Here is a 72,089-nt window from a genome sequence, read left to right on the forward strand (position 1 = left end):
TAGAGCAGTTTTGTTTTCTTTTTTTTCCTGTAACTGGCTAAAATATTTTCTAGGAGTTTACCTGCTCCACAACTTGGATTATTCACATTTATTAATGCTCTGTGATTCACAATACCCTTTATCAAGATGTGATTTCCTTCCTTATCTCTAATTTTTACTTTTATATCTTTTAGATCTATTTTTTATTTTTGCTTTATCTGGAACAGAATTGCTTCCCGGGCTTTTTTATTTCAGTTTGAACCATAACAAATCCTGTTCCAGCCTTTTATCTTTACTCTGTATTTGTCCCACAGTGTCATTTTTTTTTTTTTTCTGTAAAGAACATATGGTAAAATTCTGTTTTTTAATCCAGTCTGATATTCTCTTCCTTTTTATGGGATAGTTCATTCCATTCATATTCCCAGTTTTGATTAACAACTCTTTATTTACATCCATCCTATTTTCTTCCCTGTATATACTTTTGTTTTTTCTTTCCATCCCGTCTTTAGTCATTTTTTCCCACCACATCCATTACTTTATCTTCTATGGACCCTTCCTCTCTTTTCTTACCTTTTCCCCCTAGTGTTGTTGTCATTCCTTCTGTCCTGTCCCTTCCTTTTCTTTTCCTCTTTCTTCTCCTATTTTTTATATGCATAGATCAATTTCTATAGAGAACTGAATGACTAAGTTACTCCCTTATTGAGCCAAAACTGATAAAATCAAGCTTCCAGCAAGAAGACAACTCCATGGTCTGGGCTGCCTATGTCCAGGGAAGGCAGAGAGAGGACTTCAGGAGAGGACTTTGGGAGATTTACAACTAAGATTGACTTCCAGGTAACCCACAATCCCACTCTTGGGGGCGGAGTCAGTCATTCCAACTTCCACGTTTGTGCTGGCTGGAGACATTTGGACAAGAGCTCTCCGAAACTGAGGAGAGAGGAAGGCTTCCAGAAAACTAGCTGAGCCCCAATTGAAGGAGATAAGATTTTGGAAGAGACAATATTTGAAGGACACAATAAAGATCTAGACTTTAACTCCTGGTTGCATTTTGGGACTATTGAACTGAACTGAAACTAAGGCTGCCTCCAGAAGTTCCCCAAGAAACCTGCTCCCAGAGAATGATTACAATTTAGACAAGAGAGCATCACAAGGGGCAGATTTTCATGAAATCTTTGATCTCATTCTTTTTTCCAAAGCCACCATTTTTTAGTGGTAGAACAGGTCAAAATGATTTAACAATTCTAAATAATACAATGATCCAAGACAACTTTGAAGGGTTTATGATGAAAAATGCTATCCATCTCCAAAAAAAGACCACATGATGTATATATTTTTATATTATACATATACTATATAATATATAATATAAAACTTTTGAAAAACTTTATTTTTCATGTTTTTAGTCTGTTTTATTTCACAGACTTCATTTCATATGAAATTTTGTTTTACTTGAGTACATATTTATAACCTATACTCATTTGCTTGCATTTCCAATTGGGGGGGGATCAGAAGGAAGGGAGGGAGAGAGATAATTTGAAAGTTAAAATTTTAAAACAGAATGTTAAAAATTGTAATTTGGGGAAAAGAAAATACTAAGAATTCAAAAGGTTTTTATTCCATTATTGCTAAAAGCAGTCAATTGGTCAACAAAATATTTATGAAGTATCTATTACTTGCTAGACAATGTGTAAAGTTTTGGGGATACATATGAAAAGAATGAAGATTCCAACTTGCAAGTAATTTAATGAAATGAAGAAGATAAAATTCAAAAAAAATTTGAACTAATTTTGTGATTAAATTGTCAGAGAAACAGAAAACTCTCTTCATATCAATAAACCACATTAAATTATCTTTGAAATGAAGTTTTAGGGGCAAATAGTTGACTGAGTGTATATTCCACTAGCCTGATTTATGCAGGACCTAGGTTCAGATTCAGTCTGAGACACTTGATGCTTAGTGGCTGGGAAAGTCACTTAAACACATTTGCCTCAAAAAAACAACAAAAAAAGCAAAGCAAAATAACTTCATATGGTAGAACAAAAACAGTTTCCATGAAGAAAATATCAAAAAGGATCATGTTTCTTAAAGACATATTATTGGACAAGTATTAAAATTCTTTATGTTTTCCCCTCTATTGAATATAATTATATTAGCCATCATTATTTAAGGTGATTACATTTCTGCCATGAATAAATAAAAGAAAAGAAAATAATTTTACAGTATAATCCATTCTTTTATTTATTTCAAATCACATATGATCTAGGAAATTATTATTAGTGATTATGAATTTAAAATTGTATGAATCTACCTCATTATAAACAAAAATATTGGTTTTCTGTCCTTTTTTCTTTTAGCACCAATTAATTTTAAATGTTTTATATTAATTTTTTTTTGATTTAGATAACAATTAAAATATGATACATTTCCTGTGGCTCATTGATGAAGTGCCACATATTTTCTTGTTATATTTTAAATAAATTGTTTACAGAAAGATTATTAAATTTACATACATTTCTAGAAATTTGGATAATATATGGGCAGATGGCTAATGAGCTGTGACTAATCAGAAATGAGTTGTGAATTTATGACACAAGAAAATCTATCAACAGATAGGAAAATGATTCTGGACAAAGACCAATTGGCCAGAGTCAGTACACAATCTAATTTTAGACCTTTAATTTTGCATTTCTTATCCAGATGACATGAACATTATGATGGAGTCATTTTGTTCAAAACAATTGAACAGATCTGAAAAATTCATAATGCTGTAGCCCATGACATCCCAATTGGTCCAATCACAGATAAATTTATCATGCCTATAGAGATATTATTGTAGCTATAAGTTATAGTCTTCCCCATTGGGATAACTGTTATTTTGAATAGTGCCAGTTCTTCAGTATTATTTAGTCAAAGAGATAATATGGGACATTTTTTAAATCAATAATTTCTTCTGTAATATTTTTTCTTCTTAATATACTTGGCAAAAAATGCACAAATCTTTTGACATAGAAAATTCATATTAGAAAAAATGCAACAGTGATAGAGCAGAATATAACAAAACACTATGGAAGAAAATGTTTATATATGGAATAGATGTATCTCTATAAATTTAATATGTAAAAGAATATTTTCTGAAACAATTTCTATTTCCCCATTTACTTCTTATATTGCAGAAGAGAAAGTACAGGCTGGAAAGAAAGCTAAAATTCATGTCACATGTCCTTTGAGTTCTCAAGGAATCTCTAAGATTATAAATTTCAGAGAAGGTGGCAATTTCACTTGTGGAAAGAATTTCTTCCCTTTTATACCATAGCAGATCTATCCCCATTTCTTCCCTTTTCTATAGTATAGAATATCTATCCCCATAGGAAGTAGGAAGAATGAATTGTCTATGGAACGTTTATTTTCATGGAACATTTCATGTTCTTTTCCTTCCCCTAACCTTAACATTTTTAATAAATGACATTTTTATACTTATTTTTTAATCAGTGTCATGTGTAGTGTGACACTGTTTTTATTCAGCTAAGTAGCTTGTTCTGATAAGATATTTGAATGAACTATATGATTTATTTATTATTTTAAATACTTTTAATTATTATATAACAGCACATACTGCATAGAATTTTTGTGAAAATCAAATTAAATTAGGTAATATTTTTGAAGCACTTAGCCCAAAGCTATATTTTAAAATAAAACTCTTCTGTTTGGTTTTTAAAGAAGTTCATAGCTTTGTCCCTATCAACTGTCCCAACAATTTTATATATTACATCTTCTTCTTTTGTAGTCCTTTTTGCTCAATAGTGTTCTGTACTGATAACTATGCTGGTAATTGTTTAATATCTAGCTGTTTGACAAATCTTTAACTTTACATAAATGATATTTTCCTCTTCACTTTTCAAATTTTAGACAAACAACAGAACAGTAATTTAAACTATTTTTTGAATATTTACTGATCTTCAGTGTTTAAATATTTACATTGCAAACTTAACAGTTGACTTGTAAAAGCTAGTTTGAAATGTCTCCAACACATTCCTAATTCTATTTCTTTCTTTCATATTTTTGCATTAACTAAACTCTGGAATCCAATTTCAGTTCATCTTTACTTTAATGCGATATTCAGGCGACACTTTCTAAATGAAGGCATTGCTGATCCATGTAGTGAATCACTTCCCTCCAATATTTTTTTCATATGTTATACATCTGCTATCTCCACATACAGAATTAAGCTCCTTAAAATATGGGAAGTTTTTTTTTTTTTATTTGTTTATTTAGCACCTGGTACCTTACAAGTGCTGAATACATTTTTAAATTGTTTAGTTGATTGCTTTCCACCTTTGTGATTGAGTGCTATACTTAAATTCTTGGAGCTCTAGTTTCTTTTTTCTATAAAATATCTGTGATGACAATTTTGCTTTTTATTTTAATGGTCATTGTGAAAACATTTATCTATCATGCTTTGTGAATATCAAAGGTTTGTATGGATAACCACACTGATCATTATGTGTGTATTAACTATTTAAATACACATTTAATAATGAATCATGTGGAGAGAAAAATCAGAGCAAAAAGAAAAACTCATGACAAAAGGGAAAAAAATCATAATAAAGTTAACATATTATATGTTGATTTACATTCAATCTCCATAGCTCTCTTTCTGGATGTAGATGGCATTTTTCTATCCAAAATTTATTGGGATTGCCTTGGACCACTGAATCACTGAGAAGAATCAAGTTTTTCATAGTTGACCATTGAACAATCTTGCTGTTACTGTATGCAATGTATTCCTGGTTCTGCTTGCTTTACTTAGCATCATTTCATGTAAATCTTTCCAGGCCTTTCTAAAATTATCTTATTCATCATTTTTATAGAAAAATAATATTCCATTACCTTATATACCACAACTTATTAAGCCATTACCTAAGTGATGAGTATCTATTCATTTTCCAAATCTTTGTCACTACAAAAAGAGCTGCAAAAACATTTTACATATGTGTATTCTTTTCTCTCCTTTATGATTTCTTTGGGACACAGACCCAGTAGTGACACTGGTAGATCAAAGGGTATGCACAGTTTTATAGTTCTTTGGGTACAGTTTCAAATTGCTCTCCAAAATTGTTGGATCATTTCACAATTCTACCAACAATGTATTAGTGTCCCAGTTTTCCACCTCCCCTCCAACATTTATCATTACCCTTTCCTGTCACCTTAGCCAATATGAGAAGTGTGACATGCTACACCAGAGTTGGTTTAGTTTGCATCTCTGTAATTTGTATTGAATTGAAACATTTTTTTCATATGACTATAGATGGCTTTAATTTCATCCTCTGAAAATTATCTGTTTATATCCTTTGACTCTCTATCAATTGGGGAATGATATGTATTCTTATATTTGACATAGTTCTTTATATATATTAGAAATGAGGCCTTCATCAGAAACACTAACTGTAAGAATTTTTCCCCAGGTTTGTACTCCCCTTTTAATCTTGATTGATTTATTTTGCTTTTCAAAAGCTTTCTAATTTAATGTAATCAAAGTTGTCCACTTTAGATTTTATAATATTGTCTAGTTCTTCTTTGGCCATATATTCCTCCCTTCTGCAATTATTTGATAGATAAACTCTCCCTTACTCTCCTAATGTGCTTATGTTATCACATTTTATATCCAAACCATGTACTCATTTTGACCTTATTTTGGTATGGGGTATGAGATTCAGGTCTGTTCTGAGTTTCTGATATATTACTTTCCAATTTTCCTAACAATTTTTGTCAAATAGTGGGTTCTTATCCCAGAAGATGAGTTTGGGAATTTATTAAACACTAGATTGTTGCAGTCTTTGACTATTTTGTCCTGTGAATCTAACCTATCCTACCGATAAACCATTTTGATTCTTAGCCAATACCAAAAAGTTTTTATGACTGTGGCTTTATAATAGATGTTTATGTCTGATACTGGTAGGTTACTATCCTTTTCTCCCACTAATTCCCTTGATATTTTTGCCATTTTTGTTCCTCCAGAAGAAATTTGTTATTATTTTTTCTAATTTGATAAAATAATTTTTGGCAGTTTGATTGATGTGGTGCTGAATAAGTAGACCATGGATAATTATTTCCAATACCTAAAGAGGCCACTTGTCATTTAGGTAAAGTAGTATTACTAGAGGATATCTGAGAATGAGAAATATATATAACATTGACATTCAAGGAGTCAGCTATTTCACCTAAAATTTGGGGACTAGGCTCAATTTTGCTTCCGTATTGCATTAAGTCAAAGAACACCCTAGAGAAAGAATCCAAAAACTTAAAACAAGTTGGAACAACTGTGAGACACTGGTAAAAGGTAGCTCCAGCAAAGAGCACATTTAGAAAGGTGCATACATTTTTATATCTACATTTTTTAGATTTAAGTTTCCTCTTTCTTATACTGAGGACATGAAAGTAGCCTCTTCCAGATTTAAATTCTCAGACAGTATTCTTAAAAATTCAATTAAAGCTGTCATTTTGTTGATTCTAAAATTCCATTCTCCATTCATTGCCCATATACTCCCTGAATTTTGCCATAAAGGACCTAAGTCAATTGTAATTGGCTTTCCTTGCTTTCTAACAACAATACAAGAGTACCAGTAAAACATATTTCATCTACATATTATTCCTTGCTATCTCTATATGACTAGCTCTTATTCACTTTCTGTCATACAATTCCTTGATGACATCCTTTACTACTGTTCTTCCTTAGAATTCCTTTCTAGTTACATGCTGAAGCATATTCACATCCTCCATACATTTGTCCATTACCTTGTTGTGATGTGCATCATTACCTCTTCAGAATTAAAAGTCTGTTCTGGATCATAAAAGAAAATGAATGAATTTTCACTCTAGTTGGGGAGATTAATTAAGCAAATGAAGCATGTGGGTACTACTTTCAATCAGCAACAATTAAAGAGAAGTTAAATAATATACATTGTGTGACCCAAAAGGGCAGTTGGGGTACAGAACAGGGAACAATCAGTGTGAGCTGGAGTAGGTTTCATAACTGAAGCGGAATCTGATCAAGACTTCAAGAAGAGTTAGGATTTGCATATTGATGGAGGGGGAGGGAAAATCATTTCAGGTAAAGCACTGGGGGTGGGGATAGCAAAGTACCATGGCTGGTTAAGTCTATGGAATGCATAGAAATTTTGCTTGACTGGAATATAGTGCATGTTTTGGGGAAATTACAATTTTTATATAGATATATGTATGTACATATGTGTATACTTATGCATGCATGTATATGTACATAAATATACATATATGGATACACACATACACACACTGAAGGCTTAAACGAAAGATGTTACAATAAGAAAGGACAAATGGAAATCATTTTTCATAAAGGATTCTTCACTTGAAGAAACCATACTTATGTATAGATGATGAGTAAGAAAAATATCAAAGAAGCTCCAAATAAGTAGCCAAAGAAACTGGAAGAATAGCAATTGTGCTTCAACAAAAGAGATGATATCAATGTGTAACTATATATAAAGAAATTAAATCTGGTAAAAGTGTTGTCTGACACAGTTTATTTATTTGTAAAATCAAATAATTAGATGGCAAAGATTCAAAAAAGATCACTGCATTTAAAACAAGAGAAGTCTATATTCCCAATGTATCTTCTATTGGACCTATCAATTGGTCAATGGACATATCAATTTTTGATATTTAGTTTCTTCAAATTAAAAAAAATGTGTTGTAAAAATCAAATAAGATAAAATAAAGTGCTTTGGGATTTTAATGTGAAATAAAAATAGCAGCAATATTAGGTGATCTCTAAATATACTGTGGAAAGATTGTGTAATGTAGAGCTACAAAACATGAATTCAAATTCTGGCTGAGACATTTATACTTGTGTGCCTTAGGAACAAGTAGATTAATTTCCTGAGACTTTCATTCCATCATTTGGGGGGAAAACAAACAAAAACATAAGACCAAAATAGCATAATAACCAGATAACATATATGCTCCTTTCTAGATCTTGATCTATGATTCTATGAGACTCATTGTAGTTCCTTTCTATTCTAAAATATTATGTCATTTTTACTTTGATATGCCAGACATCTTTGAAGCATGCAGAAATCATAGAATTAATTTATTTGTGATAAAAGTGATTTTGCAAATGGCTTATTATATAACTTTTATTTTACAAAGGAAGACTATGTCATACTAGGTAGGATTAAAATGCCTTTATTTGCTATGATAAAAAAATAAATATTTATTATTCTTACAAATTATTCATCATTTTTAGATTTCACTGAGATACTTGGATTTTCTATAGAGTACCATCTCTGGGATGAAAAGTCTGACTATATCCATTGAAGTATAAATTCTGAACAAATCAATATTTTGTTTTTTGCTCAGGTTTATAAAGAAATGATGTGATTTAATTTTTTTTCAAAATTAGTCTTTATGAAAAATGGTAATATGAGATCTAACCCTAAAATCATATATTAGAAGTGATTAGATAATTGCACTATTAAAGAACAGAATTGCTAAAACTATTTGCTATTTCTTTGGAATAAAATGAAACTAATCTGACAGCATGTCAAGACAAGAGTTTCTATGTTTAAAGGTATTTCAGCTCTTAAAAATAACCATTTTATTCTTGTCTTTTAAATAGGATAGTGTTTTGGTTTATAATGTAGAACTATTAATGAAACTGCTTCAAGGTTTAGCACTTAATTTTCACTTCGTACCTTAATGGATTAAATCACACTATACCTCCATTAATGGAGGTATGATCAAAGTCCCCATTTGGAAATGATTATCCAGTGTTATTTTCTGTTGCTGAAAAATAAAATGAAATAAAAGATATTTAAGCAACAACTGATTATTAGTAATGAATAATGTGACTGACCCAACTCTTGATTTTTAGTAAATTGGAAATTTTGCAGCACATATTTCCATGGGGATTGCAGCAAATGAATTGTCACATAGGAAACATTTAAGATCCTTCAGCTTCTTTTATTTCTGTCAAATGTTTTCCATTAATGTGTCAGGAGTAACATGATCAAATATATTTCCCTGCATTGTGGTTTCTAGGTCACCATGTATGTTACCTATATTTTAGGGATTGGTGTTAGAACCAATTTTTCCCCCACTCACATATACAGAAGATAGACGATTTTACTCAGCCATACCAAAAAAAAAAAAAAAAAAAAAAAAAAAAAAAAAAAAAGTAGCAGAATTGTGAAGAGGTTAGAGTAAGTAAGAGCATACTAGACAAGAAAGGTCTTCTGAGAACAAGGAAAGGGGGACTAGATGCATGGTTGGGATTGATACTTGTCCCCTTGTCAATGTCATCATTGTCTCACAATCTGTTTATGAAATACTGAAGATGTTTAACTTCAGGGATTTGTGCAAGAGAAAACTAAGCATTCTATAATGATATAGAAACGATAAAAGAATGAAGAGGCTAGTAATACAAAGAAGAGGCTAACAGACTAATAAAGGAAGACTAGGGTGCCTCCTAATTAGATAAACAAGTAGTGAGAAATTTTTTAAAAAATAAGAGGAAAATGATCAAAAAATTAAAAAGCCTAAGATCTTGAATAAATCTAATGAAAATGAACAAATAAATTAAAAGGAAAATACTCAGAGCCAGATATCAGGGAACAACAACAAGAAACTTAAGAATGGCAAAAAAACAAACAAACAACAACAAAAAAAAAAAACTGATGAAGTTAAAAAAAAAGAGAGAAAATATTTAAATTATTTCTTTTAAGCTAGATTAACAGGTATAAACAGAGTAAACTCATTATAGCACATAATAGAGAATATTTTCAAAGTCTTACAGGTTCTGGAAAAAAAAGAATTACATATTTGGAACTAAAAAAGGTAGAAATTGATGAAAGTTCTACTGAAAAAGAAAAGCCTAAGTCTTACATGTTCTCAATTATAAGTAAACTAAAGAATAGTCATGGCAAACTCATGTGTACATCACTCAAGACTCATAGGTCTTCTAGTAAAGCATGATAAATTCAAAAGTCTGAATCTCCCAATGCAAAGAGTAATACTAGAAAATTAACCAAAACTTTTGAATTCAGATACTGATACTCAAGCATAAAAGTGAAATATATGTAGTGATTAAATGACATTTTTATTTCAATGGTAAAGAACACAGTTTATAATCAAGAGAAAAGTCCTCAGCTATGAAGTAATACCAATATTCCATTCAAATAATTTAGAATTAAAATGTTTGATATATGTGAGAATATATGCAGTATTTCACAACCTTAAAACTTTATATTGAGAAAGAAAAAAAGACTATTCATTTTTAAAATTCTTCTAGGTGTCATGGTTGGTTTTTATGATAAAGCATTCATTGCTGAGATCTCTGTATTTTCCAATTATCTCTTATAGAAAATTAAATATGATTTTTATTCATCAGTAAAAAATACAGTTTCTCTTATTTCACTTTGCTCCCACCAATTGAAAAAGAAAGAAAAATAAAACTCCTAATATTTATAGTGAAACAGAATAATTTTCTGCATTGGCAATCTCTCTTCCTCTAAAATGAGGGGCACTTGTTTAAGCAAAACATAAAAATTAAAAAATAGAAATGAATGAATAAAATGCTGTGAATATTACATATGCATACATATATACCTATACAAACACCTATACAGGTGCCTGTATACATGCAAATATATTATATCTATACATCTATATCTATATCTATATCTATATCTATATCTATATCTATATTTATATATATATATGTGTATATCTATATCTATATCTATATCTATATATAGATATAGATATAGATATAGATATACACACACATAACGTTCTATCCTTATTCTCCTGAGCATATTTTCTTAGCTGTAAGATCTTTGTTTCAAAGGAAGTAGATATTTTATTTACCTTTTTAACATAATTCCAAATAGCTTTCCAAAATGGGTGGACCAGTATACAGCTCCATTATCAGTATATTATTGTAGTTATCATTTTGCAGCTCATGTAGCAATTACTATTCCCATTGTTATCATCTTTGCCAATTTTTATGGTCTGTGATGACACCTCAGTTATTTCAATTTGCATTAGTCTTATCATTTGTGATTTGGAGAGATCATTTGGATGATGATATATAATTTGTAATATTTTTTTGAAAATTATTTGCTCATATAAGTCAGTGTGATTACCAATGGAGAATGATTATGAATAATTTTCTTTCCTTTGCTTCTGTTTATGCCTTTATTTTTTCTTTTTCTCTTATTGCTATTGTTAGCACTTCTAGAACTATATGAAATATTAGTGGGGAAAGTAGGCTTTCTTGCATTATTTATGTATTGATTATTGAAGTTTTAATGCTTTCCCAAAGCAAGAAATGCTAGCTTGTTGTTTTAGCCTTTTTATGTTTTACAATTGGAAAAATGGTCTCTGTCTTTTTTAGCTTTTCTTTATGTTCTTTCTAACTCATTTTTTTAACTCTTTTTCCCCCTAGCATAACAGATTTTAAATGGCAAAAACTTTTTGTGTATGTTTTGATAAAGTTTATGAATTTCCATGATTTTGTTTTTAACTAGATGAATATGGTAATTTTTCTTAATTTTGAGCCATCCTAACATTCCTGATTTGTATCCAATTTGCTAAAGGTGGATATATTTCTATATCCATTTGAATCAATATAGAACATTCATATTTGCTCTAGGCTTTGCATTAACATATTTTCAAATTTTTTCCTTGAAAGTATTTGTGATTTTAGTCTTAAACTCCTTACATCATGTTACCATTTCCTTTTTTTTTTTTTTAGATATTATGCCTATATTTTCTCATAAAATGAATTTGACTGCTTTTTCCTTCTACGTTTTTAAAATTTGGATGCTACTAAGTAATAATTGTTCTTTACTCATTTTACAGAATTCATGTCAGCTCTACCCTTTTTCCCCCAAGTTTTGCATTTCTTTAAAGCTAGTTCCATTTCTTTCACTACTTTTATTATCATAGCTAATGACAATTTCTCATCCCACATTATCAAGATTTTGAGGTACTGGATATTTCTGAGATCCTTTAATATTGTGAAGGGAAAATAAGACAGGTGACTTTGCACAGTCCTCCCTCACTTAAATCCAATTCACTTGCATGTCATGACATCAACTGCCTGATGTTATATCCTCTTTGAGGACAATTTCATTCTTCTAAATTCTATAGCTATTTGTTCATTTTTAAATTTTATTATTTGCTTATCTTTCTCTTCAGTTTATGAATATTTGAGAGAGGAATATTGAAGTCTCCTGTAATATTGTTTTATATATGTCTAGTTTCCTTAAAGACTCAATTCAAGTATTACCTTCTAAACTATAACTTTTAGTCAATTTAATTTCCTTTTTTAGAATTCAGATTTAGGGAGGGGGCGGAGCCAAGATGGCGGAGAAGATACACGCCACTGTGTAAGCTCCTTTCTTCCTTCACAACCAACTACATATAATCAGCCTCAGAAATAGCGCTGGACTGATAGAATCCACAAGGACTGGAAGCACGACTTATCAGCTGAAGAGAATCAGGAGTTTCAACAGGAAAGGTCAGCTCCCAGGGAAGGAAGAAGAGAGGCCAGCTCAGACGGTGGGGTAGTGGCACACTGCACTGATCACGCTGGGGAGGGCTCTGGGATCAGACAAGCCACTGAGATAAAAGAATCTGGCACAGGCTGTTAGCTCTTCTCTGCTTATACTACAGCAGTTCAGAAGAGAAATCTAAGCAAATTTAAAATTTAAAACCAGATTGGATCTTCCTGGATCCCAGGGGTGACTCAGCAGATCTTGGCACTGGGGGTGTGGCCGACATAGGAAAACCAGGCTTTCACCTGGGGGTAGTTAAGAGATTGAAAAGTGGGCAGGGCAGTAACTCACAGTGCCTGGCTCAGCTGGAGGCTGTGGAACGGAAGTCCCAGAGAATCAAATTAATAAAAACCATATGATCATCTCAATAGATGCAGAAAAAGCATTTGACAAAATCCAAAATCCATTCCTACTAAAAACTCTTGAGAGTATCGGAATAACTGGATTATTCCTTAGAATAACCAGGAGCATATATTTAAGACCTTCAGTAAGCATAATATGCAATAGAAATAAACTGCAACCTTTCCCAGTAAGATCAGGAGTGAAACAAGGTTGCCCACTATCACCATTACTATTCAATATAGTACTATAAACGCTAGCCTCGGCAATAAGAGCCGAGAAAGAGATTCAAGGAATTACAGTAGGAAATGAGGAAATCAAACTATCACTCTTTGCAGATGACATGATGGTGTACTTAGAGAACCCCAAAGACTCTGCTAAAAAGCTATTAGAAATAATTCAGAATTTTAGCAAAGTCGCGGATACAAAATAAATCCACATAAATCCTCAGCATTCTTATATATCACCAACAAAATGCAACAGCAAGAGATACAAAGAGAAATTCCATTCCAAACAAATGTTGAGAGTATAAAGTATTTGGGAATCCATCTACCAAAGAATAGTCAGGAATTATATGAGAAAAATTACAAAACACTTGCCACAAAAATAAAGTCAGATTTAAATAATTGGAAAGACATTCAGTGATCATGGATAGGCCGAGCGAATATAATAAAGATGACAATACTCCCCAAACTAATCTATTTATTTAGTGCTATACCAATCAGACTCCCAAGAAACTATTTTAATGACCTAGAAAAAAATAACAACAAAATTCATATGGAAGAATAAAAGGTCGAGAATTGCAAGGGAACTAATGAAAAAAAAGTCAGAGGAAGGTCTAAGTGTACCTGATCTAAAGCTATATTATATAGCAGCAGTCACCAAAAACATTTGGTACTGGCTAAGAAATAGACCGGTAGATCAGTGGAACAGATTAGATACAAAGGAAAAAAAGGGTACATCTCTAGCAATCTAATCTTTGACAAACCCAAAGATACCAACATTAGGGACAAAAATTCATTATTAGGAAAAAACTATTGGGAAAACTGGAAATTAGTATGGCAGAAATTAGATATGGACCCACACTTAACACCATATACCAAGATAAGATTAAAATGGGTCCATGATTTAGGCATAAAGAGGGAGATAATAAATAGATTAGAGGAACAGAGAATAGTCTACCTCTCAGACTTGTGGAGGAGGAAGGAATTTATGACCAGAGTAGAACTAGAGATTATTATTGATCACAAAATAGAAGATTTTGATTAAATCAAACTAAAAAGTTTCTGTACAAACAATACTAATGCAAACAAGATTAGAAGGGAAGTAACAAATTGGGAAAATATTGTTAAAAGGAAAGGTTCTGACAAAGGTCTCATTTCCAAAATATATAGAGAACTGACCCTGATTTATAGGAAACCAAACCATTCTCCAGTTGATAAATGGTCAAGGGATATGAACAGACAATTCTCAGATGATGAAATTGAAACTATTTCCACTCATATGAAAGAGTGTTCCAAATCACTACTGATCAGAGAAATGCAAATTAAGACAACTCTGAGATACCACTACACACCTGTCAGATTGGCTAAGATGACAGGAACAAATAATGATGAATGTTGGAGGGGATGTGGGAAAACTGGGACACTGATACATTGTTGGTGGAGTTGTGAAAGAATCCAGCCATTCTGGAGAGCAATTTGGAACTATGCCCAAAAAGTTATCAAACTGTGCATACCCTTTGACCCAGCATTGCTGTTATTGGGATTATATCCCAAAGAAATACTAAAGAGCGGAAAGGGACCTGTGTGTGCCAAAATGTTTGTGGCAGCTCTTTTTGTTGTAGCTAGAAACTGGAAGTTGAATGGATGTCCATCAATTGGAGAATGGTTGGGTAAATTGTGGTATATGAAGGTTATGGAATATTATTGTTCTGTAAGAAATGACCAGCAGGAGGAATACAGAGAGGCCTCGAGAGACTTAAATCAACTGTTGCTGAGTGAAATGAGCAGAACCAGAAGATCACTATACACTTCAACAACAATACTGTATGAGGATGTATTCTGATGGAAGTGGAAATCTTCAACATAAAGAAGATCCAACTCACTTCCAGTTGATCAATGATGGACAGAAATAACTACACCCAAAGAAGGAACACTGGGAAGTGAATGTAAATTTTTAGCACTACTGTCTATCTACCCAGGTTACTTATACCTTCGGAAGCTAATAATTAATGTGCAACAAGAAAATGGTATTTACACACATATATTGTATCTAGGTTATACTGTAACACATGTAAAATGTATGGGATTACCTGTCATCGGGGAGTGGGAGTGGAGGGAGGGAGGGGATAATTTGGAAAAATGAATAAAAAAACAAAAAAATAAATAAATAAACAATTCAGATTTAGTGTTATTTGGTACTTATAAACTAATATTAATATTGTGTTATTTATATTTTCTGTATATCTCTTAAGATAGAATGAATTTTAATTTTTTCTTTGAAATATTCACTATTATTTTCCTCTTTAAAAATCATCTGATATATAACACAACTTATATTCAAACTCCCATTTTTATTTTATAAGTACTTGTTTTTAGTATTTATGTAGGTTTGTGTTATTTTTCCATTCTGCAACTCTTAAATATTCAATTATGTAATCCGTTCATTTAAAGCTTTGGTTGTTGGATTTCTATTTGCTTCTGTTGGATTTCTTTGGTATCCCTATCACTTTCAATTGTGTTCTAATTTTGTTTAATTTTTCTTGTAATAATCTGTTTCTTTTTTCAGAACATGCCTGCTTCTGCTTGCCTGGCTTATTCCAAACATTTTTAATTTATAAAGTTATTAATTTACTAGTCACTTTATTTATATTCAATGTATACTCCCCTTCCCTCAAAGACTTCAAATGCTTTGCAGTATTTCTCAGAGCTTTTAATAGATTTTTTTGGAAACTGAGAAGTAATGATATTGGTAGAAAGGTATTCAGTGCCCAAGATTTTCTGACAACTTTCATTTTACTTAGATTACTTTCAGATATGTATTTAGGTTTATAAGTAACTACCTTAAAATGCAAACATTCCTAGAAAGATACAGTGCCAGCCATTCACACTTCAACAAGAATTACTTTTGTCAAATTGCTTTCTTTAAAGACGTTGATGGGGGCATAGCCCCCTTTAAGATTCCTTTTCTGATCTACAACTTCCTTTGGGACAAGATCTTGTCAAACCAGTTTGGGCTTGTACCCAGCCCCCCACAAGATCTGAACTGGCTTGGGTTTTCAGCCACTATCTGCTCAGATAACCCATCCCCAAACTATCTGCTCAGGTTTCCCCAAAACAGTTTCTTCCTTATTTGAAAAGTCTGCTAAAAATCTGGCTTTTCAGGAATCAACCTAAGCTCTGTCCATATGCCCCTTCAAGCAGATAAAAACAGCAAAGATAGAATCAGGCTTTGTCAGAGAGTTGAAAGATGCCGCAAAGATGCATTGCATCAGAGACTCTCTGTCCCACCGCTTTTAGTGTATATCTTCCTCTATCTAATGCCTTTTACTAACCAGACTTAGACCTTACTTCCAAACCCAACACCTCATCATGTTACCTCATCATTTTGGTTCCCTGACAAAAGTCCTTGAAAACAAGACATAATTGGGTACAGGACAGAACTCTGGAAAAGGTAAAAGATTTTTTTCTTTTCCTATTTTGCAGTGGACATCCAAGCTACTTCAGGTTGGATAGTCATTAGAGCTCTATGCTCAGACACAATTCTTTACACAATTCTTTCCACCAGTGACAGAAAGTCTCCTTTTGTATCACTCTCTTGTCTCTGGAGATAAGAGAGAGGCTGCAAGAATTTGGACCTGTCCACTATCTAGACACACCTCTGACTTTGAAATTCTTCCTTAGCAGAAGCTGTGTTTGGAGAAGGCTGCAAAGACAAAAGACCTTCTTTTGCATCTCAAAGCATTTCTAATCCTTTTTTTCTTTCAGGAAAGCTAACCCTCAGACCTCCTACTCTGGAGGAATAGTCTCTTTTTCTCCCTCCCCCCAACTTCATGGCCTATCTAAGGACCCCACCCCTCTTGAGAATCCCAGACTGCCACTCCCTTGATCTTGTTCTGGAAAGAAATCTGTGTTTGAGCCCCTTTCAAACCTAACTTCAAGGTCAGGCTGGCTACAAGGAGATGGACACTGAATTGTTGTGTGCATGGAGATATTTCTTTCCCAGGATGCTGCTTCCCCCTGGACAGAGGGCAAGCTGTCTCCCTTTCAGGTCTTTCTCTCCCAGCAAGATCTGGAGGGCAAGGACAAGCTGCCACGCCCTCAAGTTCCATTGCGAAATCAGTAGAGAAGCCCTGGCTTTTTGGGACACAATGCACTGGGTAAGATGGCTTTCTCCCCAACCCTTGCTCTGGCCTTTCCTCCCCCTCCCCTATGGAGTGGGGATTACAGAACTCAAGGCCTTTTTCAGACCTTTCCCATATGGCTTAGCAACCTGCCTTTTAAATACTCCCATCCTGTCCTCTTCTTGAGGTACAGTGGGGAGAATGAGGACTCAATCTTTTCAAGATCTCTAACTTTCAAAATGGTTCTTTGCCACCTGCTCCTAGAGAGATAAATAGCTTAACTATTTCCTGGAACTCAGCTATTGGCATTATATGCCCATGCTAACAATTTAAAGGGTTCTATCCAGTCTTGGCCAGACCAGAAAAAAACAAACCTTTAGGATGTTAGCTGGGGAATAAAATTCCGAATCAAGGCAAGTTAAACCTTTAGGAAAGAAGTCTGTCTTTCTGTTGACTTTTTCTCAAGCTCTCTCTAGATTTGTTCTCTGTTTTATACCTGGTCCCTGTTAGCTCAAGAATCCAGGGCCTATAGAGAATACGAATGCTGTTTAGAGTTAGGCGAGGAGCAATAGAGAACACCTTTTGCTACCCTGCCCTATCCAATGGCCCTCTCATGAGATTTTCACTGAAGCAAGCCCAACATAGCACCTTTCTGGGGCCAGGACAATTCAAAATAACCCAGGAAATAGTGGCCTTTGAATTGTGGGGAGCTTGTAAAAAGCTCAGAGGATGGTTTGACTTTGGGATGCCAAGTGCAAACGAATTCCTATTTTGGACAAATGGTTCTCCTGTAAACGGGAACATTTGTGGAATCTGATAGAGACATCTGATCAGGTTGAGCTATAGAAATGGAACATTTTTGGGCTTGTGGTTATTGTGGGTGAGCTTCCTTCCTCCATGCCTAGAGATTCTCCTTTAAGATTCAGAGACATATTGGGTTTGAGAAAAGTTCCTCAAGCTTCTAAACTTGAACTCTGAATAGATTAGCTGAATTCTAATCCCCCTCTCCACCCAACTCTCTGGCAAGTCCATTCTTTTCTCTCTCAAACTCTGGGACTGATTTTATTTGTTAATCCATTCCTGCTGGAAATGTGTAAGTTTTGTAAAATAATCTTAAAGGTTTTTAAGGACAAAGGAAAGAGGAATGCAGGTTTGCATTAAGGAATGAGAAGGTTTCTGAAAGGTATTTGTAAATGGGAAGGAAGAGGTAGGGGAGGGAGGAATGGGATTTTTGTCTTCAAAGGCAAAGATTCTACTCACTCCTCCCCACCCCCACTGATTTATTTTAACAGTGGAACCTCTAGGAAAGTTGTTGAAGGTTGTTTAAGTTATGTTGCAAGAAGGAAAGAGGAAAGTGGGAAGGTTTTTTGAATGGGGGGGAAGGGTGACCACATGGAATACTTTCCTATGCTCCCCTCCCCCCCAGGTGTTTTCTATCATTTTTTTTTTTTCATCATGTTACCGCCATAGCAACAAAAGGATGATTTAAAGAGAAAGACTCAAGTTTAGGTTAATTGATTGAATATTTGCTTTTTTATACATAAGGGTTTTATTGTTTGAGGAATATGGTCATAAATGTGATCCATACTAAAAGTTTAATTGCTATTTTAAGAACTTATTGAAGTCTTGTATGTGGTATTTGGACATTCTGTATAAGTTTAAAATATAAGTTTAAAGATTATATTGGATCATTCTGAGATTATTTAAAGAACCTCAAAAATAATAGTTTTTTTTTTTTTTCTTTGTCTTTTAAAAATGTTTCTGTTAAGGACAATATGCAGTTTGGGATATTTCCCTATGTAATGGGTATTTTAAGAGCAAACTGAATTGTATGTATAATGCTTACTTATGAAACATCTATTTGGATATGATAATTGTTTAAGTTGTGAACTTATTTAGACAAATTCCTGTTATCAATATAAGGTTATGATAAATATTTGTTTAGAATTTATCAGAAATCTGATTAATGGAATCTATTATTGGAGATAAATTTTTTCTTGAGCTTAAAGTTAATTAATTAGTTAATGTTTTTTGGGAGTTTTAAAGCTCTACCCTCTGGCAGTTAGTGGGACAATTGATTGGAATTTGAGTTTTAACTGCTCATGTTATAGTTATATTGAATTTTTTCCTCCTGTAACTGATTTTAAGATCAGAGCAATAGTCAATAGAATTGTTAATGCAATTCAATTATGTCATACCTTGCTATTTTCAGTGTGATTATATGTAATCATTGTATCCTAAATGCTTGAGCAAATAAGCATTTAGCCTGGTTATCTGTCTGCTACTGTTAGAAAACACAAATGTTTTGTTTTAAGGTTTTTAATCATTTTTTCACATAGGAAGCTGCTAGCCAATCAGTTTTGGCCTTTTCACATTTTTGCAGTAGTCCTGTGGACCAAGTCTTTCTATCATAGACTGTTTTAACCTTTATTTGTTAAATTTATAATTTTGTTCTAGATTTTGGGTCAAATTACAGATATTGACTTGCTTTGGGGACCTAGATCAGCTTTGATCAGCTTTGATTGTCAGCACAGCAGACCCCACCCCATGGAATTAAAGCCTCAAACCATTTCGCAGCCTGCAGTAGTTTTAGAAGAGGCCATGGAATAGACTCTGCTTCTAGTGAACTTTGGACTGCAATCTATGGAGTACTTTAGGAATGGTTGATGAATGACTGTTAAACATTGGCTGGGTTATTTATTACTGTGTGTTTAAAATTTGGGATGGGAGTTGTTAAAACTGTGTAATTATTGCTGTTATCCTAAGACAGTGGGGGAGATTAGCTTTGAATTTTTCAGCATATTCTCCTACTTTTCTTTAATAGTTATATGGGAATTCTATCAGCAGCTCACAGAGGGGATCTGATATATTTCCCCATTTTCAAGTGTCACCATCTCCACCCTGGATGACACCCACTTTTAATCTGTTCCCTAGATCTGTTTTCTCTAGGCTCCATACTTTGAATTCTCAGCTGGCTTTCAGACTGGAGAAACTTGACTGGGGACAACTGACCGGGATACCTCCTAGATGCCCTGCTGCCATCCCCCACACCTCATGCCTCACCTCCTGGCATGAACCCCAAATCTCTATGACCCTTGTCAGCTCAAAGCAGTTAAGAGGAGATTGATGCCCCTTTTCCCACATGCATCTGGAGGTGACTTCTTGAGGAGGGGACAAGACGAGGGGACCCCACTACCTGAAGATTTTTGGAGAAAATCTTCCAACCATGCCTCAAATAAGAGACATTGCCCCCAAATTTTTTTAAAAAGAATTTAAGATTTAACTGCTTGAGGGGGGAATGATGCGGGCGTAGCCCCCTTTAAGATTCCTTTTCCTGATCTATAACTTCCTTTGGGAAAAGATTTTATCAAACCAGTTTGGGCTTGTACCCAGCCCCCTCCCTCCCCCCCGGATCTGAGCTGGTTTGGGTTTTCAGCCCCCATTCTAATGATCTGCTCAGATAACAAAACCCCTAACTATCTGCTCAGGTTTCCCCAAAACAGTTTCTTCCTTATCTGAAAAGCCCGCCAAAAATCTGGCCTTCCAGGAATCAACCTGAGCTCCATCCATATGCCCCTTCAAGCAGATAAAAACAGCAAAGGTAGAATCATCCTTTATCATAGAGTTGAAAGATGCCAGCAAAAATGCGTTGCATCAGAGATTCTCTGTCCCACTGCTTTTGGTGTATATCTTCCTCTATCTAATGCCTTTACTAACCAGACTTTGACCTTGCTTCCAAACCTTGCAATAAACCTTGTTTTTATCAATCTAGGTTTTCGGGCCTATAAATTCATTTACAGGGGACTCTAGCTGCCACTAGACCTGATTTAACTTTGTATCCTTGCAATGAATCCTAAAGGGTTTGCAGGGGAGCTCCATGTGACTCCCTGTACCCCAAATCCTGCCACTAGGCCTCAATTAATCCTATTGAAGTATATACCTCATCATTAGGTATTTACCTCATCTTTTGTTTCCCTGTTACCTCATCAATTTCTTATATTTTTATATTGTAATAACTAAATTCTTAGTAAGGATTTAAAATAATTTTGTAGTATGAGGCAGAGCTATAAGTAGTACAGGAATGGAAGGCTGATCAACCTTAGAAAAACTCAGACATGGAGATCTGAAAAGCAAATGAGTGTAATAGGTAAGAAAGTTAAAAAAGATAAAATCTCTGTACTTTGAAATCTGTTCCAGTTTTATTTCTAGATTTAGTTTCATTTTGCAAGTGATCCAACAGCCAGGTGAACATATTATTTGGCTTGTTAAACACAATCACTTTAGTATCAAAATAAACCTCACTATATCTTCCATCCTTTGCATTGAAATCCCCTACCTGTGGCATAGCTAGAATCAGATTTTCAGTCCTAAAGGTTTATTTTCATTCTCTTTTTTGCTCATATTTATCATGATTTTATTAAAAAAAAAATAATATCACGTGTACACATCATGAAAAGAAGTGTAATTGTTTCTTCACATTTCTTTTGGAAGGGGAAGAAGAAAGAAAAAAAAAATAAATGTATGGTAGTTGGAAATTAAATTTTATTAATTTGGAAAAAAATAAACAATTATGTAATCAGTTTAAAATACTGATGTACCAAATATAAATAACTGGAGATTCTGTTGTCATAAAAATTCTTAATTTGTAACTCAATTTTTTCTAATTATGTTAAACTCAATTTTTTCCAATTATGTTATCATTCTATCATCATTAATCTACTATGTGGCTAAATTCAAAATTTCATTTAAGAAGTAATAATAGTCTGATATCTGTTCTATGTCTGATGTAGACACCAGATGATGATAGGTTTTGGTCATGTGAAGAATCTTTGTCAAAAAGTAGGCATATTTAGGGGAAGATGCTGCAGACAAAATGATGAAATACAATAGACACCAGGAATGGTAAATATGAAATTGAGTTGAGAGAACATTGAAAGAGGTTTTAATATTTAATTTGCCAGGAAAAAAAGAAACAATCCATGAATTGGAACATGCCCTTAGGTGGCAAACTAAATCCTGAAAGTGACTTAGAATTGTAAAATAATTAGCCATAAAGAAGTGGTATTAGGAGCATAGTGGGTTGGGAGAGACAGCAGTGGAATGAGGGAGAGATAAGGGGAAAAACACCAAGAGACAAATTGTCCTGTCATGTCTGATCCAAAGGATTACAGCAAGTATGGCATGGGCCATAAGTAGATTTTATAGGAAAAAATTAACCTAAGTAACATGACTGGGAATTCTGACAGAACATGGGCAAGGTGAGGCTGCCTAAGGCTGTATAGAGGGTGAGCCTCAAGGATTTGACCTAACTTGGATTTCTGACTGGACAACATTCCCAGAGGGTAGGATCACAGAGCTAAAGTTATCTCTATCAATGCTTTCTCCCTGCCTGCCTCAGGGATCAATTTTATCAATTCTTCAATATATCTCTGCCTAACACACCAACATTCAACATCTTATCACTTGCATACACTGACTCCCCATTTGGGGATGCTGGAGAGCTTGCTGCATGCATCAAGCAAAATAGTAATGATATGAAATGGAAACACTTTGGTGAAACTATGACTAATGTGTGGGCATCTTGGAACTTTCTCATTGACTGAATATTTGATGAAGAGCAAACTTTCCAGATATTAAAAAAAACAAAACAAAACAAAACAAAAACAACTTTATAAACTTCAACCACTCTCTATTTGCAGCAATGTTACTGGTAATTTTGGTATCTTCTCTGACAGTGACTAACAAAATAATTGGAAACTATGAGTTGAGATTGCATCATGGTAACCTGGGATTCCAGAGTCTGGGTTTTTAACTAGTACAACATTTATATCCAAAGAGCAAAGAATGATCTTCATGAATGACTTTTCAGATCCCAGCAGTTGATGCAAGGCAACAGAGAAGCTTCCTTTGGGAGTGAATTTAGTGCAATTAATAATCTGTAGTAACTAAGCTAATTTAATTGAGCAAAGTGTTGAGCCTATTCTTTCAGAGTCTGAAGTGGGAAAGTATGCCTCCTAGGTACTGTTCTTTGTTTCTTGTTGTATCTTTGAAGTAAATAACCTTTGTAAAAGCTTCCTGAAGATAAGTGGTAAAATAGATTTGAGTGATAGTGACTTACTAATTATGAAGGAGCCTAATTATAAGGAAAATAGCTGCTGGAGATTCAGACTGATGACAATAGTAAAGATGCATCTATAAATTCTTCAGGTACTCTAAAATCCTAAGGGGGCATATATAGCAGTCTGACTCTTGGAGAAGGAACCATAGCAAACTCATTCCAAAAGGAAACATCTTTGTCAAAAATCACATACTTAGAACTATGAAGCAATTTAAAAATAATCTAGGATATTCTCTTGATTTCACAAATGACAAACTATATTAAATGATGTGACTTTTCAAAAAGCATGCATACTAACCAGTAGAACTGAACCTTTGATTTATTCTAAATCTAGTTCCATATCCAATCTACTTTCTAATGTGGAAAGACAGATTATTATCAATAAGTAATAATAATGATAATAACAAATAGTAATAGTAGCAATGTTTACACAGTGCTTTAAGAGTCATAAAATGGTTCATTATATTGCACCACAATAATTTTTAATATATGCTTAGACACTGCCAGACTCTACAAACTTATTTTAGCTTGAGAAATTAAAGCAGTAAAGGATAGCAAATGAAAATATGTGAATTACAAGAGTAGAGCATGCATTGAGAGAAAATTACTCAGGATATGAGGAAAGATGTATATTTCTTAGTACTGAGTTCCAAATTAAACACACATATATACATTATAGTTAAGTCATGATTAATATCAGTTAGACTAATGACATTTGATTTAATGTGAAATATTCACTTATAATAGCCTATATTCAAGAAGAGCTAGCTAGCAAGCTAGTCAAGGCTTTCAACTAACTAGTACATTATCAGTTTGTGCTTGTCTATGGTAATGTTTGGGTTGATATATATACCATATAAGTTACAATTTTGTTAATTTTTTAAATAACAAAGAGTCCTAAACAAAATAAACAACAAAAAGGGAAAAGGATCCATTTGTATAAAAAATATTTACAGCAACTCTTTTCATGGTGGGTAAGAATTGGAAATCAAAGTATATCATGCATACTAAAGTAAAGAGAGCACAAGTAGAATGTTGGACAAATTAACAGCAATACAATGAAGACCTGTGAATGACTTACCTATTTTCAGCAATACAGTAATCCAATACAATCCTAAAAATAATGAAGCATGCTATTAGCTTTCACAGAAAGAACTGATAGTGACTGAATACAAACTGAAACATGGTATTTTTTACTTTAAGTTTTTCCCTTTTATTTGTTTCTTGTACAAAATTACTAATATGGAAATAGTTTTCATAATTGCATATATTTTTTAAAAGCTGACAAAAATACTGCAGTTGGAAATACCGCTAGTACAAATGAAAATGGGTGTGGATATAATTGAATGGCATGAACATTGTTGAAGTCCCTTAAATATAAAATTCAAAATGAATGAATTGCCAATAAAGAATATTATGAAACACATAGGAGAAATAAAATTAAAAAAAAAAAAAAGAAAATAAAACATATTGCTTTTTGTGGTTTGCAATTGACCATTACGAATATATTTTAATAATCAAAACAGAAAAGTTTTTATCTATATGAATGAACCTAGGATTGGACCAAAAAAAAAAAAAAAAAAAAAAAAAGCCTTTCTCTTTCTCTTCCACTAACCATTTAGATAAAAGTTTAAGGTATATTTAAAGAAGCAGAAAAAAAAAATAGATCATGGTGAAGAAATTTTTATTTAAAAAATTTCAGGGATTTGATTACTTAAAATTTTTATTTAAATTATATAATATTAAATTTTTGAGAAAGCAGCTAATGTTTTCCAGGACAAAGAAATGGCAACTAAAATACCCTGAAGTTCCAAAAGAAATAATTAATGAAGAGATATATTCTGATGAATACATTTTAAACAAATCTGCATAAGATAGACTTATTCTGGAAAATTTATGATTCTAAGAAAAAAAAAAATCAACCTGTACTTAAAATTTCAGAGAATGATTGAACATTATTATTAGAAGTCTACACAGAAGGGCATTTTAAATTAAAACCAATGTTTGTTTATTGGTCTCAAAACCTTGCAATCTTCTTTAGTGGTCAAATAAGAATTCATTGGTGACTGAGGGTATTTTTAAAGAGTGATGTTCAAATAATTTTAACCTACATGCTTATATCACAAGGATAATAAACATTGAAAGCCTTAATGATTTTATATAATGTTCTAGGACATGCAGTCACACATGATTTGTTTTCCTGAGAATGTAAAAGTAATTTTTCTTTTTTGGACTAACATATACTGCATTTTTATTGTAGCTATCAAGTAATCAATATAACATTTAAGGCCAAGTACCTAAAGTAGAGAAAATAAACAATAAATTGCTAAAATCATAATAGATGATGCAATTTTTTTAACTGATACCTGGGGGGAAATATAACACCAAAGACAAAATTAAAAAAAAAAAAAATATATATATATATATAATGTATAAAATATACATATATGTGTGTATGATAACAATTATAACCATTGTGGGCAAGTGAGATGTAGGTGGATGGGCATTTAAAATTATGCAAATAGTATTTTTGACAACATTTAGTCAAAAACTGAGACTATTCCAGAAGTAGCAAATATTCATTTTGAATGACTGGAAAATGAAAATATCCAGGAATTGCTAGTTTCTAATTCAGAAGAGTTGAATAATGATAATCTTCTTCATTTAGATTAAGAATGAGTATGTCAAAGAGTGCATGATAATGACAAAAAAGAGATAATATGAAAATTAAAGAGTTCACCAAAGAATTTGCATATCTCTGTCAATCTATAGGAAAAAAAACAACCAAAAAATAAAAGGAAATATGGATTTTGACCCTAAGACAGAATAAATTATGCAAATTATTTGATATTTGGATAAAAATCTCTGAACTTATCAAACTACATATAAAAATCCTAAGAGAAGGTAATTCTGTGTATGCTGTTAAAATAATTCAAATATAAACCTCACAGAGATTTGTTTAAAATTAATATAATTTAATTTAATTTATATATTATACATATATAATTATTAATTTCATTTAAAATCTAATTAAATAAAAATAAATTAAATTCTAATAGTGATTTCTGTATGTTGTTATTATAGGCTTATCTTTAAGTTTGATATATAATATATTTATTTCATTTTAAAATTTTGCTTTCTCTAGGTACTCTAATAATTGTAATACATTTGTCTTATTTTCTTATCCTTTGCTTTTATATTATATTAATAAACAAATCCAACCTTAGTTAAAATTTACTGCATATATCCATTGGAAAAATTACTATATTATACCATTTATAACTGAAAATATAAAATAATAATATAAGCACCTCATAGATCTCATTATTTTCATTAATTGAGATTTAGTTTTATACTGATATATATATATATATATTACATACATATCAGTTACATGTATATATCCATTTAAGTATCCCTCACATGTCCACTCTAATTATATACACATGCATATACTTATGCATACATATATACTTGTGAGGAAGTATGAGGAAGAAAATATATTTTTATTAGCAAGTAGGATGCAGAGGACAAAGTATAATTTAAGGTAGTCTTCATCAAAAAAACCAAATATTTGCTCTGGGTCTTAAAGTCTGATAGATAGTAATTGGAGGAGGGAAGTTATGATAGAGAATCAATGATATTTCAAGCAAAGAAAAAATAGCATTAACATAATCATATGGTTCCAAAAGTAAGGCCCATGTATAAAATACACAGTGAACTTTCTAGTTGTTAAAGCTAAAAGTATATTAAGTGGAATAAAGGGAAATTTAACAAAACAGTTTTAGTGTTTTTTGAAGGTCAGGCTAATGTGAGAAAACAACAGGCATTTGGTTTCCACAGTTGTCCAAATCAAATTGTTAAATTAGAAAACTGAAACCTACAAGGACTTAAAGGAATAATCAAAGATTAAGGTTATCTTCCCCCAAAAGAATGTAAGCTCCTTGGGGGCAGGGACAGACTTTTGTAATGGGGTGGTGGTCTGAGATTTGAAAAGAATCTTTTGTTTTTGATCCATAGTCCTCTGCTACCTTCCCCCTTCTAGAATTTAAGCTCCTTTAGGGCAAAGACTAGCTATGTAATGAGGAGTGGAGGTTCATGTCCTGTAACTTCTGTAATCTTAGTAAAATTATTTAAGTGCATTATGATCTCACTGTTTAATGAATATGATAACAAATATGATCTCTAGCTTTCTCGAAGTACCTATAGCAGGAATTCAATCCTGCATGTAGTTTTGGCTGTGCTTTGCAGGCATATGGTATAGATAGTTTAGGATCTACAGTCTCTGATTTTTGAAATTTGCTATCAAGATGAAATCTCTTTGGATTATAATTAATACTCTTTTGAATTTTGAATTTGAGAACGATTATCTGAATTAAGTTAGTAACCCACCATTTGAAAAAAATACCTTTAAGTTACTGAAATGGATTTTTGAGTTGGTTTTAAAATGTAATTGTTAGCTATTATAATCAGACAGCTGCTTTGTCATCTTATAGCAAATGTCTACAATCAGAGTAAGTGGGCAATAGAAACCATAAGCACATAGTTCAAATATGTAATATCTTGCCGTTTTCAATCTGAAAATATGTAGTCATTATATGTTATAATTAGGTAAATGAGTATTTGACCTAGTTATCTATATGTTGCTAGATGTATATGTCTGCATGAAATAAGGTCCTCAAAGGTTTCAAATAACTGATACAACTATCTATAGGATCTAAGTTATTTTATTGATTATTGAAACTAAAGCTGAAACATCTTTAGTTTGGTTTAGGTCCTTGGAGAGATATTACTTATGGAATATTTTGTTGCATCAATAAGAAAGACATTTTTATTTAAGTTTGTTACTAATATGAGAATGTTTTCTTTTGAATAATTTATATTGAAATAGGCTTTTCTGAAATCAACCTGCTTGTCATTTCTTATAGAACTGAGTGAGACAGACAGGTGAAGCTTTCTCAAGAAGTCTATGAAATGAGGCCTAAGCCGTGTGATCCCTATTCCCAGAGATCTTGCAGAGTTAGAAGATCAGATCTTGGGCCCAGGTTGCAGGAAGTCACATGATCTCAAGGCCTACAGGTCTCTAAAGCCAAGACCCTAGGTCAGTGACAGGAAGTGACATGATTCATAGAAAGCAGACAACATTGATGACCATTGGTCAATGATGATTTCTTCCTTTTTGTCTATCCAACGAAATGACTTGGGTCTTTTGCTATTTAACCAGGTTTACTGATTCCTGCTTGTTAGGAATGAACACATATTGAGACCTGAGATGCTTCCAAGGTATGCTTGGACCTCTCCTTGCAGGGACTAAATACTTGCTTTCTCTTTGTACCTGAAGATGCCTCTAATTAATTTGGGGAAGGGAGTCCAGCACCCTTCCCACACAGAACTATAATATTCCATTAAATTCATACACCATAACTTATTCAGGCATTCCCCAACTGATGGTCATTCATTAAATTTCCAGTTCCTTGCCACTACAAAAAAGTGACATTGAAACACTTTTGCACATGTGGATACTTTTCCCTTTTAAATTACATCTTTAGAATACAAATCCAAAGAAATTTCTTGAACAAAGGAATGATATGATAATATGTTTTTGAAATATCATTTTGGAAGTTATGTGAAGCATAGATTGTAGAGCAGAATAATTTTATGCAAGAAAATTATATTGGAGAATAGTATTAGTTGGTTCAGTCAGCAAGGTAATTCAGGGAAACAACTTATAATTCAAGCATTTAGCTATTTTTTTTTTATCCCAGGAAAATATTTAAAATGAGCAATTTTATGTTGTTAGAAAAAAAAATAATTGAAAATCACATTATCTCAATATTGGCAAGGATCTCAGAAAGCATCTAGACCATTCAATATTTTTAATGACCTTGATATTAGATAATCATTTAGCTTTCACTGAAAAAAAATTGATGTCATGGAATTTACTCCCTTAAAAATGAACATATTCTGCCTTCTGATAATTCTAACTTTTAGGCTTTTCCCTTTAAAGTAGTAATTGGTCTCTATAAAATTCCCCTACTGCTGCTATTTCTTTTTTTTTTTTTTTTCTACAGTCTTTGCTATAAAAAAGCTTACATTCTACTTAAATCCACAGGTTTTAGACTTTTCAGGAAATATGCTTTTAAAAAATAATATATTTTTATTTTCAAAATGCATATAAAACAACATTCACTCTTGCAAAACCTTATGTTCCAAAATTTTCTCCCTCCTTTCCCTCTGTCCTCCTCCCCTAGACAACAAGTAATCTAAAATATATTAAACAGTTGCAATTCTTCTATACATATTTCCACATTTATCATGCTGCACAAGAAAAATCAGATCAAAAATCAGAAAAAAAATGAAAAAGAAAAAAAATCAAGCAAACAACATCTTAAAAGGTAAAAATACCATATTGTGATCCACATTCATTCCCTTCACTTTCTAGATGTAGATGGCTTTCTCCATCATAACTCTATTGGAATTAGTCTGAATCACCTCATTGTTAGAAAAAAAAAAATTCAGGAAACATCCTGTACTAGAAATTAAATATTCCAAAGAGAACAAGTTCAAATCACCATTTTAAAAACTCAGTAACTTAAAAATGTATAAAACTTGTAGCTACAAGCACATCGGCATTATAAACTAAGTTAAGAAAAGAAATTGTAAACAATATGTGTATTGTAATGATTGACTCCAATAAGGGAGGAGGCAAGGACAGGTGAAGATATCTCCAATCTAGAAATTTTTAAATAGTATTTATTGAATTGAATCCAATGTATTGCGTTATCATGAACTGTAATGTGCTGTTGTCTCCAGAAACTGCTGATCTCTTTCTGGTCTAGAGGAGAGATTTCTTCCTCCAGAGAGCTGCCTCAACTCTGGCCTAGAGCAGAGACTCTTCTTTCCTCCAGAGAGCCACCTCAAGTCTGGTCCAGACAAGACTCTCTTTCTCTCAAGTGCCACCCTCTTTTATCCTGCCAGAGAATGGGCATGGGATAACGCAAGGGCTTCAGGGAAAAATTACTTCAACCAATGAACTTGCTCCTCCTAAGCATACAAGGTCCTCCCCAGGAGTTCACAGGGGTTAAACTCCCAGTAAAGGCCAGAACTAGAGAATTGTTAAGTACCGACTTAGCACTTAGTAAGAACCTAACAGTGAACCAACACTGAGGATGTTGAAATGACCTCAGTATTGTCATTCCAATTGAATTGATATTTATCATTAATTTATTTGCTTTTCTAGGGTCAAAGATGTTAGATCAGGAAAGATAGATTTCAAACAAGAGAATATTTCCAGAAAGCTTTGTGTTTCTGGCAATATTTGAGAGAGCAATATTAAATAGGATGAAGTAATATTCTTGAACCCCACAGGAGACATCATAATCTTAAATGAAGTGGTCAGAGGTCCTTCTCAATTTGATCATGCTTTACTTTACTTTTCCCACCTCTTTTGTTGTTGTGGAGGAAAATAGGATCATAAAACTCCTTTTTCTATCTATGCTCTTGAAGGAACATGAAGGAAAAAATATGAAACAAGAAATCTTACATTACCAAAAGAAAGGAAAAATCAAAATAGATGATGGTCTGCAATGTGCTGCTAGAGTGACAAGAATGTAAAACTTGAGAGATGTCTGATCAAAGCTTCTCTCTAGTCCTTAAAACTTGTGAGTAGGTATGGAAAATCACTTAGAAAAGAAGCCTTTTTGGGTAAAGAAACATATTTTTGTAAGCATGAAATTATTCCATATCTGTGTGTGCATGTATATGCCCATATATACGTTCCATGAATATATAGGCCAATTAATTGTCTCCCATTATTCATAGCAGAGATATCAGCAATTTAGCAAACATTTTGTTTAATTGACACTTGTGAAAATAATTGTTTTACCAAAGCTAATAAAGTATTTATCTTTCAGATTAGATTGGGTTAAACAAAACCCTATTTTGTCAATTTAATTTTTTTTTTTCCTGACTGGGTTTTGATGCTTAATTTTAATACAACACATTCCATGAACTCAGACTCCCTCCATGTCTACTGGAACCTAAAATTCCTTTTCAATTATTAAAGATTAAATTATGTTCAATGCAATTCCAATTTTATTAGCATTTACTAGCATTTTATTACATTCAAATTCTTTGTAAATTGGCAATTCATGTACAGTTCTTTCAATCACAATGGTAGATTACTCAGAAAATCCTATTCATCAAGCATACCATGTTTATGACACTTTCTATGATTGTCTCAATAGAAATAATAAAGATAGATACAAGACCTATGGTTTCATTACAAAAGGAGTACCCTAGATAATACAATTCTTTCTGTCAGTGCAGTGAGCAACTTGCAACTTAGTGTTAGAAAGTATTCTAAAGCATTGAGAGGTCATGTGACTTGCCCAGGAACATAGAGTCAGTATAGATCAGAGCTGGGACAAGATTCAAGATTCAAGAACAATTCTCTATCCATTATACCATGTCTTCTCTAAATTGAAAATAGAATATCTGATGGTGTATATGACTTTGTGTATATGTATGTGTGTGTGTGTGTATGTGTGTGTGCATCACTTATAGGTTTCTTAAATGTTACATTCATCATCATACTTCATTCTCACAATATTTCTGCCCAAGAGGTATTCTCATTATCCCTATTTTATGCATGATATAATTTCCCTTAAAAGAGGTAAAGTGTTTTGCCCATAATATCACAGCTGGTAAATTCAGAGGTTAAATTCTAAACCTGTTCTTGCTACCCCTCAAACTATAATAACTTAAAGTTCCAAATAGTTTCCTGAGACACTATTTGTATTTTGCCTTGCCATACATATTAGAATATAATCATTTGGAAGACAAATAAAATCTCCTCTCAATTTTGGAATTCCTTTGGGTCTACTAGATTGAACTGCATGTAGAGGACTAAATAAACATACATAGCTGATTGGTTTGCTGCTTGAATTGACTGAAAAAAAAAATGACCAATTTGAAGTATTCTGCTCACCTAATAAGGCAGGATTTATTGATTCACTTTTTTTTTTTTTTTTTTTTTTTCTGGGCCTTTTAATCTAAAGAACAAAATTCACAATGTTAAAGCTGATACTAGATAAAAGAGCTTTAATGTTTTTAACACTGCAGATAAGTTTTGAATGATTCTAAATGAAATTATTTAACAAATAATATCTAACAGAATACCTATTTAAAGATAAGGAGAAAAGCATACATAAAGAAAATTTAAGTGTTTTTTGCAAAAAAAAAAAAAAAAAAAAAAAAAAAAAGTTAAAATTGCAAAATTTTCGATATACATTCTCCAGTTAAAAAACTATGAGCATTTTAAAAAAATGAAAGATCTTTTAGACATATGCCCATTGCCAATAGCAAAATAAATTAAACCTAAACATCTTTAAATAGAAGTTCCCCCCTTCATTGTTTTATCTGTGACTAAGCTTCAGATCAATAGAGTCCTTCAATTTATCTCTGTGAATCTAAAACAAAGAAGCAAAGCTATTCAGGCCAACTTCTAATTCACTATGCCAAGTTACCTGTTCTGGGTAAGGCACAGTGGTAAACAAAAAAAAAAAAAAAAAAAAAAAAAAGACACTCTGGGTTAAAAAAAACAGTAAAACTAAAATAATTGTTCATTTCATGCTTATATTTTTCAATTATTTCAGAAAAAGTAAATATTTTCAATACAAAAACAGCAAAGAAATTCTAGAAATGTAACTGAAACATAGCTACTGTCACAGTATTCCATTTAGTAAGTAAAGAAGAAAAAAAATTAAAAGTAAATAAAGAAATCATCATTATGATTATATAAATCTCAGAATAAAAAAAATAATGAATTAAAATGATCTTTTAATTTTTTTCTTTAACAATAATTGTCTTACACAAAAACATTTTTAAAAAAACTAATGGAAATTGAATGAATAAATAAATGAATTGCTGAATAAAATTCATTTGTATTTTAGGGAATTTCTATTGAAAGGGTTATGTATTGATGACATCATTATTACTAAAGAGATTTATCTTGGTCTAGGCCAGGCCTTAATATATATCTATTGAATTGAATAATTTGCTTCTAATGAATGAATTCTCATAAAATTTTCCTATGGGGCTTCATTTTGCAATGGAAAAATTACAGCTGCAGTTGGAGCACTGACCATGATTTCTCAGGAACTAAATAGTATTGTTGGCTTTGTCACTATGTGTCCTACATTAGGCAAACCATGGAAACTTTCAGAACTTTGGCTGCCTTACTGTTGTGCCACAGTTCCCTTTTATTGTCCTGACTCAGTTCCCTAATGTGCTGACTCAGTTTCCCTAATTGTTCTGCCTCCTTCTCCTTAGTTGCAACCTCTCCTCCCCCACCTCCAGTTCATTAAGACTGATATAACTCAGGGCTACTTGCTCTAAATTGTCAATATGAGACTTAAGATAAGGGGAAGTTCAGACTTCTTGGCTCCTAACACCTGTCATCAAGAATTTATGATCCTACTCCCTATCCTACATTGTTCCTTTTTAGCCCAATTTACTAGAATGTGGAGTGCCTCCCCCAACCCTGTCAGAACTGAATTGACAGTCCGTTCCCACTCTCAGTGCTCTGACTCCACCCCGGCCTTGGTTTACCCCTATAACTGAGCCATGTGTGTATATATGTCATTGAGAATTCACATTGTTTCCTGAATGCTTTGAACATCAGCCCTGGGGGCAGAATGCCCCCAACACAATTCTTCCTTTCAAATAAAATATTTAAAATTCTTAATCTTTATCTTGCCTCATTTTTTCAGGCATTACATCATTTATCAAATAAGAGATTATCTCTTAAGTACCTCCTAACTTTAAATGTCACCTTAAAAGGACTTTACATACAGTATTATTTGATTCCTACACCAAGCCTGCTCCTACATAAAGAATTAACTAAAATATAATGTGAAATAGCTATTACCATTGTTGCTGTTTCTCAGATGGAGATACTGAGTCTCAGCAAATGATTGACACAGGGCCACACATATATTATGATTCTGAAGTTGTATATCATACTATGTTGAAATTCCTAATATAAGCTTTATTATATTTACACAAACATCAATTTTAGCATATTTTCACTTATTTCTCCATTCAATGAACTTTTGGTGTTTTTCTAATTTTTTTTTTTCCCCTGAGCTTTTGATGTTAGTCAGTAACTGAACAAGCATTTATTGAACACATTGTGTGCCAGGCACTATGAAATATTGTGATACAAAGGAAGGCAAAAGACAATTGTTGTCCTCGAGAGAGTCATATTCTAATGGAGGAGAAGATATGTAGTAGAAAAATAAAAACAGAATAAATCAACTATTACCAACAGAAGGAAACCCTTCATAATCTCATTCTCTCCATTATTTATTTATTTTTTTTTTTTTAGTTTTATTACATAATACTCATTGACACATATTCTTTTATTCAGGGATGCCAACTTCCTGGATGTTTTGTGAACAAGACATTACTTCTTAGTTCCTGGGAGTCCTCAATATCTAGAATATTCTCTTTCCTCTGCATAGCCTACTTAACCTTTATAGCTTATATTAAGTACTAGCTAAAATTATATGTTTTACTAGAAGCCATCCCCAAGCCTGCTTAATTATTTTCTTTTATTCATTATTTCCTTTTTATTCTGTATATATCTTCCTTCATATTATTTATTTTCCATATTTTCTTCAGAATTAGAGTATATGCTTCTTAAAGGTAGAGACTGACTCTTGCTTCTTTTTGTATTCATAACATTCAACACAGTGTCTGACATATAATAGGAATTGAATAAGTGTTGATTGATTTATTGAAAGTAACTATAAATAAGATATGTTGAGAAATTATTCTTGTAAAAGTTGGAATTTTATTTGGAACTTGATGGAAGATAGGAAAGTCGGTAGGCAGGATGAGAAGGACAAGCACGTAGAGAGGAAGAAGTTCTTAGATTTTGGGGCCAACAAATGAAGAATAAGTAAAACAAAATAAAAGAATGAAGAAGTAGAAGAAAATGTGTAAAGATGTGGTTCCCGTAAAACAAGAGAAGGGAATTGTAAGGGTCCTTTAAATGGGCAGTCACAGCACAACAGGAGATTTGAGTTGCCCAGAAGTAATCTCTGTGGATATAGGACTGCCTGTGGGTGGGATCCTGGCCATATTGAGATAGCTTCATAATGGGTGATGGCTCTCTCGCTGGTTGGCTGTGTGTGTGACCTCACAGGCCTTTTATAAGCCCACCTCAGACAGCCATCACTTTCTTTAACCTGGCTCCCTAGCCGGGGGTAGCCGAGCCAAGCTGATGGATAGCTGAGAGGTAAGGAGTTTGGTAGTGAACACATGGGTCTTCAGACCAGGTGTTCACTAAGGGAGTTGACAAGTCAGGGCAATAAGTCAGGGCATTATGTGAGTAGGGATAATAAAGGCTTTTAAGATTATACGTGCCTGTTCTTGGGTGCGCTACCGGTTATTAAACTACAGATTCAAGAAATGGTGGCCAGAGGCCTTTGAAGGACTCAGAGGAGGCGAGCCGGGTAGAGTTGACACTGCAAAGGTCAGTGGTCAAAGGTACTCTGTTGGGCCTAGGACAGACTAGTAATTGTAACTGCCAGGAGGGCATATTACAAAAATGTGTAATAGATCTTTGGAAAAACTACTAATCTAAAAAAATTGATTTAGGAGAGATTTTTCAAAATTATTGGACTACATGAAAGTTATAATCAAAGAAAAAAACAAGGGCATCATCTTTTAAGAAATTATCAAATAATACTGCCCTGATATCCTAGAACCAGAGGGTAAAATAAATAAAAATTGATTACCACCTAAAAGAGATCCCAAAATGAAAACTCCCAGGAATATTATAGCCAAATTTCAGGACATCCAAGTCAAGGAGAAAATATTCTAAACAGACAGAGCTATAATTTATATATCATGAAGCCACAATCAGGATTAAACAAGATTTAGCAGTTTTTACATTAAAAGAGTAAAAGGTTATTCCAGAGATCAAAGGAAGGAGGATTATAACCAAGAATCACCTACCCAGCAAAATTGAGTAAAACCTTGCTCAAATTTACTGGCTCAATGCCCCCAAGAAATGGGTTGTGGTGGCAAACTCCCACCTTAGTAGCTAGTTTTCATGACCCTTTTTATTTATGTAGAAAGAAAAATATATTTTTCTAAATGAAAATCTTATTACTCAATACATCTTATGACACAGCTATAGATTAGCTTCCTAAAACAGATTTCCAGTGGGTTCTGATTCTGAGGAAGGAGAGGAGGATATATTTTGTTTTTTCTTGTTGTTCTTTTGTCTATACTGTCCATTCTCCAAATGATGATTATAGGTACATTTGAAAAGAAAAGATAAATTAAACCAAACTAATAAATCACTATAATAACAAAACCTTCTTACATAAGAAGCCAGTACAAGTAGAACTGGCTAATGGGAGTCTTTTCATTTGAGAATGCACAATGTGCTGAATGAATGAGCTTGAATAAGCCACTTTCATATTGGAGCTTTCCATTTCATTTCATACATAGTTATTCTATGTACGTTTCTGATCTAATGTTTCTTTTTTTCACTGATTTTTGAGGTAACACTGGCATATACAAAATTGTCTCATGGAGGCAAATTAGGCTCTTTTCCTCTCTGGAGTGAAAAAGTAATAACTATTGTTAAGTTTCAGGGTGAATGCAACAAGTGACCTTTTCTCTTTGTCTGAGTTGGGTATCAGGAGAGTACTAGGGTTCCAAAATATAATGTCCTTTGTCAGTTTTTGGTCTATCAAGCCCAGTAAGCAGCAAACCCCATAGCAATCTTCTTGAATCTACCCGGAAGTAGAAAAACAACAAGAAAATGATTTTGGAAATAAAGGAAGTGAATTTATTCATTGACTGTTTCTTCTGCATATGAAAGTGAACTTGGTAGGCTAAATCTGTAATTTTTGATAATTCCTTTAAGTTTGAACTCCTTTTTTCCTAGGGACTCAGGTTATAAAGGTAGTGAAGGGTCCTGGTTTTTGAGAATGTGAGTACTATGCTTTTATTCTATTCTTACTATAGTTTCTTAGTAATATTTGTTATCAATCCTGATTTATATCAATTAAATGATAATCATTATAATCATCAGTATCAATCATAGGGGAGAAATAATAAATATTCAATGATTTATGTAATTTAAAATGGTTCTCACATGGCTTGGCATTTTAGAAGCTTAAACATTATAATTAAATAATATTTTTTTGTTTTTTGTTTTTTTAAAATATTGTGAACTATATAAATTATGATAGCAATAATTTTACATTGAAAGATAGTTTGCTTTCATTTGGGCTATCTGATTTTAAAAATTGTTTCAATGTGGTTCTTTTAAAATTAACATCAACAGAAGCAGCAGCAAGAACATTATCAACCAACCTTCTAATCTTACTCCCTAAAAAAAAAAAAAAAAAAAAAAAAAAAAAAGGAAAACATTGTAAACAAGAATTATGCTATTTTAATTTATGCCAGAGAGGTGATTTTGAGCAGTTTGGGTGAAAAATTCTTGTAAGACAAAGAAATTATAATTTCACTAAGTATTTTTTTTTAACACATGAGACAAGAAAACTATATAAAAATTATTTATATTGTAATTAAATTTTTCTTCCACATACTTTAATTTATAAATCTCCTAACTTCTTATACTCAATTCTTTCCAATGTAGAAACTTCAATAAATAATTAGATTTCAGCCTTTCATTCTCCTTTCTAAACCAATTGTACTCTTAAAACCTGAATATGATGGAACATTAGGGCTTACTTATCTTCCTTTATCATATTTAGAATAGTAACAGTATTAGGGCAACAAAGTAGCCCAGTAAAGATGGTGCTCTTCCTGGAGCCAGACATATCTCTGTTCAAATATGATCTCAGATACTAGATAGTTGCCTGACATTGGATAAATCACTTTCTTCTGTTTGGTTCTTTAAAATTAGGAATAACAATGGCATCTATTTCCCAGGGTTATTTTTATGAACAAATGAAATAATGTTAACAAATTGTTCAGCACAATGTCTGGATTGTAATGGTGCAGAACTCTGGTAAAATATACTTGAGGCAAGGATTCTTACAACAAGGTGTTAACTGAATGGAATGATAAGACAATGGTTATCTAGTTTAGCATGTGATAAATAGTTCTCTAGTTCAGAATGATTGATTTAATCTTACAACAAATAATGGTTCCCTAGTGATATAATGATTGGCTTATACTCAGTATGATGAATGGATTTAATTGTAATAGAGTATTTAAGAGGTTAGAGTCAAACCTAGAAAGAGATAGAAAGAGAAGACAGAGGACTGGAGCCTGGAGGCTGGAGGAGAGACTTGAAGATAAAGACCCTTGTGCTGGCTGTCCTGTCTCCTTCAGTTCTCCACTAAAACCAACATCCATCTGAAGACTCTCCAGAAAGCTAGCCTAGCCCCAGTAGAAGGAGACAGACTGAAGGAGATAATAAAGACTTTGGACTTTATTCCTGACTATTCTTGTGGTTATTATTTTGCTGAAACCAAAGCCTATTTGGAGGACCTCCAGAAAGCTAACCAAAACATTATAGTAGACACTGCTGTTTTTCCTTTTCTTCTTGATATTATTATTATTTACATATTTAGTATTTAAATAATTAATAGGGATTGTTATCATTATTATAAGGGTTTCTGATTTTGTCCAGTTAAGAATGTATTCATATGACATTTTCCCTTTCCTCCAAGAATAAAAAGCAAAAATGCCCATCTTACCTGAACAGGAAGGAGCTCAATTTTTGGCTTTCCTTTTTTGTTTAGCCAGTTCTATTTTACCTTTTTGATCTTGATATCAAAGGAGAAGCTCTTTTGAAAGCTCTGTCACTAAAATATAAAATTTAAACTAAAACCAAATCTTCACAATTCTTTGAATCTGTGTTAGTGCTGTTTGCTTTGCAAACAGGGGAATGTGAATCAAGAATAAATATGAGTTCTATTTTGGTGCAAAAATTTATCTTTCTATTCACTGGACTCCAAAAAATCAAAATTCTAATTTTTCACTAGTTTTTCTTTTATAGAAATGAAAGTATGAAGACTTTCTAAAGCAAATAGAAATTAAATGATTTGCCCAAGATTATATAGTGAGTCTCTGAGGTCTGTTTTAAACCCTATTCTTTCCTGATTCTGGTTTACTGTCTTACCTATTGAAATGCTTTTATCTCCACATGTTCTCTAATTTCCCTATTTCCTTTCAAATTAAAGTTCATCCCCAAATCCTTTATTACTTAGTTATGGTGATATTTGTGCATTTCTTGCTAGTCAACCATTCCATCATTCACATATAAAAAAAGCACCTATAGTCTTGATTGAATACCTATACTTTTCCTATACTTTTGATTCTGAAGGTTCTGCCTAGAACCTTAATCCTGTGGAAAGCATATATGGTTGGTAAGCACTGTTAGCCATAATATATTAGTTCTGGAAGCCTTGAGATACAGAAATATCTTTTTTTTTTTTCCCTTGAGGCTGAGGTTAAGTGACTTGCCCAGGGTCACACATCTAGGAAGTGTTAAGTGTTTGAGACCAGATTGGAACTCGGGTCCTCCTGAATTGAATTCAAGGCTGATGCTCTATCCACTGCGCCACCTAGCTGCCCCATATCTTACTATTCTTGACCACTAACTGCCAGTTATTTTATATATATATATATATATATATATATATATATATATATATATATATAATTTCTAGTAAGTGGTGAAAATGATTTTTTATTATTTTATTTGTTAGTTATAATACTTTATATCAATTTAAAATTTATGTTAATGGAAGTTATATTAATTGAGATATCAAGGTAAATTATTTATATAAATTATAGTTCTTGCAAGGAGGATATATTTCTTTTTTATTTGTATTCTCATATTTTGACTTAAATTTTACTGGAAAAGTTATAGATTCAAAATCTTAGCACATACATTTAAATACTGATTCTATCCTATTTTAGCTGTGAATTTTTGTAGGTTTTTAAAATCTTAGTATCAGTTACTTCCAATGGAACTGAGACAGTATAGCAAAATGTCCAATGTATTTCTTATTATATTTATATGCTTAGAGCCTAGGATAGTACCTTAAGTCCTTCTATATAATATTCAATCCAGTTAATAGGGGTTGAGATCCCTTTAAGATTCCTTTCTAATTGCCCAATCCCCATAGCTGACCTTGATTCACAAATCCTGGTCAAAAGCACTCTTTGAATATCCTGGCCCAGGCCCCACCATCAGCTCAGCTTCCCCAGCCCCACCAGATCTGAGCTATCTGAAAAACCCACCAAGAACTTGGGGGTACCGCCCACAATCCCCTTCTAGGTATAAAAGAGCTGAGCTGGAGCTGTCTCCTTTCAGGAGCCCTTTCCCCAACACATGGTATCCTTCCAGCCATGTAAGGATTCCTGCCTACCCAGAAGCCACCTTTGGCCCTGACATCTTTCTAATTGAACATTACTTCCAAATTCCTACAATAAACCTTTTATTTATCAATCTAGGTTTTCGGACCTGTAAATTCATTTACAGGGGACACTGTGCCTCATGGGATTATCTTACTATCTATGTGCTGACAAATGTGGCTCCCCCTTTCCTTTCCCTCATTATAGTGACAATAGCCTTCTTGTTGTTTCACATTTGAGACACTTCATCTTTCCAACTTTTTTTTTTTTAATTTTCCACTGTCTTCTCCACTCCTCTGTACCCCAGTTAAAATCTCATGTTATACAAAAAGTCTTTTACTTCCTCCCTCAATTCTAGTACCTTCATGCTAAAAGTATTTTCAATTTGTTTCATATGTATTTATTTATATACACATATAAATCTAATATCTATTGATCATCTCTTTTCTATTGTTGTGCATATTGTCTCTCCTATTAAACTGTAAGTTTCTTAAGGGCAAGTAAAGTTTTAGCCTTTCTTTGAATTCCCAAACAGGGAGATGTAATCTCCCTCTCACAGATTACTGACTGCCAGTTTTACCTAATCCCAGGTTTTCAGACATCTCTGACCACTACCTCTAAGAGTCAGTTATTTGTTCAACAGAGTGCCTGGACACAGTGGCTTGCAGAGCTCAAGTCTTCATTCTACATGATCACTCCTAGCACTCCTAGAACTACTCCCAGCACTACTCCTACATTCCTCCTACTTCCTGGTCCCACTACTTATAATGGGTCTATGAGGTCACACAAACATTCAATAAGAGAAGGAGATATTTCCTCTTGGTGATGTGTTCTCAATGAGACTAGAGTTCTGGCTCCAAAGGCAGTCCCTACTAGCTGCAGAGATCAGAATCGGGTTCCTCAGGCATCAAAGCCTTTTTACTTCCTTGTTGTACTATGCAAGGTTCCTTTCTGGACCCTTACAGGGAGATGTCAGAAAAGTTATGGGAACATAGTAGGCACTTAATAAATGCTTTTAGATTGACACTTGATTCCAACTATAATTCCTTGATCCTGTTATTTCATTCCTCGATTATTGTTGTCTTCTGAATCAATTCAAATAGGAAATAGAGTTAAATACTTAAATCTTAGGGTAAAATTCAAGGACCTGAATGCAAGTTCTTGTCTTAAAGCCTCTTTCCAACTTTAATGCACATTATTTCCTAATGTGCACTTGTTTGTAAATGCTGTGTGGCAAAGCAATTCTAATATTCACCTCTCCATGAATATTCTTTATTTTCCCATTTTATATTTCCATTTTTTATGATTGGACAAACCTAGAATGGCTTACCCCAATAATTCTTCATGTTAAAATAATATTTTTCAAAGCCCAACTCTAATGGCTACTTTTCCAGTCTGATTGATTTATTTCCTTAGCCTCTTTATCTTCTGAAATGATTTTCCCCTCCTCTAAATTCTCACACACTTGAGTTTTTTCCCCCTTAATAGACAATATATTACCTATGTGTTATTATATATTACATATATATTACTAAAGACAGGAACAATGTATATTTTTAATCATTCTAAACAATAGCTATATATGTGTATTTTCTCAGTCTCTTGCTATCTCTCTCTCTGTTTCTCTTTCTCTGTCTCTCTATCTCTCTTTCCATAGCAACAAACATACATATACATATATTCAATAAATGTATATGTACATATATGTATATATGCATATATTAATATACATACCTGAGTTCTCTACCATTTATTGAATTTTTGATGTAGTATCTACTATAATGCTTGAAAATTCTAGCCATTAGTGGTTCTTACTGTAATTGTTTTTATTTTTTATTTTTTTATTACTGACTTTTATTACTGACTTATGGGAGACAAACTGATATGATTCTAAAAAAGGAATCAAAAAAGAATCCATGATGTAGCTTATATACAATATCCAAGCACCTGAATTTCAGAACAAGATAATGTCACCAATTGAGTTCAACAAATAATTAGGTTGCCTTTTATGTTGAAAGTATGACTTTAGTCTTTGGAGATGGGGAGATTAAAAGCAATACCATACCTACTCTTGAGGAGTTTTTGTTCAGATATTAGTCAACTTAAATGAAATGTCCTTTCTGTAATTTTCTAAGTCTAAGAATTTATAATTCTGTATTTGTAGTATAGTTTTGGAAGGAACAACATATATATGAACACAACTGAGATCTCCTGAGCAAAATAAATAATCTTTCCCTGAAATTTTCTGCTTCTCAATTAGATCTCTTCTTTGCTCTTAAAACATCTTAAGTTATATCTCAGTTGTGTTCGCTTTTAAAAAAGCAAAACATTTCAACCCAACAAAAGAAGGGAGGATGGTACTTCAAGAAATAGAAAATAAGGAGTAACCTGAATAAATGTTGATATGAAGTTCCTATGAATTTTTTACATGCTGGTGATCCTAGGTAGGGACAAAAGTGAAATAGGAGATCAAGGGAAAGATTGGCACTGAGCATACAAAATTTTGTGGAAATATGTGGAAAAATGTGGAAATAAGGTATAGGAAGGGGAGATGGATGATATTGCCAAAAGACAAAATATAGAATGAAAGTGGCTGAGGGCATACTATAATTGGAACTACTATTGCCATGTGAGAAGAAAAAGAAGAATTATGAAGGAATCATGAAGGAGAAGCAAGAAAAGAAGTGTGGATAAATTTTCAAATTGTGAAAAGCATCTTATTAAATAATGAAAAAAGGTATATAAATATTTATACTATATATTTATATAACCAGAGTATCTTGAACTGAAAAACTTCATTTTTCTCTTACTTTCCAAGTTGGTAAGTGGCACAACCACCATTATTGGAATTCTACCTAAGATAATATTGTTGGTGATATCTATCTTAGTATTACTTTCTATATGTTCTTCATATGAGAATAGTAATTCCCCTTCATATTACAATTACATGGTTTAAACAGCCATGTCACTATACTGAAAATAAATTTTTTTTTTAAATGTTAATAAAGTAGAAACCTCTAGAACCAAAATAAACGTGTTACTTGTAAGGTAGGATTGTATTTTTTCTACTCCTTCAATTTGATTGTTTTTTCCTTCATTTTTTTGAGGGTGAATGATATTGTGAACTATGCATTAACTTATGTGTGAATTAGATTTAAGTGAGGCAAAGTTGCAGTCTTCAGCCTCTCTCTATCTTCCTCCCTCTCTCTGTCTCTCTATCTTTGTCTCAATTCTCTCTGTCTCTCTGTCTCTCTCTCTCTCTCTAAGTCCAATGGCAGGACAAAAATTAAAGTAACCGGCAATGATTTAATTAACTTAACAGTATTTCTCCTAATCCATGTAAAGATAATTTTCAAAATTCATATTAAAAAAAGATTTTGCATTCCAATTTTTCCCTCTTCTTTCTTTCCTCTTCCACCAATCTGATAATATATATTTTACATGTGAAAGCATTTTGTGCGTGTATGTGTGTGTGCAATCACCTAAATATATATTTCCTTATTTATAATTTAAAAGAAGAAACCGAATAAAATGAAAAGAAATAGGAAAATGTGAAAATATATTCCTTGATCTACACACTGATTATATCGGTTCTTTCTTTGGATGTGTGTAACATTTTTCATCATGAGTCTTTTGAAATTGTTTTTGATCATTCTATTGTTAGAAGAATTACATCAATCATAACTAATCATCTATCACATAATGATATATTTACTGTGTACAGTGTTATCCTTGGTCTTCTCATTTCACTCAGCATCTTGATAAGTCTTTTGTTTACTTCTGATGCTTAAAAAATCAGGGAGAAATGATGAGTTTTTGTATTTATCTATATGTGAATGTATGTGGTTGTGCTTCCTGGTATATAATCAGCAATGGGTAGATATACTTTTCTGCTTATATGAAAGGAAGAATAGCAAGCATTTTTCTCTCCCTTTCTTTTTCCCTATCTTATTCTTGTTCATTGAGAAATCTGTGTGAGTTTGTGTTGAGGCTAACCATAGAGTATAGGGATAGATCTACAGTTGAGATCTTAGAAGTGATATATTCTAACTGCATCACCACTACACACACACACACACACACACACACACACACACACACACACACACATACACATACACACACATACACAATGCTGAAGACAAGGAAATTAAAGCACATAGTTGTTAAGTGACTTGAGATCTAAAAGGCAAGTGAAGAAAATTGGTTTATAACCAAAAACACTAAAGGGTATTTTTAATAAATAATGGAAGCATGAACTCTTTGTTCCATATTTTGTTAATATTTCCCCAAAAAGTACATGAACTTTAATATTTCACAAAATAATTAGGAAATGTCTGAATTGTCTCAATGTATGGGAAAGTAAACGTTAATCTATTTGGAATAATACAGAAAGGTTGAAACCTATAACCTTTCTTCATAATTACAGACTCTTGCTAGGGAATTGAAGCATCAAACTGACAATGCTTGATTATAAACACATCTCCTTTGTAATTTTACATGAAGCATAATTTCCTAAATTGTATTCCTCCCAGAGGAAGGTCATTTTAAAAATGCATTTCTTTGTTACAAAGTCTTCATTTGAACCTAATAGTCGAGTTTTCCCATCCTCTGGATAAGTCCAAAATACCATGAGTGAAACTTCTAAAACTCAGAAAGACATAGTATGGCACATTTCCTAAAATACCTTTCATTTTCTGAACCTTTCCTACATTTGTGGCAATAAATACATCTATTTATCAAATTGGCAGGCACTGAAAGACCTGTAAAGGAATGTTCTTCTTTTTCCTACTTTGTGAAAGCTTCAAAGTGATCCATAATAGCAAGATGTGCATTTAGTCAAATGAACAATAATAGATTCTGCTATATCACATCTGTGAGAGAAAGAACACTGAGAAATCAGTATGGATATGGTAATCACTACTTTACAAGGTGTTGAAACATTGGATTTTACATTTTAAAAAGTGATAATAAAAAAAGGAAAAGAAAAAAAAAAGTGCTGCCAACTTCCAGTCTTTTCATTCCAGAGAGGAAAAAGAAATATAATCTATTTGGGACAGCAATATGTGACTTATAAATTAAGGCCTAAAGGTAATGCTCATTTCCTCATGTATATATTGAATGTTTATATGAAAGTGTTAGCTGAACAGATACTCATTTGTTTTACTGTTAGTGTTGTTCTTAGTATATTTTAAGTGATCACTTTCTTCAAACTATCTCCTAGACCTCATTATACATTGAGTGGATGGGCTTTAAAAAAGATTCAAATCTTATTACTGTATCCCATTTGAACTCAAAGTTTTTCTTATTTCTTTATTATTGCTTAGCTTTCATTCATTCTTATAGTTCAGGTAGCTTTTTCCCCTTAGTATAACTTTAGGTCTTTGTAACAGAGTACTTGATACATGATAGATGCTTCATAAGAGGTTGCTTAAAAAAAAAACAAAAAAAAACTCCATTCATTTATTTATTCATACATTCATATATTTCTGAGCTAACATAAAGTCAATTTTCCCTCATACATATACACACATACACCCACACATGACACACATATAATATATTCCCTCTGATGTAAGTAGATGATTAATTTTACTCCTTTTGACATGTTCAAATCATCATTGATTATGATCTGATGATGGTTAATTCTCTCAGGAAAGGAATTTCAGAAAATAATCAGTGTAATTACAAAGGAAATGCTCCTCTTTCTTTCCATTTCATTCTTTGTCGCTTTCTAATTCTTTAACAGAATGTGAGTAAGATGTTCCTGCAGACATACTCCCTCACAGTGTTCTGTTACAAGCAGCATGAAATAAATTGATATGTAAGACAAAGCAACACATCAAATGCATCAAAGATAAAATTCTCAGATTTAGTTGTCTGAAGGTGACAGTGTATCTGAAAACAAATTATGACTATTGGGAGCCAAAATGGTGGAGTGAAACCAGAAAGCTGCTTGAGCTTTCCCAGTTTCCCTTGAAAAACACATGAAACCAAGCCTCTGAACAGTGTGACAGAATAAAACCACTCTCCAAGTCAAGAAGAAAAATTTCAAGAAAGTCAGTCTCAAAGTCCAGCTCAGATGAAATCTGGGAAAGTCAGCAAGAGGGTTTTAATCACAGCAGATCAGCAACTGAAACCCTCAGTCCTGGCTCAATAGAAGGGCAGACCAGTGAGGCATTTCAAAAGCTTTCATTGATGCAATTACAAAAGACACCACATTTACCACACACACACACACACACACACACACACACACACACACACACACACACACACACACACATTCTTTCTGTGCTTAAAAGTTTGTACAAAATCTTTTGATTTAGTAAGGGTAAAAATAACTTGTCTTAAAAAGCTTCCCCCCCCCAATAATTATTACATCTCTTTATCTGTAAAATAAAATTATTTGGAGGATACAAGAAAAATAAATTTGTTCTAAAATCCTCTGATTACAAATATCAGGAAAGGAATAAAACAAGGAAACAAATTCTTGTCAAACAAACACAAAGGAGATCCACTGTAGAGTTCAAGTCACTATCAAGAAGGAGATCCATTGAAGGGTTCAACTTCAATGTGAATTATTTTTGAATAGCTGGTATTCTTCTTTACATGTGAATAAGTCTATTGGACAAATTTTTGAAACATGGTATAGATTTCTGGATGAGTTCTGTTATCATTACAAAGATTGTGAATAACAATATTTTATTGTTCAGATTATACTACTTAGTTAAACAATCTATAGTGGTTATCTAATAGTACACATGCAGACAGACATATGTATTATAAGCACACATGTACACATAACAATTTGACTATTAGTTGGATTTTAAAATAAATAGATTAGGAGAGACCTGGATTATTTTACACAAGTCTTTTAATGAAATACTTTCTCCTAATACCAAGCGCACATAATTTTTTTTATACCAATACTATATTATCATTATTATATAACTATTGGTTGTGTGGCATGACATTATTAATGAAACAAACATTATTGAATTAAAAATAAATATTACTAAGAGGATAATCATGTGTGATAGACTTGAGAAATATGCAGTATTTTCTTAAAATACTAAAAAAAAGCTGGATTAAAGATCTCAATATAATTTTTTTAAGCAAAACTATTCATTTAGAAGGATAGGTTCAGTTAGTAGACATTATATTTGCTCCACTGGTATAATTACTACTTTATAAGATTGTAAGGGAGAACTCCTCACAAGTTTAGGTGTACCTTTTTTGATGAATAAATGAGGTCATATATAATAATTACATAGAATGGGTAGAAATGAGTTGATATCTGAATCATTATAAGTAATGTCTGTATTGATGAAAACACAAATTTATTGGGTTACTTCAGTACTGTAATTCTTCATTTTGCTTACATCAAAGCAGATCAAATACTATAAAAAACAGATTTTTGCATGTTGAAGGAAAGTAACCATTTCATTTTTCTCATACTTCCTTAGAATTTGAGGGAGGGATAGTTGGAAATTCCAGGGCCAAAATATTCAAGTAAACAAAGTTTATTCTGATATTAAACATATAATGGGAATAATTAGACTGCAAATTTGAAATAAGTGATAATTAAAAATGATCCTTGTCTTACCATCAAAAGGAGTTTCCAAAGAGGCATATTTTAAATTCTTTATTATATTAGCTTTGAATTTAACCCCATGAACATACCTAAAATGCTCAAAAGTGTGCATGAGAACCTATGATGTTAAATAATTATTAAATGCTTAGAAAGGAAATTCTCTCTTATTTTTTGAATTAGAACATTACTAACTACTTCTCAGATAAGAGAGCCAATTGTAGGAAACACAAGTACTTCAGCTAGATACAAGTATATTTCCTAAATACATATCATCTAATATTTAGAGCTAAAAAAGTATAAATAATAGGAAAAAATTCAAAATATATAGAGAACTGACCCTAATTTATAAGAAATCAAACCATTCTCCAATTGATAAATGGTCAAAGGATATGAACAGACAATTCTCAGATGATGAAATTGAAATTATATCCACTCATATGAAAGTGTTCCAAATCACTACTGATCAGAGAAATGCAAATTAAGACAACTCTGTGATACCACTACACCCCTGTCAGATTGGCTAAGATGACAGGAACAAATAATGATGAATGTTGGAGGGAATGTGGGAAAACTGGGACACTAATACATTGTTGGTGGAGCTGTGAAAGAATCTGGCCATTCTGGAGAGTAATTTGGAACTATGCCCAAAAAGTTATCAAACTGTGCATACCCTTTCACCCAGCATTGTTGCTATTGGACTTATATCCCAAAGAAAATACTAAAGAGGGGAAAGGGCCCTGTATGTGCCAAAATGTTTGTAGCAGCTCTTTTCCTAGTGGCTAAAAACTGGAAAATGAATGGATGTCCATCAATTGGAGAATGGTTGGGTAAATTATGGCATATGAAGGTTATGGAATATTATTGCTCTGTAAGAAATGACCAGCAGGATGAATTCAGAAAGGTTTGGAGAGACTTACATGAACTGATGCTGAGTGAAATGAACACAACCAGAAGTTCGCTGTACACTTCAACAACAATGCTGCATGAAGATTTATTCTGATGGAAGTGGATATCTTCAACATAAAGAAGATCCAACTCACTTCCAGTTGATCAATGATGGACAGAAACAACTATGCCCAGAGAAGAAACACTGGGAAGTGAATGTAAATTGTTAGCACTATTGTCTATCTTCCCAAGTTACTTATACCTTCGGAATGTAATACTTAATGTGCAACAAGAAAATTGGATTTACACACATATATTGTATCTAGGTTACACTGTAACACATGTAAAATGTATGGGATTGCCTGTCATCTAGGGGAGGGAGTAGAGGGAAGGAGGGGAAAATTTGGAAAAATGAATACAAGGGATAATGTTATAAAAAAATTACTCATGCATATGTACTGTCAAATATTTTATAATTATAAAATTAAAAAAAATAGGAAAAAATAAAATCTGAGATCATTAACAAGTACTTTTTACATCATGAAAATAAACTTTGTCACATTAATTCATGATATATTTTCAAAGGATAAATATACAAGCTAGTTTTATACATATATAAAAGATCATTTAACAAACACTCACCCATCACATTTTCTTTTTTTCTTTTTTTTTTTTTTTTTTTAATTCTCTTAATGGTGAGGCAATTGGATTTAAATGATTTGCCCAGGGTCACCCAGCTAGTAAGTGTTGTGTCTGAGGCTGAATTTGAACAAAGGTCCTCCTGAATGCCCCTTCCAATTATATTTTCAAATAGAGAATATGATTGCTTAGGAAATATGCATTTCAAAACATAGCTGTTTTCATTTTCATCTGTAGTTTTAGCTTTTCATTTTTTACCCGAAGTCAAACAGCAAGATGGGTAGTGATTATTAACAAATTGAAAATGTTACAATTCAGATGTTAGGTAACAGAATTGGTATAAATAATATTCTAAGTTACATGTCTCTGGGATGGGGAAGCTGTGGAAAGATCATTTAAGGAGATATAGAATATTGCTCTACTAGTTATCACATAATGTAAAAATTTAACCCCACAAAATGTTGAATGGGCCCTGTGTGATAGATTGATTTGGGGTCATTTATAAAAGCTGTACTTCTTGGGAAAGCTTGGATTCATTATGATTTTCACCACTGGAACAATTGGCTTATTAGAATATTGGTGTCTTGCAAATGGTGACATAACATTTCTCTCCTGTCAAAATGCATTCTAAGGATTATGTCAAAGGATTTGACAACCAAAAAAATGGTATGATTTCATAATTTGTGTTTAAAATTATCCATTGAGAAAATAGCTTCTTGTAAATAAAAATAAATGGGATATCTTAATAATGAATTACAGATTGCCAGAAATTTCCATACCTCAAGTAATCCTATCCCCTCCTCATTTTTATTTATTTTTTTTATTTCAATTACAACACATGCAAATGAGGGTGAGGAGGAGACAGATCTTGTGGAGGGAGTAATATTAAACCTCAGCACTTTTAGGTATTGCTGACAAGAAAACACTCAAAAACACCCTTCACTGAATTTTTTTTTGAATAAGCTCATAAGCATAAGGAAAATAATTATTTTATTAAAGGAAGTGATGAGTGAATAAATTGTCATTACACAAACATTGACACTTTGGGATGACAAGCAAAAGTTATTCAGAAGTTCTTAAGACTAGCAGATATCTATGTCATCAGTTTCTAAAATTTCCGAGCTGCATGGAAGGAGTCATGCTTCAAAGACTGTCACAATTTAACAAAGTGACATTCTTTCAGATATTAATTTAATGTTTAGATGTTCATTTGTCTCTCAAACAAGAAATTCAGTGAATGAAAAATCTAGTTCTCAGATTTTTCTAAAATATTAGCATATTTCTGTTATTTAGTTTAGTCTTTTTTTTTTTTTTTTTTTTTGAGGGTGGGGTTAAGTGACTTGCCCAGGGTCACATAGCTAGGACGTATTAAGTGTCTGAGATCAGATTTGAACTCTGATCCTCCTGAATTCAGGGCTGGTGCTCTATCTACTGTGCCACCTAAGTGCCCTTGTTTTGCTTTCCTAAATAACATGTTAAGAGTAAGGGGCTAGCATATAGAATCTTAGAAAATGCCCCTCACTCTTGAGAAGATTTATCTTTTACCTCACTGAGGAAATTGGGGCCACCCAATGTGTATTCTATAAATTTTGTTCCTCCAGCTATCTTTGTGCCCTTAGCCATTATCTGTTGACACTACCTCCTTGATAAAATTCACTCTTCTCTTGTAATAATATTGTTATTAATAATAATAATAGCAACAACATATTTTGCTTTTTGAAAGCAATTTGTGGTGGGACTGCTTTGATTGATTAAATCATCCTATGAAACTATCCTGAAATTTCCTACTTTGACTATAGAAAAAACATTCTTCAAAATCCTTAGACCTGTGTTATGACTCTTTGATGGCTTTGGCAACATCTTGTCTAGAAGTATATATGGATTTAATCCCTTAAAGCTGCAGATTTTGAGCTTTTAATCATTCTATCAAAAATTAGTGTCTTGCTATATTTTCCCTTGCTATACATATCAAAATGACTACAACTTAGTATTGATACCATTTTTTTTTATCAGTAAGAATATAGATAGCTTAAATTTTAAAAGAATTTGGGTGTTCATAAAGTAAGAGAGAATTTCAAGGCTCAATTGAGGTGTTTCTTTTTGAAAAATTCTGTTGATATTTTTAGAGCTGGAGAGCCTTCTATCCTAACTCCTTTCATTTTACAAATGAAGAAACTGAGTCTTGGAGATGTTAATTGAATCCTAAGATTGAGTGAGTATAAAGGGGGCCAAGAGAAATAGAGTAATTAGAAAGCAGCTCCAAAGAGGAAAAATCAAAAGTAAAACTTTTTTTGAAAAAATCAAAAAAAATTACAGAATAATATTCAAAATCAAAATGGATTATCAAGCTTTAAAGGAAGGCAGATCAGTATGTTTCAGTTAAAAGAAGAGGAATTAAAAAGAAGCAACAATAAGAAACTTTGGAATTGTTCATAAGGAAGAAAGCAAAAAGACATCAAGAAGGAAATTAATTTAGAAAGCTTTCTGAAGAGAAAAGTAAACAGCAGAGTAGATAACAGACTAGAAGGAAGAAAAAATATCCAAAGTAACAAAAGTTTTTTAAAAAAAAAGTTTAAGAGAGTAAAGAATAATTATAGAAATAGAAATAAATTTAATAGATTAGAATCAAAAGGCAAAAATTTTGAAGAATTAGATTGTTCTCATTCAAACAAAATAAATTGACCTTGAAGAAAGGAGACACCAAAAATTGTTAAGGATCAGAATTCTTTCAGAAAAATAAATTTATTTTAAAAGCTTTCAATTCATGTTTCAGGAAACAATATAATTCAATATCTTAGGAAATTTGAGAATTTGTAACTTTCATAAAGGATAGATTCCACAAACCATAGAAAATGGCTTAAGCATGAAATGCCAATTTATATAACAATTGTGGATATCTAGAAGAACTATATCCCATGAAGCCAGGACAAATTAAGCAGGCCCAAATCACTGCAAGTCAACCTTTTAACTCCTAAATCATAACCATTTTTTTTCCCTAGGCTTAATAACATGAACTCCTTGAATCAATGATAACACAGACTAGCCTACATTTCTGTCACCATCCTGATTGTTCTACAGGATCTTTCAAAAAGCAAAGACAGGCAACATTTTTAAGTGTTTACTATATATTCTGATAGCTTATAATGATGCAAAGAATTAAAAATATAATCCATGATCCCAAGAAGTTCACAACTAATTTCTAAGATAAAAAATTCCTATTAAAGGTTGTTGGCCTTCATGCTCAAAGAGGACCAAAATGACACGCTGTGCCAGAGTCCAGCTATGTGTCCAGCTATGGCTGATCACACAAATATGAGCTCAAAATGCTCTAGCACAGTCAGGACACAAATAGTCTATGTGAACTTTTGGGGTAGCTTCTCTAATTTTGCACATCTAATTTCCTTTGAGATAATTCAATTCTGCTTTGCTCAGAGAACAGCCCCTTCTCTGATGAAGGCACTCCATGCTGGGTGTTCCTGTGCCAGTGTCTCTAATGTTATACAATTGATTCTAAAGTTCTTATAATATAACTTGAGAGTGTCCTTGTACAGCCTTTTCTGACTATCTTGTGAGCACTTGTTTTGTGTGAGTGCTCAATTTTTTTTTTTTTTTTGGGCAAGTGTACATTTGGCATTCAAATAATGTGGCTAGCCCATTGGAGGCACTTTCTGCAGTAGAGTTGAAATGGTTGGCAGTTTGGTTTGAGGAAAGACCTTATCCTCCCAGGTGATCTTTGGAATCTTTCTAAGACAATTCAAATGGAAGTGATTCAGTTTCATGGCATGACACTGGAATACAGTCAAGGTTTAATAGGCATGTAAAAATGATGTCAGCACAATACTCAATGCTGATAGTAATCACAATAGGTTGAATGGTTCATCAATCAATGCTAAAGCTATTGACCATTTACCTAAAATTGAACTCAATCACTCCCTAGCTGAAGTTTCAATTGAAGAAGTTTTGAATGCCGTTAAGCTAGTTTCTTGTGGTAAATCACTGTGTGCTGATTCTAAAACAATTGAGATTTATAAGATGAGGAGTCCACTGCTCATAAAAAAGCTGATTGAAATTTTCCAGATTATATGGCAAGAGGAATTTATGCCCCAGGAGTTCAAGGATGCCTCCATTGTACATCTTTATAAAGGTAAAGGACACAGATTATCCTATGATAATTACAGAAAGGTCTTTCTCAGTCATTGATAGCAAAATTCTTGCCAGAGTCCTCCTTAATAGGCTTCCCATACATCTAGAAAAAGGTCATCTACCTAAGAGCCAGTGGGGCTTCAGAAGGGGCCAGGGAACAAGCTATATGGTGTTTACTGCACAACACCTCAAGGAAAAATTCTAGGAGCAGAACTGTAGTGTCCAGGTTAGCTTTCTAGAAAATCTCTGGATGGGTCTGGGTCTTTAGATGGAGAAGTAATGAAGGCAGGAGAGCCACCATGAAGCTGGTCATAGATGGAGTATCTGTGGCTGAGAGACTCTCTCTGTCTGTGTCTGAGCCTCTCTCTGTGTCTGTGTCTGAGCCTCTTCTGTTCCGAGTGCTCTCAGCCCTTAAATACCTCAGTACATTACAATACTACAGCAACAAATCATGTGCCAATTGTATTACACTAAGTATATGCCAACTAGAGAGATTACAGCATTACATTACATTAAGTATATGTTTAACTAAAGAGCTATTATCTCAGCAATCAAACTGAGTATGTCCTTAACTATAAGCACCTTGCTATCCTTGATTCAAGTATACCTTTCCAGAGTCTGGCCCTCAACACAGAACAAAAATTTATATGCAACATTTATGGATCTGACCAAGGCCTATGATACTGTCAATCACAAAGAACTATGACAAATTATGTCAAAATTTAGTTGTTCAGAGAAGATTATTAGTATAGTATGTCAATTTCATGATGACATGCTTGCCTGGATTCAGGACAATCGGTAATGCTCTTCATCTTTTCCAATCACTAATGGAGACTGTGCACTTGTTTCAATGCTTTTTAGCATAATGTTTTCAGTAATGTTGTCAAATACCTTCAATTATGACAAACATGGAATCAAAATCAGCTACTGCACTGATGGTAAAATCTTCAACTTGTAAAAACTACAAGCCAAAACTAACATGGGGGGGTGCATGATTTTTTTGTTTGCAGATCATTGTGCACTCAATGCAACTTTATGAACCAAAGTATGGATCAGTTCTTTGCTGCTTGAACAAATTTTGGCCTAAAAATTAAAACTAAGAAAGCACAGGTTCCCCAACAGCCAGCAACACAACATCCATATGTGAAACCATAAATAGCAGTAAATGGTTAAGTTTTGTATTCTGTGAATAAGTACACTTACCTTGACAATATACTTTCCAGGGATATCCACCTATCATGGCTAAGTCCATAGAAGAAATGCAAAATTGGTGGAAGATAATGAATGTAGGCATTAGCTTTTTGGGGAGAGCAGAAAAAAAACATTTTTGAAGGAGTTAAGATTTGAATTAGTTCTTTTGTTCTTTTTATTATATTATTTTATTTTTATTATAATATATATTTATTATTATTTTTTTATTTGCAAAACATGCATGGGTAATTTTTCAATATTGACCCTTGGAAAACCTTCTGTGCCAACTTTACCCCTCCCCTAGATGGCAGTTAGTCCAATAATGTTAAATATATTAATGTATATGTTAAATACAATATATGTATACATATTTATACAATTATCTTGATGCACAAGAAAGATCAGATCTAGAAAGGTTAAAAAAAAAACCTGAGAAGGAAAACAAAAATGCAAGTAAACAATAATAGAAAGAGTAGAAATGCTATGTTGTGGTCCACACTCATTTCCCACATTCCTCTCTCTGGATGTAGCTGATTCTCTTCATTACTGAACAACTGGAAATGCTTTAGATCATCTCATTGTTGAAGAGAGCCACGTCCATAAGAATTGATCATCATATAGTATTGTTGTTGAAGTGTATAATTATCTCCTGGTTCTGCTCATTTCACTTAGCATCAGTTCATATAAGTCTCCCTAGGACTCTCTGAAATCATCCTAGTTGGCCATTTCTTACTGAATAATAATATTCCATGACATTCATATACCACAACTTATTTAGCCATTCTCCCATTGATAGGCATACATTCAATTTCTAGCCACTACAAAAAGGACTGCCTCAAACATTTTTGCACATGTGGGTCCCTTTCCCTTCTTTAAGATCTCTTTGGGATATAAGTTCAGTAGTAACACTGCTGGATCAAAGGGTATGTATAGTTTGATAACTTTTTGAGCACAGTTCCAAATTGCTCTCCAGAATGGTTGGATGTATTTACAATTCCACTTACAATGTATCAGTGTCCCAGTTTTCTCACAGTCCCTCCAACATTCATCATTATCTTTTTCCTGTCACCTTAGCCAATCTGAGAGATGTATAGTGGTATCTCAGAGTTGTCTTACTTTGCATTTCTCTATTCAATAATGATTTGGAGCACCTTTTCATATGACTAGAAATAGTTTCAATTTCTTCACCTGAAAATTGTCTGTTTATCTCTTTTGACCATTTATCAATTGGAGAATGGCTTGATTTCTTATAAATTTGAGTCAGTTCTGTATATATTTTGGAAATGACAATTTTATCAGAACCTTTGACTGTAAAAATATTTTCTCAGTTTATTGCCTCTCTTCTAATCTTGTCTACATTAGTTTTGTTTGTGCAAAAATTTTTAACTTAATATAATTAAACTTTTTCCATTTTGTGATTAATAATGATCTCTAGTTCTTTTATTTTTATTTCTAGAATTAATTTCTAGAATTATTTTTTTATTTCTAGGAATTAAGAAATTCTAGAATTTCTAATATTAAGAATAAAATGTTGGAGCATACATTCACAATGATTAAAATTAAAAGTGTGCCATTTGTGATGTTTTTTCCTTCCAAGAACTAGTTCTTAAACATTTACTAGTATACTCCTGAAATAAAGTACCTTGTAAAAGAAATAACAAGTGTGATATCAAAGTTATATTATAAAGTTTCCAGAGGGGAGCAATTTTAAGAAAATTAGAAAGATTATCTAAGGTAAAGTAAGAAGACTAGCCAAAGTGAAAAGGGTATTTATTAGATTATAAGCAGAGGATTCCATGTTTTATACTTAAATTAGTGAGAGGTATTGAAAATCATTGACAATATGACACAATTAGATTTATACTTTAGGAAAAACACTTTGGCATGTGAAAAGAGAATGGAGTGGAATAGAGAAGAAGGAGACAAGGAGGCAAAACTATAGGATACTGCCATAATCCAGTCAACCAATGATGAGAACTTGAGATACAGATTAATAGAAACAGTGGGATGCAAGTTTTATTGATAAAAAATGAAATGGATTGCCATTCTCCAACTCATTTTCCAAATACAGAAACTGAGGTAAAGAGATATAAGTGATTTTCCTGGATCATGCAGCTGGGTCTGAGGCTGGATTTGAACTTAGGTCTTCTTGACTCTAGAGATGGTATTCTATTCACTGTGCTACCCAGCAGGTGGTTCATAGTAAATAATTAACACTTTTTAAAAAATCCTTAGTTTCTTGATTGACATCTAGCAAAATCTCTTGTTGTTTCTGGTGTGGTAAAGATTTTCTAAACTGTGTTCTCTAGGCAACTGTTACCTACTTTTCACCTCCAAATCTATCGACTTTTTTTTTTCCTTTAAGCTTAATAAAACCAAATATTTTGCCTATATTCCCATATCTTAGTCTCCATTTCTATCACCATCTTGATTATTTTCTTCTATTTTTCTAGAATGCTTATGTTCTTTCTGTGACATAATAAAATGCATATGTCTTTTTTATCCCCCAGGTTCACTTCTGGAGATAGGGGAGTCACTATATTTGTTTTTCTTTTTTCTATCTTATGTGTGGGGATAGAATGAAGACAGAAATGGTATTTCAGGAAGAGAGGATACACTTCAAAGCAGCATGTAAAGGGGAGAAAAATAAACATAGGGAAGTCACAATAAAAAGAAAAAAAAAACAATACAAAAACAGTTCTTTCCTGGGTTCTGAGTCAGCCAAATGAAGAATGCTTTGCCTTTTCCATATCCAGTCATAATATGTAAGGAAGTATGGAGAGACAATTATTTGGGGTAGAGGAGGAGTCCAGGCAACATAGATCACTTATAGTTTTCAATGTCAAAATGAAGACAATTTTCAGATGTTCCTTCCAAATCCTTATTCAATTGTCTTTTGAAGATTTTGGAGGTTCAAGGTTTTTTAAGAAGATCATGAAAAAGGCCACAAGGCCTAGTTCCTAACCTCACATCTATTTTGCTTATCTCATCATGATTGCAATTTGAAAATATTCTAATTTTTATGGTTTGGAGGAATATTTTTGGAATTAAGAATGGCTCATATAGTGCAATATTTTTCATAGATCAGTCTCAAAAGGATATATTTGGGACTATGTTGCCTTACCTGTGGTGTCTCAGTTGCTCTGTGCCATTAGAACCTCCCCTCTGTATTTTGAGTCATTGTTCCATTTTTCTTTCTTCTGGATGTGATTTATTTCCTATTTCTGCTCTACAAGATCTTGGGAGTATCTAGAAAAAATGATGGACTTTGGGATTGAGGGGTAGAAATTAGGGTCTCTATATTATGAAATTCTAAGTATGAGTAAAAAGTTACAACTAGTTTAGTTTTATCTTTGTCTATGTGAGACAGGAGACACAAAAGTAGAAGCTTGCAGATTTCATCAAAGATTTTATAACAAAATAATGTTTTCCTTAGTTCTATTGTCCAAATAATAATGATAATATTAAAAATAAAATTCCAAGATATTTAGTTCCAGCTATTAATTTGTATTATATTTTAATACATTTGCATCTGAATTTTTATGATTTTAAATCAAAAGATCAAAAAACAACATTAATTGTTCCACCCATCTCAAAAAGTAATATTCAAGATAGACTCTACATGGAATTCAAGTTAGATTTTCAGATCTATAATTTAGTTACATCTGCTGATTGGTAAATGAGTTTGTTTGTTATTTTCTATACTGTAACAGAATGCACCTGTGCTGGATGAAAGATAACAGAGCATTAGAGTACAGCAGTGGGTATTGTGAATTACAAAGATACAGAAGACATGGATTCAAATTCTGATACTTCCAACTTTGGCCTGTTGTGCTTTGTGCAAATAATTTTACATTTCAGGTATTAGTGTTCTTATCTATGAGAAGACAGGTTTTGAATAGATTTGTCAGTTCATTTATACTATAAATTTGGTGATCATCTCAGCTCTTAAGGTGCCCTGAAATTATATCATTCAAATATATATTATGAATTTTTACACTTAAATGAAATACTTTCTTGGTGTCAAAAATCAGGATTATATTCCCAAAATGAACTTCCACATCACTTTATCACTTGCTAATGTTTCATATAGACAAAATTATCTCATTTAATATTCATTGAAATCTTGAGCATCATGTTATACAGATGGGAAAACAAATCTGAGCTATACTAAGATTTGTTGAAGTCACAGAAACTATTGTAAGATCTGGGACGACCACATATTTCTGTTCAGATCTCTTTCTACTACATCACACAGAATGTTTTTTTTTTCAGTTATTTGTAATCATAGCAATATGCTTTTCATTTATAAGAAAAGAAAGACCTCATTTATATGAGATTCATATGAAAACAGCATTAATTCAGGGTCCAATTTGCATCATACTTTTCAGTACAAATTAGGATGAACTATATAGCTCTTTGAAATCAATTACCTCTGGAAATAGTCTTATTGTTTTATAGTTTTCTATCTGAAGTAAGTAACTTTTTACTGGATACTATTCATCTTATTTTGACATTTTTCAGAATTCTGTAAGGAATGAAATGAAGTAGTATCAATACATGAAAGATAAAGAAAATATTTTCCTTTAAATATGTTGTGTCCAAGACAAACTAACCTAATTGCTTTTTACTAATGTATATTCCATCTCCTACTTTTCAGCTAAGTATAATGAGATTTTCTTGCTTGGAAGGGACCTTAGCATCACCTCTATTTGAATATCTAGATTGTTTATAGTGCAATTCATGTACAAGCATCAATGTGAGATATTTTGTATTGCCCCTAGTCAGTGTTTTTGCCCTCTCAAATCACATATATAATATATGCATATATATATATATGTATATATAAAAAACATATAATATAGACAGATATACATATGTATGTACATATGTTTTATCAGGATTGAATAAAATACTAAAATTTCTCTTAACCTCTTCCAATAGAGAATGAGAGATCAAAGGAAATTATCTAGTCTAATCATACCCAACATTCTGAACTAGCTTCTCCTTAAAATGTTTCATGAAAAAGATTCTTTTTATTTAAGTATAATATACCATTTTCGACAGTACCAATTATTAGACAGCTCTGGATTATGTTGAGCCAAAATATCTTTCTCTATAATTCATTCATTTTTGTTTTAGCTCTAGATACTGGAACAAAACAGATTTGGTTTACTTCTGTGGCTCAGCTTAACAAATAGTTATAATGTCTCCTCGTTTATTTCCAATTTTTAAATGAAACATCCCCAGTTCCTTCAAGCGTTTCTTTTATCACACTATTTTTCTGACTCACTCCTCATCTTCCTGTTTATCTATTCTTCTCTGGTTGTACCCTCGTTTGTCAATGCTCTTCTTGAAATTGAATATGGTACTCTGATGTGTGGTGAGTAATTGGGCTGTCACCCCCTTTGATTTAAGTGTTACTTCTTATTTCTAATTAAATTGGAATTATAGTAGCAACATTGCATTGCAATAAGACAGCTGAATTGGAGTTAGGAAGCTTTTATTCCCAGTCCTTCCTCTGACTTATCCCAGTTAAATGACCTTAGACGAGATACTTTTCTTTTGAGTAGCAAATGTGACTCTAAGCATCTAAGTTATAAATTGATTTGCTGATCTGAATCAGCAAAGACTGGTCAAATGGATTTTGTGGTATTGATTATAACAAAGGTCTGCTTCCCACCCTTGTGTCCCAAAGGAATTGGCCAGTTCTTATGAGGCTATATCACAGTATCAGCAGATATTGTGTCTATGGGCAATGAAAACTTATAGATCCTTTACATATAAGCTTCCAAGTTGAGCCAGTTTCAAATCTTACATTTTTGCAATTTATGTGTTGAATCTAAACATGATTTTTTTGCTTTTCCATAATGAATATTATTTTCATAGATTTATAAAAAATATTTTTAAACTTTCACTTTGACTTGTGGTAAACTAGGAATTCTTCTGAGAATTGTGTCATTTTTGGATTTGATCAGCTTTCATTCTCTGCCTGTATCTAAACTAAGTCATTGGCTAAAATGTGGAACATAGTACAGTGTAAAGCCATAGCCCTGTTGTGTTTACTAAACAGAAAAAAGAAAATTACCAATAGTGGTTAAGGTCTCATAGGAGGTTATTTTTTTTTTTTCTGCAAAGAATTTTTTTTCACTCTGTGCTAATAATAATACATAACAATAACTAATGATATAAACTACCCAATGGGTCAGGTTCTATATAAAACATCTCATCAGATTACTGGACCTTTGCACTCCATCCAAACATGAAGTGTACATGAATAGAAGTTTTAACAACTACAACACATTTTCCTTACTTTGACTTTATTTTAAAATATTTCTCTTGGACTATTTCCAACAATAATTCTTTGAGCAGCGAGTAGGTACAAACCAATAGTCATTTCTATTTCAGAAAACTAAAGCTTAGTTTGTTCTAACTTTTTCTTCAGGATTGCATAGTTAGCAATTAATTATAAACCAATAGATAATATGTTTCCTTCCCCTTTTCCCATCTAAGCAAATGTAATGCAGCTGAAAAAATTTAAGTATATATATATATATATATATATATATATATATATATATATATAATTAGATAGATATAGGCATATATCTATATCTATATCTATATATATATAAACTACACACATATACAAACTACCTTTATCATTTCATTAATTGTAATTATCTTTAAAGAGACTTTGCTGACTATCTTTGTTGAATGCTTAAAGAAGACATGATATATCTCATGAAGATTGAATGAATGAATGAAAAAATTGTCTATATGTTTCTGGCTTCAAAACAATATTGTCATACACTTAGTCTAAACCTTCCTGTGTGTAGTATATAACACATTTGGTTATCATACACCTAATATAAATAAAGATTCAATACTTTTTAACAGTTCATATAACAAATTCAAATAGAAAGGGATTGTCACTACACTGTACATAAAGATCTCTTTGAGCCACATGTTCAGTTGGAAAACTACATATTAACATTATTTACATCCTATTGTATTTTTATTTATTTTATTAAATGTTTCCCAATTACATTTTAAATTTATTTAGGCTGCTCTAGGGATTTCAGGAAACAGAGACCATGAATTAGAAACTCTGATATAGAGGATTCATTTGATCTGAAGCATGAAGGAAACTATTATATCTAAGAAGTGGAAGGGAGGATAAATGTGTTCAGTGTAGGAGAGATAACTGTGCAAACTTGTAGACATGAAAATATGTTTGAACTTCCTTACAAAGGTAAGTACAATGAATAGGGCTTACATACTTTTAGATCTATGCCATCTAACTCATTCACTAGAACAGAAACTGGTAGCAAGGTTCTTATCTCTTGTGCCTAGAAAGATGTGATTTTAACTTTTACTATTACAAGACTTTTAAGGGTGAAAAGAGAATAGTTTTCTCTCCTTAAGTCATGTCACTTTAGTAATTGTTTCTTTAATAAAGTATCAGATTTCTTAGCGCTAGAATTTGGAATGATTCTCAGGATAATTTCCATAATTGATGCTGTGGATGAAATCATCCTTGTCTTGCTGAAAGGTTAAACTCTGGCAATTTCACTGACAAGAAAATTAAAATATCTTCCCCTTTTCCAGGACCTTCAAATTCCACAAAGTCTCTCTTCAGGCCCAAAGAACAAAACATATCTGTATCTTCCATATACTTCTCTAGTAATTCCATCTTTTGTCCAGCAATTGCCATCTTTTGAACTGAAGAAAGTCCTATATTTGAATTTATTTTCTGAAATTAAGTGGAAAAGAAAATTATGGAAACTGCATATATAATTCCCATGGGTGTCAGTCTCAAGATAACCCTATCTGTTACTAGGAAACTGCAAACTTGTCCAGCATCCACTTTGCCACTACTCTATATCCCCACTGTGTGCCCTATATAGACTTTTCTTCAGTTCAAAAGGTAAATGCTACTGTTTATTAAAAACAAAAACAAAAAAAAATGTTGACTATTGAATGGGAAGCATTGGAAAAAGTACCGAACTTGGATTCAGAAAAGCTAAGTTTGAATCCTGACTCTACCATTTATTGCCTGTGCAATATTAAGCCTATAATTTAATCTTCTTCATTTCCATTTTCTCATCTTTTGGATAACCGAGTCATCTACTAGCCTAATATTCTGATCCTATGATAGTCCATACCAAAATTAAATCTTTGAGTAAAAAAGTTCATGTAATCATATCATATTGCTCTATCACAGACTTCAAGGATTATCTAGCCCAGTTCCTTCATTTTACAGAGACTGTAAACCCAAAGGAAAATGATTTTTCAAGCTCACACAGATAAAGCAGTACCCAGGGACTCTAATATAGCAGAAAGGAGCCTAGTTTGACTCTTTCAACAAATAGTAGGAAATGTCCCTCCAAATAGAACTATTTAAAAGATAAAATCAATTAAGTTTAAGAGAGAAAGAAAGTCAGAGGGAGCCAGAGAGAGAAAGAGAGGGGGAGAAAGTATAGGACAAACAGACAGACAGACAGACAGACAGACAGACCTGGAATATGAAGCATGAAGCCCTATAATCAAGATCCCAAAGGTCACAGGAAATATCATCCCATTTCAATAAAATTTTCTTAATACATGATAAATTTAGGTACTTTTTCCTATTACTTCAAAAATGATGGATTTTTTAAATGTCAGTTCAAACACAGGAAAAATTAAAAAAAAAAAAAAAATCCTACTAACTGCTTATTCCTCTATCTATCTTCAAGACAAATCGCCTCAACATTAAACTATAATCACTCTCAGATTAGGGTTTTTCTATTTCTTTCTGCAAACAGAAAATGGAAATTTTTGTTTAAATTATGCCTCATGTTACTCCTTATATGTTATATGTCTCTGGGTAACTGATTTATAATTCCTAGGCCTTGAAGTTTCCTTTCAGATCTCAAACTATTATCCTAAAAAACAAAAAAACAAAAAACAAAAAACAAAAACAAAAACAAAAAAAAAAAAAAACTAAGTTAGGTGGCTTTTTCTACTGATGGTCACCTTTCTATTCTGATAAACCATTTAGTTTTTGTGCAACATTTCCCAATCACAAACCCACATATAGGGTTATGTCTTTATTCTGATCATCAATTCCTATTATATTAATTCAAAAGCACTTGATAAATTGTCTCAAGGGCTTTTGGTGATTAGAGCATCTGGTACCATTTCTAGTTTTCCTAGAAATAATTTCAACTTATCAGCTATAAACATTCTTAATTTTTTTTTTTAAATTCTGGTAACTATAGTAAAAACATCATTATAATTAATGAAAGAACTTGGCTTTATTAGGAAAGTGAAAATTCCATTTCTTTTACTTTCTAATTTATTTTCTTAATTTATTTATTTTTATTTAATTTATACTTTAATATATTTAACATGTATTGGTTAACCTGCTATCTGAGGGGGGGGGGGCGAAGGGGAAAAATTAGAACAAAAGAACATAAACAAAAGGTTTTGCAATTGTCAATGCTATAAATTTACCCATGCATATATCTGGTAAAAAAAAAAAAAAAAAAAAAAAAAAAAAACTATTTAAAAAAGTGAGTAATTGAGGAGACATTTGAATCTCCAAAGCCACTCCTATTATGAAACATCACCAATTCACCAATATGGTGAAGAATTTAGATTATTTAGGAAATAAATAATAAGCTGGGTATCTAACGTTAAGAATCTCCATGTCATCACCTCAGTATATTTGTAAGTTATAATAATAATAAACCCTACTTAGATTCATTGGATGAGATGGTGAAGATTGAGCCACAGAATCATTATAGAAAATAGAGAGTTATAAGGAGGAATGTATTTTGTGGCTTAAATGCCCGAGTGTGTGGGTCTCTTACAAAAAGAAATCATAGAGTGATATATGTATATATATATTACATATATATATTATATGTATATATAATATATATGTAATATATATACATATATATAATGTGTATATGTAATGTAATATATATATATATATAATTCCTAATATTCACTTGATTTTTTCTGTAATAAAATCTTATTTAAAATTTTAATTGATATATATATATATACATATATATATATATATATATATATATATACATCTCAGCTCTTTGTGGATATCAAATAATCATCCTTCCATAAAGCTAAACCTTCCCTTTTGAAAAATAGAAAACACAGCCATTTAAGCAAAAACAGCTGAAGTAGTGACCACTTCTGGCTGCATATGTTTTATTTTCATCCTGTCATTCTTCCTCTCTAACAAAAACAGTTAGTTTTTAATAAATACTTTTTATTCATGAATTTAAATATTCATATCTCATAGATTATGAAATTCTAGAAATGGAAAGTAACTTAAAGGTTTTCTTGTTCAACTTTTGTTTATGGATGCAGTAAAAGCAGAAGTAAAGTTTAAGGGAACATAAGGTGAACATTAGAACTTTTAAGATGTTTATCTGTTTGATTATTAGTTTTTTTTTTCTGTTTTTGCTTTCCCTTTAAAAAAAAACTTTCTTGCAAATTTAATTATCAAAGTGTGAGACTATAATTTGTAAATACTGTAAAATTTCCTATTCATTTTAGATGTCACCTTTTCATTTCTTATTCCTTGAAAACATTTCTCATTTTGTCATTTCACTTTTTCTTTTGATTGTATTTGTAATAGTGATTACTCTGGCACCCTCTATATGAAGTCCAAGTTTGTTACAGTTTATGTTTCCCTTAGAAAGGTTGGATGATATTTCAACTCTGCCATTTGCTCAAGCCCCATCACTTGTGTGTATGTGTGTTTAATTTCAGGGATACTTAGAATCCTGGTTCCATTATACAAATTATGGGAATATTTACTTCAAAGGTATGGCATAGATATTCTTTCATGTTACTTGTGGGCATAATTCTTCCTATATTGTTTCAATCTCTAAGGAGAGTTGAGGGAGTAGGTTCACAATTTAATACAGTTAATAGTTAACTACAGCGTTAGTTCCATTAAATTCCATACCTAAAGTTTTTATTGGATTTATCTCCTGAATTTTCAAGGTTTTCCTACTTGGCTGATTGCTGGCTTGAAAGTTTGGTTACAAGATATCTGTAGATCAAGCTCAGGCATGTAGAAATCAGACTCTCCAATATTGAAATTGAAGAGAACAAATAAAAAAAAAATAAGGATACTGGGCCTAAAGAGATTGCAAAATGCACATCCCTTCTTTCTCCATAGTATGAATAATTAAAATATCAAGTCTTGGATGCCACTAGAAAGAGAAAGCCACACTGTACCAATCTGGTAGATTTAAAGATATGCTCATTTTGGCTATGAAATCCATGGAAAAAAAAGTTATGTTCTCATACCATATTACATGGTAATAACTTCCATACTAATAAATAATTAAATAATGTATATCAGACACTAGGAAAAATGTTCAGGATATAAAAAGAGGCAAAAGATGGTTCTTTCTTTTTAGGAGCTTACAATTCAGAAAGGCTGGTATGATATGCCACAATAGTTTATCTTCTCATAGAAGAAAGTCCCTGGTGTCTCTTCCAGAGATTCTGCCATCTTAAGTGTGTTAGACATCTGATACAGCCACATTACATATTGATTATATCACACAGGAAAGTCTCTACCATTATTCATTTAAAAATGATAAATGTTTTATAAAAATTCTCACATTATGAAATTTTTAAAAATTTAACTTCTATGAACTTTTTTTTTCATAAAATGTGATACACTTGTTATTATTTCTTATTTTTCTTGCCATAGGAATTTAATTATATTTTAAACAGTTCTTTTAAAGATAGTTCTTGATTTTGAAACATATTTTAATTATTTTAATATAGTGTTCTGAACTATGAATCAATGTTGAACATCTGTTCAAGTCAAGAATCCTTATCATGATACTATGTTATTCTCATATTAATAAAGAAGTCTGGTTATTAAACATTTTACTTTAAAGTGAATCATGTTTTCTTGAAAAAAATAAAAATTCTTGATATACTGTGTAATTTAAAAATTTGATATTGTTTTGATTTATGTTCTCTCTCTCTTTTTATAATGCTACCTTACATTTACTTGCTTGGTACAAATCCAGTTTATCATGAGGAAAGAGTTTAAGTAAAGGATCTTCGTTCTCTATTTCTGTAGATAGTTTATGAAAGAAAATAATTATGTATTGAAATGTTCTGGCTATCTTTCTGTAGGATCTCTGGATAGGTTTTGGTCTTAGCAGGAGAATCACCACGAAGTTGGTCAGAAATAGAGTCTGGAGTCGGGAATCTGAGCTTAGAGCTCACACACACTCCAGTCTGCTTATTTCAAGTCCTCTCAGCCTTTAAATACCTCAGTACAATTACATCACTATAGCACACTGAACATGTTCCAACTAGAGAACAATTGCATCACCATATACACTAAGTACTAAGTGTATGGGAAGTAGAGAATCATTATCTCATCAATCATACTGAGTTGTGAGTATCACAAGTTTCAAGTACACTTTTCCAGAGTTCCGGCCCTCTACATCTATCTTCTAAAAGCTTGAAATAATTCACTTGCAAATCCATTTATGAAAGGAGAGAGTATTTCACTTATTTAATTTTATACTTTTTCTATTATCAGGTTGTTTATATTCTCTATTTCATCTCACTCTTATTTGATTATTTGATGCTATATGGATAAATATAACTTTCTTTTGTTTTCAATGTTGTTTACATATAAAAGAATATATATAGTAGTTTCTGCTTATTTTGCTTATTTCTTCTTCAGTCATCGTGATGACCATATTTTCTAATTCTCCCTTTCAAAGAACATTAATAAAGGAGAGTAAGTTCAATGTATATAATTCCAGTGCAGTTACAGTCTGGGGTACATGAGAAGAGTATTAGAAATTGTTCATTTTTTTCTTCTCTGAATGACAAGAAATTACTAAGAATGTCAAGTTTTAAGCTTTCTTTAAGTACATTATAATTAAATATTTAAGGCTCTTGATCATATGTGTTTTATGGAGAGATGTTAGAAATATGTAAAAGTGTACAGGTCAGGGAGTGGATATTCTAGAGGGAAGATATCTAATTAGATAGCTCTTTGAATAATATAGCTAGAAAGTTTAAAATAATCTTGTTTGGGGTTGTAAATATTAGAATGGTAAAAATAAGATGGAGTATGTATCTGAGATAGAGAAGGTATGTTTGATAGAACTAGATCCATGGAAGAACTAAGATGACAGTGCAGTCAGAGATAATAATGAACCTGGATGTTGATGACATTGAAAGAAACATAGAAGGAAAAGTTTTAGGGGAATCATATTTTTACCTTGTTTTTAAGTATTAAAATAACAATAAAAATAATACCTTCAATTGTAATTTAGCAGAATATAGATGAAAAGGAGGTTGATTGAATTTTTAAACTTTTATTTTGCCATTGTTTGAACATAACCACAAAAGAAAATTAATTAATAGAACAATATAAGGAAAAATAGCATTAGGGAATGATGAACTCTTGACAAAATATTTTTTTAACCCCTGAAAAAGAAAACATAAATTTGCAAAGTGAATATTATAATAACATTGGAATCAACTCTTTTATAAATAATTATTTTATTCTAAAAAGAGCATATGTAGAACTGGTATGATTATTATTAATTCACTTAACAAATATATCCATTGCTTTGTTAAGCTCTGAGATCATTCAGTGACCTCAAAAAAAAAAAATCTCTGCCCTTTATGAGCTCTTTCCCCCCACCCCTGAGGGAACTAGGGTTAAGTGACTTGCCCAGGATCACACAGCTAGAAAGTGTTAAGTGTCTGAGGCCACATTTGAACTCAGGTCCTCCTGATTTCAGGGCTGGTGCTCTATTCACTGTACCACTTAGTTGCCCCAAGCTCATATTGTTTTGCATAAACCATGCCTTTTTTATAACTGGAATAAAGTTTCCAATCTTTGTTTTAATTACATATTTTTGGAGTAAATAACATTTCACTATTATGAAATTATGGGGGGAAGAGAAATATTAGGGAAACTACTTAGGATTTTATTGTTTATTTATTAGGAGGGAGCTCCAATGAAGGAAACTCCCTATACAAGTTTAAGTTAACATGTTTTCTGAAACTTACTGGTATAGAAAATTGTTCAGAGAAGCAAGAGATTAAGCAACATCACACCGGCAGAATATTTGCTGGGGATCAGATTTTGACCTATGTCTTCTTGCCTGCTAGTTTAGCTCTCAATAAATTTCACTATGATGACTCTCTATGAAATACTGCTGATTCTTTGATTTTTACCTATGTTTGTTTTTACATCGCTTGCCTATGAACATTATTACAAAATTTTAATGCAATAGTAATTCTATATTGCGAACAATAATGTTTGTAGACTTGTGGGTTTTTTTTGGGGGGGGGGGTGGGAAATCTTGAGATTTCCTTCCAAAATATAGTTTTAGTCGTATACTAATCTTTCAGAGCTACAAAGGTTAAAAAAAAAAAAAGAATAGTGAAAATATCTTTTAGAGAAGGAAATTAAATTCAATTTTGACATCTGTATAGCCATATATATAACATGTCTCCAAGAAGGTGAGTATCATCCCACCAGTTAAATATAGATGCAATTAGAATGATCCATTACAATCTCATTCCAACCCATTAAAATATAATTATTAAAGCAATATTTTTTGCAATTTTAGAAGCAATGTTGTGCATTTGTGTGTCCGTGCATGCATGTATGTATGTGTGCATGTGTGCAATTGTCATGTGTGCCTTACAAAATAGGGTGACTATTAACCTCCTATTCATTATTCTCATTCCTGTAAATTCACAGTTGTATAACCATGGACTTTGAAGAAGCTGAATTTATTCGATAAATCTAGTTACATAAATGACAATCATATGCACAAATATCATTATTAAAGTAGCAAAACAAAATGCCTCCTGCTGTTTTAATTGGGATCAATTTGTAAATGTTTCTTGCCAATCATAGTGGACAAAGCTGGGAGTGAAGATCATTTAAAACAATTTAAACATTACATTTACCCTTTGTCTCTGACATAAATGTCTCCATTTGTGAATATTTAAATTCAATAGGGATTATTTTAGTATACACTAGGGTTTCAGTTAATAACTTCACCTAATTAGCATTTGTAAAATGATTTGAAGATAGTGCTGAATAACAGTTAAGATTTATTATAAATGAAATCAAAACTTACTATTCCCAGAATATCAAGGTGAGTAAAAAAAAAAAATCTAAGAATTACTGCATTTACCATCTTTTTGACATCATAATATAAAAATGGTTATGTCCTCAAATATTTTTCTTCAAATGCTCTTGGCTTCCAAATTACTTTTATTCTATCAATGTCTCCAATTTTATTAAAATTCCTTCTCCTTACCTTCTGAAAAGCTGGCTAAAATAATGTGGAAACTTTTCAATTTGTGTTAAATACAGGATTTACTTAACTAGCAGATAAGGCCCTGGCTCTGGAATCAGGAACACTTGTGTTGAAGTCCTGTCTCTGACCACCAGATCATTTATAGAGACATGGGCACACCATTTTACCTCTCAATGTCTTAGGCATTTTTCAGGGTATAAGTTGCAGAGTTGCGATATATACATGTGCTTGTCATGCACATAAGAGATAGATAATTTAATCTCAAAAGTTCTTATATTAATGAAATTATAAGTTCTGTACTATCTTCAAAAATAGATAAAGGGTGTATAATTCAAATTGTTGAGACCTTGACAGACTATCCTTTTTTTGTTTAGGGGAGTGGATTTAAAATAGTTTAACTGCCTAATAAAAAAAAAAAGAGTATGATAAGAATATTATGAGCTTCCTGCTATTTTATTTATACTCTCAATTCTGCCTGGAATAGTATGGATACCTCCAGTACCTTCATTTAGTACCTTTAATTCTTGGTCATGTATGATCTCTGCTCCCTTTTATACCAGGCTGGTTGTTTGTTTTGCATATTTCTGGGAAATTGACAGAAATATGCAGACACATACACCTGAATGCTGGAAAGAAGAAAGAAAGAGAGAAAGAAACATAAAATAGAGAAAAAGAAAGAAAGAAAGAAAGAAAGAAAGAAAGAAAGAAAGAAAGAAAGAAAGAAAGAAAGAAAGAAAGAAAGAAAGAAAGAAAGAAAGAAAGAAAGAAAGAAAGAAAGGAAGGAAGGAAGGAAGGAAGGAAGGAAGGAAGGAAGGAAGGAAGGAAGGAAGGAAGGAAGGAAGGAAGGAAGGAAGGAAGGAAGGAAGGAAGGAAGGAAGGAAGGAAGGAAGGGAAGGAGGGAGGAAGGGAGGAAGGAAGGGAAGGAGGGGGGAAGGAAGGGAAGGAGGGAGAGAGGGAAGGAGAGAGAGAGGAAAGAAAGAGAAACATGGAAAAAGGGAGAGAGAAAGAAAAGCAGGCAGGAAGGGAGGGAAGAAGAGAGAGAGCAAGAAAAGAAAAAGGTAAAATGGGGTTGGGAGTTACATACAAATATAACATATTACCGAACATTTACATATACATATAAAATATTATAGAACTTCTTACTTTATTTATGATTGTAACATTTAGGGAAATGTTCAATATAGTCACATACAAGGTATATGCAATTTATATTCTAAGAATTATTTGAGATGCTAATGTTATACTTGTTATCATGGTGAAATCCCCACTATGCATTAAGGCCTGTACTCAAATCTAGTTTTTCCTTCTTGTCAAGGTCCATAAAATATTACAATATATGAGTATCAAAAGATAATCTGACAAATGAAGATTTGGGGAACCAGGAAAAAAGACTCCTTCAAAATCTCAAATGTCAATCTCAAATTCAAAATTTAAAATTTAAATCTCAAAATTGAAGATAGGGAAAAAATGAAATTGGGCA

This window comes from Sminthopsis crassicaudata, chromosome 1 (genome assembly GCF_048593235.1).
Source record: "Sminthopsis crassicaudata isolate SCR6 chromosome 1, ASM4859323v1, whole genome shotgun sequence".
In the NCBI taxonomy this organism is placed as follows: domain Eukaryota; kingdom Metazoa; phylum Chordata; class Mammalia; order Dasyuromorphia; family Dasyuridae; genus Sminthopsis; species Sminthopsis crassicaudata.